Source organism: Durio zibethinus, chromosome 14, assembly GCF_047325235.1.
Source record: "Durio zibethinus cultivar Kanyao isolate XHJ-2024 chromosome 14, ASM4732523v1, whole genome shotgun sequence".
NCBI lineage: Eukaryota > Viridiplantae > Streptophyta > Magnoliopsida > Malvales > Malvaceae > Durio > Durio zibethinus.
In genome coordinates, this window is record NC_143175.1 from 8,190,847 (window position 1) to 8,262,935 (window position 72,089).

Consider the following 72,089-nt stretch of genomic DNA (forward strand, 5'->3'; position numbering starts at 1 on the left):
TGTTTACATACCGTGATCGAGCCCCATTTCCTTCCTTCCAAACACGTATGGCTGGAGCTCTATAAATAGAGCTCCTAGCGAAGCCAAAAAAGACAGAGAAGAAGAAGGGGGAGATTCTATCAAAAAAAAGAAAAAAAAACCACAAAAAAATCAAACAGTCCTCCCCGCAGGGAGGAACCCAGCACCAAGAGCCCCTGCACAAAAAAAAATCAAAGTCAGTTAAAAAAAATAAAGCCAGAATACAAAAGAAAAAGGGATCTGATCGAAACTTCACTAGCAGATCTAGGGAAGTAGGGATGTTTTTTTGGTGAAAAAGACCTTAGATCTGAACTCAGGAGGTCGAAGGGAACGTTTTGGTATTTTTTGAAAATTTTTTGATCACCGTCAACAGCAGTCGGTGACCGACGAACGACGGCTGCAGTGACGACGGAACGGCCGGCCAACCATCTGCATCTGGCCGAAGAGAGAAAAAAAATGAGAGAAAAAAAGGAGTTTTTTTTCTGAAGAGTGAAAGGAATGAGAAAATTTTTTTTTTTAACTTTTATATAAACTATCAATAGCCAAAACGACGTCGTTTCAATAAACGCCCAAAACGACGTCGTTTAAACCAAGGAGGATCCGCGCATTGACCCGAACTCGACTCGGGGTCCGCGCAACGGACCCGCTAACTCGACTTCTTAACGGCTCTGGATCGATTTGATCAGATCGAACCGAACCGCTCTCTGGACCGACATGAACCGCTGAACCAACCAGAGCATTCCCAAATCGAACCATCTAGCGGAATCGTCGTTGACCTGTCCGGTTCAGGTAAAAAAAATTTTTTTTTTTGAATTTTCCAATTTTTTTATATAATATTATTTTTGTTATTTTAAGTATTTTTTATGCATAAATGTTTAAATTTATTAGGATAAATATTTAATTGTTTTAATAATAATAAAATTGAAAACAAATAATAATTAAAATATATTAAAATGCTCAAAAAAATAATTTTTATTATTTTTCCTACCTAGATGTTGGAGGGAATAAAAATATTTTTTTAAAGAAATAATTCCGCTTAGATGTTGGAGAATTATTATTAATAAATTTTCATAAAAAAATAAACATAAAAATTTTTTAATTAATTTTAAAAAATTATAAAAATTTGAACCTGCTCCGAAAATCTGTCTAGATGATGGAGATTTTTAGAGATGTTCGCATTTTACTTAAACCTTAAATACTAATTTTTAATTTTTAAAATCCCTTAAATCCAAACTCTCCAAAATCCAAAATCCCTGAAATTCAAAGTCCTAAAAATCCGAAGGATACGTGTGAAAATTGTATTTGAAGCAATTTCTTCCTGAATGCCGCCTAGATGATTAGGTATTTAGGAAATTTTGCTTCGTTAAGTCTTTTCACATAATTTCTTAATTTACATTAATAATAAGATTAAGAAATAAAAACATAACAGTAAATTGGGATCTTAAATATAAACAGTCGCACCTAAGCTCTGCCTAGATGTTGGAGAGTTAGGGTGGTCTCATTATACTTAAGAATTTAACTTTTAAATTACATTTTATTTTACATAACATTCATTGACATAAACAAATTAGCATGTTATTATTAGTATTTATTTGTACTATTCTGTCTTTAATTTTTATTTGTACTACTTTTAAAAAAATAAATAAATAATAAAATATGATATTACAAAATAAAATAAAAATAACATTCCAAAAGAAATAATTCTTGGTACTCTGCCTAGATGTTGGAAAGTCACCAACAATTTTCTGTAAAGAGTGTTATTTCATTTTAAGGATTGTTGTGTTAAATCTTAAGCGAAAAGAGTTATTTTAAATTCTGCCTAGATGTTGAAGAATTTTAAGATAATTCTTTAACTTAAAGATTTTCTCAATATTCCTAAATAAAAATTTTAGCAAAAATATTTTTAAATGAAGGGAATTAATGTTAAATTTTAAATTAAACCATTTTTATCCAACGTCGAAAATAGGGTATAATTAAATGGTACCAATTTATGGGCGTTGTGGGGGTGCTAATCCTTCTCCAAGCGTAATCGACTCCCAAACCCAACTTGATTTTTCGCAGACTGAAATTTATCTTTTTGATAAACTTTAAACTCATTTTTATAGTTTTATTAAAAAGATAAACTTTTGGGTAACCAATCACACCCTAACAAAAATTGATGACGACTCTCCTTTTTATTTATTTTTTTTTATTTTTAAACTCTCATTTTTACGTCTGACGGTCTCAAAACCGTTATGATAATAATGTCTTATAACTTTGATTTTAATAGCCAAAACAAGAAGCTAGTTGTTACCTGAAAAAAATGACAGCAACAACGATGGTGAAGGATAAATGAAGTAAAAGCATACGGCAATTAAAGGAGAAAAGGTAGAGTGCGACGATTAGTCAGCGAGCATAAGAGAAAATAAAGAGAGAAAAGAATGATTTTTTGCAGGGAAACTAAAATAAACAAATAGCTTTGAAAATACAAAATATCTAATTTTAGAGTTATGATAATATAAGATGACAGTTTATTATAAAAATTATCGTTAATTGCTAATATGGATAACGTTTGGACCAACAATCATTGTTTTTTTACTAGTTAGATGACTTTTGGTACTTTTAACCATCATGTTTTTGAATGTCAAGTAAATCTCTTTTTTAAAATTGACATGAAATAAACAATATAATAATTATATGTTATATATATAATTTAATTACATGTAATATTTTTATATGTATTTTTATATATTTACATATATAAATGAATTTAATTAAATAGCTTGTATGTTGAATAAATAAATATATTATAAAAATATTAAATAAATCGATTATTTATATGATTTTATAAATACCATGTGTTACTTACGCATCATCAAAGGTAATATAATAAAATAATTCATTTGATATTCTTATTTTCATGAATCAAGTATCGAAATTTATATTTTTTTAGCTGAACCAAACATTGAAATTTTTTGTTATTTAAAATCTGTAAATAAAGTGATTTTGGGGAATCATTTTTCTAAAATTACTTTTCTATAAGAAATTTTAAATTTCATGAACCAAATGTTCCATTAGATGTTTTTTATAGTCAGATTCTCTAGATGGATTAGTTTTCGAGTTTATATTTATAAAATGAAAATAAAGTTTGAACAAATCAATATTATATATATATATATATATGGAAAGATCAAATTACACTAATATAAAATAAGTATTTTTTTTTACATTTTTTTTATAATTTCATGTATAATTTATATTTTCACAAAACGTAATTAGATTTAACATATACTCATATTTATTATGCATGTAAAGTTTCAAATCAATTATATTTTTATCATTTTGATGATGAATAATACTTTTTTAATATATATTACCAAGAAAATTTTATTATTATAAAACAAATAATTAAATACTTTTAATTAACTTAAAATTTGACATGCATGATTTATATAAGTATAAAATTCAAAATCTAAAACTTAAATTAATAAGTTCATAAAATCATTTTTTAAAAAATTGTATTTAATTAATTTGTGTTCAAATTTTAGTATCTATTATCCGTTTGCCTATTTTGAGATTATGACTTTTTTATTTAAAAAAAAAAAACATAGAATTCAAAAGTTGAATTAATATAATATAAATTATATAAAAAATATATGTGTAAAATTACATAAATTTTACACTTCTTGTTGTTAAGGTCGTTGCCTTGTTGGGGATAACAAAAAAGTCAAGATAAGCAGAGGAAATTGACCGCAATTGTCGAAAACTATCATTGAATGGAGACTTGATCCGGGATTGTGAGATCCAGTCTTCATCATACTTTCCTCTCCTCTTATTACTTAAAAAATTAAATAGTGTCGGGTTGACCTTTAAACGCATACATCAGCCTGGATCTGAACAGATTTGTTATAGTTTTACTTCGTTTCGTTGAATGACAACGTAGCCTGCCTGCAGTGGCTACTGCTACTGCAACAAACCAATAATTAAATAATCTGATCAAATTAAATTATTTCTTTGTGTAATTTATATCCAGCAGCTCCAGTCTCTGTACAAAGATCAAGTCAGTTTCGTGGCTGCTTGGAACATATTTCATTAGAAAATTAGAATAGTATTTAAAAGAAAATAAAGACCTGGGAAACTGGTCTTAATGGATCGATTCATAGAGGTGAAATATTAAAAAAAAAGGAAAGAAAGAAAATGATTTCGTGGGTCGTAAATGGCTGCATCAATGTTTGAGAATTATACATATATATTTGTGTATAAAATGGCAAAAAGTGTCAGGCCAAGTTAAAGCAAAATTAGTAAGTTTAAGGGAAAGAGTTGGAGAAAATGAAGGTTGAAATTCTCTCAAGAAAAACCATCAAACCTTCCATTCCAACCCCTCATCATCTAAGAACCTTCAATCTTTCTCTTTTAGATCAAGATATTCTTGGAATTCATTACTGCTCTGTCGTATTCTTCTATCCCTCAGACAATACCAGTACTACAAATGCTACTAATATGTGTAGTATGTCACAAAAATCTCAGTCCCTCAAAAACTCCTTGTCTAAAATCCTACTTCATTTCTACCCACTTGCTGGTCAGCTCAAGGATGCGGTAACCATTGACTGCAATGATCAGGGGGCTTGTTTTATTGAAGCTACATCTGGGTGCCACCTCACGGATTTTCTTACCCGTCCTGACCCTGATTTGCTTAAGGAATTGATTCCATCAACTGACCCCAACACGATCCGATCAACCTTGGCCTGTATCTTGCTTGTTCAACTCACTAGCTTTACATGTGGAGGAACGGCTGTTGCAGTCTGCGTCTCACAAAAATTCGGTGATGCGTCATCTTTTTGTACCTTCATTCGGAGCTGGACCGCCATCAGCAGCCGTGAATATAGCAGAGTAGTCGTGCCAAAACTGGTTGGGGCGTCTTTTTTACCGCCTTTAGATGCACTAATCACATCCATTCCTCCGCCCACAATTCGAAACTGCACGACGAAGAGGTTTGTGTTCCACGAACCGCAAATAGCAAATCTCAAAGTCAAAGTTGCTGCCGCCATGGGGCAGCAGCAGCACCGCGTCAGAAACGTAGAAATCGTTTTGGCAGTCATACTTAAATGCGCAGCTGCTGCTTCACAATCAAAATATGGATCCTCTCGATCTATGCAGTCTGCTTTGCTCAACGTTGTAAACTTACGTAAAAGAATAGTTCCGCCTTTACCTGGAAATACAGTAGGAAATCTTATCTGGAAATATGCAGTGATGTTCCAAGAGAGTGATGTGGAACTCCATCAACTGGTTTCTAAGATGAAGAATGAGTTTACCAACGTTTGCAACGAAAAGGTGAAAAGAATTAAAAGTAAAAAAGGTTATGCAGATGTTGGAGAGTCTCGTAAAAAGATTGCGCAGCTCCTGAATGGAAAGTTAGCAGACATGAACACCTATACTTGTACAAACTTGTGCGGCTATCCATTTTATGAAATGGACTTTGGGTGGGGAAAGCCGGTATGGGTGGCTAGTCCAAGTAAGTTCCAGAACTCGATTGTGTTGCTAGATTCTAAACAGGGAGGCTCCTTAGAAGCATGGGTGACCTTGGACGACGTAGAAATGGCCTTTTTTGAGCGTAACCAAGAGTTACATGCAGTCGCTTCCTTAAATCCTAGTGCTTTTACTAATTACAGCCGAATGTGATTGATCCATCTCCACAACCATGGATATATGGTTGCTTATTGTAGCATTCCTTATGGCATCAGTCTACCAAAAACAAAAATGAATAATGGTACCAATATGTGTTTGGTTTTTGACAATTTTATTTTGAGATAATGTTTTATTTAGTTTTTTTTTTAATATACGAGGTTATCAAATTTTAAATTTTAATTATCATAATTCAAAATTCAAAACTTTATCAAAATATCATGTCAATGTTGGCTCCATCTAGCTATTCTAATAAAATAAAAAAAATTATTAATGTGATAGATGTATTAAAAAATATATAGAACTTCATATTTTCAATTTTTATTCTGTTTACCTGTATGCTTCAACATCGAATACCATTGAGAAAATCCGATAACGTGTTAATGGGAAAATTATAACGTATCATTTGACCAAAATATTGTTACATCACCTTTGAGAGCGGTTGATTAAGATAGACATACGGCCTAATCGCATCTTTCTTGGCCACCACGGCCTAACCTAATCTTATTCGTTAAAAGTTTTAAATTGTATCTTTTGTTAAAAAAAAAAAAAAAAGAATTGTTAAATTTTAGAAAATAATTTTTAGATTTTGAAAAAAATTATAAAAAATTGTCTATTGAAAAATTATATTGGAGAGATTTTAAATTATTTTTTACTTTTAAAAATTAAAAAAATTGATTCTTTTAATTTTTTAATTTGTTCTGTTTTTCCCTCAAAATTTTTAATTTTAATGCTTAAATAACATAAAACCAACAATCTAAAAATTTTTTAATAAAAAGGAAATTTTAAATAACAATTTTAAACAAAAATAGAAATTTTTAAAAAATATTTTTTCCATTTTTTTCTTTCTTAATGATACTAAAATAATTTTATTTAAAAGCATTTTAAGTCCAACTAATGTTTATTTTTTAAAAAATCTATTCATTGGAATAAAATTAATATATAAAATTAATTAGCAAAACTTGAAGAAAAAAAACATACAAAGGAAACCAATAAAATGACAATGACAATGATACCAAAAAAAAAAAAGAAAAAAGGAAAGAAAAATGAACCTTGTATATAGCTATTGCATCACCATGAAACATTCAAGAAACTCAAAATGAAATATCAGTGCAGTGAACATATGATAGAGATTCTTACAAAATAATGATAGAGATCAAATGAGTGAAATAAAAAAAATCACATCTAAATCTATAAATAACTATAAAATGTGTATAAAAGTTTCAAAAATTATAAATAATTGATTTTACAAAAACCGAAAAAAATTAAACATATTTTATTATTTAAAAAAATTTATTTATATTCTCTTTCTTTCCAAAGATTTATTTTGAAACCATTAATCAATAAAATATGAAAAAAAATTCAATTTCAAATAATAGCGTAATTTGACTTTTCGTTTCCTTACGATTTTAGTTGAGAAAGTATGTTAGGAAAATATGAAAAGTCTTTCAAATAAAATTTATTCCAATTCCTTTTTTTTTTAAAGATTTATCTTTAGATAATTAATTAAGATAATATAAAAAATGATTCAACTAAGATTGGGCTTATAAAAAAAAATATAAAGCCAAAAACCATAACACTTTCTTTCTTCACCAAATCTTAATCTCTCTTCCTCCATCATTGTTCAGAATCAACATCTTCTAATAACATTTGAGACTCTCTTCAACGAAGGACAAAATGGGAAAATAACCATAAATTTTGTGTAAGGGTTGCAAAAACATAAATAATTAACAATTTAAATATTACAAATAATAAAAAACATTTCATTTTCAATTATTGCCTATTTAGAAATGCAAGACCTAACTACAATGAAAAAAAAGCCATATTATATTTATGTAAAATCTCATATACAAATTCCAAATAAAAGTGATTTAATTAATTGTTTTCTTTTTCAAAATCTTACAACTTGTATTTTTTTCTACTATTTGAGTTAAGTGGTTTTAGTAGAATATGAAAAGTTTTTTCAAATGAAATTCATATAAAAATATTAAAATCAATGTGATAATGTCTTATGACTTTTCCTCTCTATATAATTTATGAAGACACCAATATATTAAATAAATATTTATCAAATATTCAACATTTAATATTTGTATTATAGAGCATGAGATTTTGAAAATCAATATGATAATATCTTACGACTTTTCAATATTATATATATATATATAATTGAATGTTGAACAATAAATAGATTCATTAATAATTAAGTGTTTTAGATTTTTATATAAAAATAAAAATATTAAATATTTTATTTTCTAAAAATTAATTTAAATAAAAAATATGAAAAATTATCATATTAATTTTAATGCATTTTTTTTTATTACAAGATACATTGGGGAAATGAGGGTTTGGTACCAAACCCTATATCTTCATCAAACATCTTAACCATTAGTCTAAAGTAAACGTGTTTAAGGATCAAGTTATCCACTCAAACCTAAAGGTTCATATAAGTTTTAAGAAGACTTAGACAAAAAATTAAAACCCATTAAACAAATTTTAACATAATTTTTAGATCCATTTATATTTCAAATTGGATTTTAGACAAAGGATTAAAGCCTAAAGCTGACCTGGTCCGACCCAAATAAACTATATATAATTAAAATATTATAATTATATAAGTATATATATGTAAATTTTTATTTTTATATTTTTTAAAAGAATTTTTAAAACTTTTTATTATATAATTTACATTTAATAAGGGAACTTGAGATTTATTTTTTCAATTTGGGTCAGGTTTGAAAAATTTTTGAAGTTTTAAATATCAGGTCAAGCTGGACATTAGTAAACATATAAGTTATTAATACCAAATATGAGCTTGACTTAAATTCGATCCGACCTAATCTATGACCACCTTTAGTCCAAAGACTTAGAGACAATTTTAATGCATTTTTGTAAGTATTAATTATTTTTTATTAAATTAATGGAATAGATGAACTTTTTTAAAAAAAATAAAAAGGTTTGCTTATAAATCATAGAAAATTGCTTATACCATCGATGAATTACAAAGCATGTTTTGAAATCTAACATATTTTTTAATATTTTTAGTATATTTTGGAAAATACTTTTGAATATTTGAGTGAAAACAATTTTATTTGAAAGTAGACTTTCTAAGCTTCTAGTTACACGAAAATCACTCAATCTGATATCAGACAAGAAAGTAATAGTTGTTCAAAGTTCACTTTGCAGATATGGAAACTGGAATGTTTATGACACACTGAAGTGTTGGTTGACAATCAGATTTTTTTTTTTTTTTCAAAAATCATGGATCTAGATGCAATTTTTTACTTCCCAAGCCTAATATCAACCATAAAGCTGATTGACACACCTTAGTTTCAATCAGCGATGACCAAAATTTGATATAAAGATGACTTTGGCCTGACTTTCAATCTTTGATGAATTTAAGACTTTTTCTAGTGCTGATTGGCACTCGTGAGTACTGATTAGCACTTACATGGTGTTATTTCAAAAATCACATGATTTTACTTTAGTAATTTCTTGGAGAAAATTTCTTCTAAAACTCTCACTTTCATCTGATGAAATCTGACTTTTATAGCAAACTTAGTTCTTTCATCACACTTTGGCTATAAATACCCTCTCCCATTTTCTTATTTTCACACAATTTACCCTACTTTACTTCAAGTGCTTGGAAGTTCTTTTCATCCTCAAGTCTATGCTTAGTCATTTCTAGCTTTCCAAACAACTAGTCGCATCTTGTCACTACCAAAGTGCTTCAAACTTCAAATCACCCCTTGCCACTCTAATTTTTGATATATCATCCACCAAAAGGGCCATCTTCTACTGATAGACAATCATATTTTATTGTTGTTTCACTTTGTGATCCTAAAATTCAAAACAAACCCTATTGATCGACAATCGCATCTGGCGATTAACACTTTTTCATGCTTTATAGTCAAATTTTCATTTTTCTACCATTACTTTTTCTATTTGATTTCAAGTATAAATGTAAAAATTTAGCAAATTTAGTAATTGTCTCTAAGTAATATAGTGAAAAATAGAATATCCTCTAGTAGAGATTGATTATCAATTGATTCCTAATTAATAAGATGATAAATCTACATTTGGTCCCTGTTCAAATTAAATGACATCTCCAAATGTTGCTGTTGAAGTAGCGGCAAATTGTAATTTAATCTTTCATGCAAAATTCTATCAGAAATCAAATGCAACCTCAATATTGTTGGTATTGACAATTTGTGTTTTGACAGAAAACTAATTTTTACTAAATAGTGAATAGTTGCTCCAAAGCCACTAGAACATAATTTTTCAAATGATCATCCAAAATTGATATTGACTCAATCTAAATGGTTGCTTTAGTCTATGCTTTATGTTTTTTTATAATAATTTTTAATTGTTTTCCTAGAATGATAATGAATTCCAAACTTCACAAAACATTAATATTGTTAAAAAAAAATGTCTAAGTTTTTTATTTGTAGCCCATTGTAAAGCTTGTGTAAGTGTGGTATTTCATCTCCTATCATCTCCTAAAAGCTTAAATGCTACACTCCTTGCTTGAAAAGAGTGTTAAGTATCTAATCTAAAATTAATTAATATAGATGAAGAGATCTAATCTAAAATAAATTAGTATAGATGGAGAGGTCCAACTTGAACATAAGACCACAATAAACTCAATATTTAATAGATGTGAAATAACACTAATTTAATAGGCCCTATCACGTATAAATCAAAATAAAAAAAATTTACCACATGATAAATTTGAAAAAAGCAATAAAAATGAAATTTTGACTTGGATACTTTGTCAACCTAACCAATTGACAATAGATAAAAAGGCCTAACTTAAATATAAGACCACAAAGAACATAATACTTAATAGATGTAAGGTAACACTACTTTAACAAGCCTCTATCATATGTAAATAAAGATAAAACAAAGCTTATCACATGATAAACTTGAAAATGAGGTAAGAACAATAAAACAAAATCTGAGCTTTAATATCATATTAAGCATCCATTCTAAAATCAATTGACAATAAGTGAATGGACCAACTTGAATATAATATTACAAAAAATTAAATATTTATTATATGTGAGAAAATACTATTTTAATAAGCTTTCATCACATGTAGGTGAAGATGGAATAGGTTTATCACGTGACAATTTTGAAAAAGGTAATAAAAAATTTTTTTGGCTTTGATATCATGTTAAACATCCAATCTAAAACTAGTCAAAATAGGTGGAGATTGGTAACTTAAATCTAAGATTATAAAAAATTAAATATTTAATAAAAGTGGAATAACACTACTTTAACAATCATAATAATACATATAATTTGGCCAATCAACTTTCAAAAACTCATAATCTAACCAATCATAATTTTCCAATGAGTCATCATTTTTATCTTTAGATAAATTAAAATAATTTAAAATAAATTCAAATTTCAACCAATTAAGTTTTAAGAATTCATGGATCATCTAATTAAATTATACTTATGTATCATTTTTTTTATCTTTAATTAAATTAAAAATAATTAATTTAGAGATAACATAAAAAAAATTAAGTTATTTTCGAACTCCCTCACATAACACTATAAATAAAAAGTTTCTCTAAGATATTTGACACACAATTTGAAGAAAAAAAAGTAATTATTTAAAGAATTTTACCCACCATACTTTTTTTTCTTATTTTTTTATTTGAATGTTAAAATATTATTTCTTTTTTCTTTTTAATTAAAAAAATCATCTTTTATTTTTTTCTCACGCACATAATTTTTTTTTTAGATCAGAAACTTAAAAAATGTTATTACATATTCTCTAAACTAAATAATTTTTGATAAAATTTTTTAATTATTTTTTGGTTTGATGGATTAATTATTTAAGATCTATTCGAATGGAATGTAAAATTGACTTCAATAAGATTGAAAATAACCATGAATATGAACATGAGATTAATTGTTATAGTAATGATATTAAAATTAATAATAAAATATGTATTTGGATACAAATGTGACAACAATAGTGAGGTTAATTATAGTGAAAAATAAAATGATAATTAAAAACATTATATTAAAATTTATATATAATAAAATTTTAGTATATTTTTATAAATTTATTACAAATTAATAATAATGTTTTAAAATTAAAGACATTAATCTAAAATGTACAATTAAAGACATTATTTATTTGCTATGTAATTATATTATATAAATTTATTTATCACTTTAAATAATTAATTAATTAATATTTCTTAAGCAAATTTATATAGCATTTTCATTTTGTAATTTTTTATTTAATAAATAAATTGATTATATGTTTATTATTTCTTAGCTCTTTATTTTTGTTTATATGATTATTTTATTTCCAAGGAATCAATATTTTTTAAAATGATGATATATTTACAAATCTAAAAATAAAAATAACCAATATTTATTTAATTTATTATTTGTATAATTATCTATTTTAATTAATTACTTAATTATAAAGATGCTTCTTTTTGTTCGTTTACTAATAATTTATTTGATTATAAAATTGATTATTTATTTATGGTTTTTAGCTATTAATTAATTAAATAATTATATAAATGGTTTATTAAATAATTATAATGAACTTATATGAAAATTTTTAAATAAAAAAAGAGAGAAAAACAAATAAACAATAGAAAAGACAAGGAATAAAGGCTATAAATGACGGAGACATTTTCGTTCACACATTATAGTTCAAAAACATTATAGTCCAAAATGTATATATATATATATATATATATATATATATATATATATATAAAAGGGTAATAGAGGAAAGAATGTCGCAGAGAGAGTGGATTATTTTCACTGAACCTTAAGGACCCAATCAATTTTTAAGGCTATAATGCAATGAAAAAGTTTGAAACACTCTAAATTTTGTTTTCCGGATAATCCATCAATTTAGTTGTATCATATCACTGATGCTTTAATTGAAGCCAAATGAAGCATTAATCACCACAAAATTTTATTGTGGGAAATTGTAATAAAGTAATAAATTGGCCAAAAAAATAGTAAAGTAATAAAGGGATTAAATAAAAAGAAGAGCGACGGTGGTGCTTCCAGAATGATAACAGAGTGGGATTAAGAATAAACGACGTGTTGGAAACTTGGAGTGTGGAAACCTCGCCTTTCCATTGCCATTCAAAACACTTCTCTTCCTGTCTCTCTTAAACCCAAAGCTAAAGCCCCCAACCTAATGGACGAATCTGCAGACCCAATTTCGCTTTCCTTGTATTTAGATGAATGCTCAGAGGATCAGGAACCCTCTTCCCAGTCTTCCCCCGACACTTACTTGCTTGGCTTTGTCATCTCCAACATTGTAGGCCTTCAGCATTACAGAGGCAAAATCAGTGGTCGAGAAATGGTGGGTCTTGTGCGAGAACCTTTCAACCCTTACGACCCAAACGCTATCAAAGTTCTCAACACTAGAACCCTTCAAGTCGGCCATATCGAGCGTTCCGTAGCCGCCGTTCTGTCGCCTTTGATAGACTCTAACTTGATTATCGTCGAAGGTATTGTGCCTAATTCTCGTAGTGCTAGTAATAGGTTTAGAATCCCTTGTCAAATTCACATTTTCGCAAGATTAGAAGCCTTCAATTCTGTTAAATCCGCGATTTCGCGAGGTGGGTTGGAGTTAATTTCCCAATCTGACGTGTCTTTCACGTTGTCCGAGGCTGCTGTGGTGAAGGGAAACAAGGCTGGAGGGGAGAGTGTAGACAAGGTTTTCAAGTTGGTTGGGAAGAATGTTAGCAAGAAGGCAGCAATGGGACCTGTGGAGCCTCCGAATGAGGTTATTATATCCCAGCTTTTGTTGCATCAGAAGGAGGGTTTAGGATGGTTACTTCATAGGGAGAATTCGGATGAGCTGCCTCCCTTTTGGGAGGAGAAAGGTGGAGAATTTGTGAATGTACTGACAAATTATCAGACTGATAAACGTCCTGAGCCCTTGCGCGGAGGGATTTTTGCTGATGATATGGGATTAGGTAAGACTCTAACTTTGCTTTCTTTGATTGCTTTTGATAAATTTTTTAGTTTTGTTCCAAATTCTGGTGATGCTGGCATAGATGAGATTGTTGAGGAGGATGTTAAGAAGGGAAAGAGGGGTAGAGTTAGTAGGAAGGGTACTGGAACACGAAAAAAGCGGAAGATTGAGGATACTGAATTTGGCAGGAAAGCAAAGGGGAAATCTGTGAGTGTAGCTGATGACTGTGTTAGTTTTTTGGGCCAAAGAACGACATTAGTTGTGTGTCCTCCCTCTGTGTTTTCATCATGGATAACACAGCTAGAAGAGCACACTAATCCGGGAAAATTGAAGGTGTATATGTATTATGGAGAGAGAACTAGAGAAGTTGAGGAGCTTAAGAAGTATGATATTGTGTTGACAACTTATAGCACTCTGGCTACTGAAGAATCTTGGTTAGACTCTCCTGTGAAGAAGATGGAGTGGTGGCGAGTCATCTTAGATGAGGCACATGTGATTAAGAATGCAAATGCTCAACAGAGTATAGCTGTCACTAATTTGAAGGCCACATGTAGATGGGTTGTTACAGGAACACCCATCCAGAATGGCTCACTTGACTTGTTTTCTTTGATGGCATTTTTGCGGTTTGAACCATTTTCTATCAAGAGCTATTGGAGAAGTTTGGTTCAACGACCCCTTGCTCAGGGTAAAAAGAACGGGTTTTCTCGTCTTCAGGTGACCATATTTCTAGTAATTCTTCTTCTTATATAATTGATATTCTCACCACGACCTTGAAGAATGGATTGAGTACAACTGCCTGGTTTTAAACGGGATTCCACCCCATTACTTTTTTTTTTTTTTCATTATGTCCAGTTATTTTGTTTGTTGACATGGTTATCATGCCTGGCCAAACATGAATTTGTTTGCTCTTTTTAAAGCAATTTATTTCATTAATTTCATATCCTAGATATTGCTTGTTTGAGGGGACCGTTTGAGGTTTTCATATGTTTCCTAGTTTTGTCACTTTGACATAAGTAAATTCTTAGTGTTTGAGAAATGAATTTTTCTTTGCTTTGCTTTTTTTTTTTCTTTCTCTAGATGGTGAGTCACACTTTAGGATCATAGAAAGAATCTCTGTTGAAAAAAGAAACACTAAACTATGTTAGGTAGCCATGTAGATGTAGAAAATGGAAGATCATAATGTAGTGTGGACTCTGTAATAAGCTTTGTTATTGCAAGAACCATTTGGTTCTTGAATAACTTTGTATTATTTATTCAAGCAGCAAGTGTTCTAAACCCGATGACAGTTTTTGTATCTCAAAAATAAACTATTTCCAATATGAAAATGTTTCAATAAAAATAAGACCATTGCTTGTGAAATAGTAAATATATGTTGAGGGCATTTGACTAAATTCTTAAGCCAAGCAGGAGTATGTGATTGATCAAAAGGGAATCCCCCTAAGCTTGATCTTGACATGTTTCATAAAATTTAATTTCTTAATTTTTTTTAAACTGCTTACTTATAAATATATAACTTCTTTTTAATAGCATTGGTGGTGTAATCAAGTCAAGTTGGGTTAACTCAACAAATTAAGTGAATGTTGGAAACTTACCTGAGAGATACTGGGCACCTCTGAAATGGATTCAACTCAATTACCATACATAATTAAGATAAAACAGAGCTGGAAACATATATTGTTATTTGATATTTTTATTATATGTGTATAGTTTGTAAAACATTTTAAGAAATTAACTAGATTTGTGAGGTACTTGAGTTGTTTATGAAGACTAAAACTGTCACTTGAGTTACTCAAACTTGAATAATACTTGATATTCTTTAATTTGAACATGATAGTTGGCAAGTTGAGCACAAGTAGCTCACTTAGACCTCTATATAGGTTAGACTCCTTTTGGTTTCATTCTTTGTTATACATATTAATTTTCTTACAAATTAAAATTCTTTCAGGTTTTGATGGCAAGCATTTCCTTGCGGAGAACAAAGGGCAATGACTTACTTGGATTGCCACCAAAAACATTACAAACATGTTATGTTGAGCTTTCTATTGAAGAACGTGAACTTTATGATCAGATTGAAGGAAAGGCCAAAAGTGTTATCCAAGAGTTCATTAATGATGGCAATCTAATGCGCAACTATTCAACTGTGCTTGGCATACTTTTACGACTTCGGCAGATTTGTACTAGTGTGGCCCTGTTACCTCCAGATCTCAAAGCCTTGTTCCCATCTAGCAATATTGAAGGTATTTATTCTATACACTTTCCTTATCATTTCTTTAGGTTCCATTAAAATTAATCCTATAATAGTTTACAAGATTTTTATGTTTTGGAGATTAAGTTTGGTTGCTTGCTCTAACAAAGACTGGAGGTTTGGAGTACACATTTATTCTTTTAAATTCTGACAGCTTTTCTAGATCATATGTTAGTTAAGGTTTTGCTTTTCCCTAAAGATAGAAAAGAAAGTTCTATGTTAAGAGGATTATTTGAAAGGGCGATGACAGCATATTGCTTTTGCAAGGATTGTTTTGATTGACAAACATGTGGATATTTAGGCTATGATCAAGGCCGAGGAATTTATGAATTCTATATGGTGAAATCCTTTGTTGGTTCTAAGGAATTTATGATTCCTACATGCAGAATTTATATATGGTTTTCTGGACTATCGCAACTCCTGAAAGACATGCTACGCTTTTATGTGTAACTATTAAGGAAAATAAATAAATAAATATATAAATAAAAAGAAAAGAAGGATTTGTCTTGTAATTTAATATTTTGTTAAGGTTACTGGCGTTCAGAAGTACACCTGTGGTCGGGGAATGTTTTGATTAATAGTCATCAAGCAATTTCACAGAAAATGCTTGAATCCGTTTATTTGTTATTGTAAATTTCTGCATGGGAAGACGCTTAGAAGGAAGTTGAAGGTATAGATTAGGACAGTGAAATATATATGTGCTAATTGGAGGAAATCTTTCAGACTTCTGAGAACTAATGGGAGCACTTATGGACTTCAAAAACGTCTCTAGAAAATAAGTTTTTAATGCATGCATTTTTGTGTGGTGAGACACATACATAGAGTAGTATATGATGCTTCAGTAGATTTCTTAAGTTATCTTGTAAAGCAAAATTTATGATGCTAAGTACATTAGGATCTAGGTTTGTGATAAAGGAAATCCTCAGGCAGCTAAGATGGAATGTGAGAGTAAGTCAGATGGTTGAAAGATGTCTGTGGTATCTTCTCTCATATGTCAGCTCAATTCCTTTTTGTCTAATATCTGGGATTATCAAAGTTTGAGAGGATATAATTTGTGGACTCATTTAGAGTGGTTAGTAAGGATCATTAGCTTGTCAGGACTGGTCCAAGAATAATGGTGATCTTGATGTTGGCAACTTTATTTCCTGGATAATTTTCTGGTGAAGAATTGTGTAAAGATATTGCCACTCAGGAAAACTTTCTTTAACATATGTTAAAAAAAAAACACGGCTTCAGTTTAAGAAAATAAAGGGCAATGAAATTTTAAAACATTATACATTCATGGCAACAGAGAGCTATTAGTGTTTAGAATTTCACCCCTTTCTGCACTTGCCAGGGATTCCAACGAACGTATGCATTCTGCTGTATTTTTGTGGTATAGCTCCTTTCCTGCTTCAATAGATGAAGTTTGGGAAACAATCGTACTCCAAATTATAGAATTGCTCTGAAAAGTGATTAAACAACAATGTTTTCATATTTTTTATCAACATTTTTGAACCAGCATGCTAAATTTTGAAACTTTATGATTTAGAATCCAATGGGTTTGCTTGACTTTTGCAATGTATGAGGTCAGCCTCTAAATTATTTGAACTTATGATATTTTACTAATAATATCTGTTTTCAACATACATCTGCTTTGGGGTGTGGTAGTATCACTCTTGAAATGAATACTGCTGTTTCATTCTTTCAAATTGCTCGCTGTTTTCATCTTCTCTAGGCTGTTTTTTTTAAAATGTTTCTGCATCACAGAAAAACTTGAAACTATTAATCATGCATGTTAATGATTGTTGTTACAGTGCACTTATAACATGTAAATCAATTCCAAACAGATGTATCCAACAACCCAGAGTTGCTAAAAAAGATGGTTGCGATGCTACAAGATGGTGAGGATTTCGACTGTCCTATTTGTATCTCTCCTCCAATCGATGTAGTAATTACATGTTGTGCCCACATCTTTTGCCGGTCCTGCATCCTTAAAACCCTACATCGTACAAAACCCTTCTGCCCTCTGTGTCGTCATCCCTTATCTCAGTCCGATCTCTTTTCAGCCCCTCCAGAATCTTCTGATGCTGACCACACTCAAATATCATCAAGGAACACCGCATCTTCAAAAGTGTCTGCTCTATTAACCCTCCTTCAGGAGTCCAGAGATCAAAACCCTGCTACAAAGTCAGTTGTTTTCTCTCAGTTCCGAACTATGTTGCTACTACTTGAAAAGCCTCTGACAGCTGCTGGTTTTAAGATCGTGCGGTTAGATGGATCAATGAATGCCAAAAGGAGAGCTCAAGTAATTGAAGAGTTTCAAGTTCCAGGACCAGATGGGCCAACAGTTTTACTTGCAAGTCTCAAGGCTTCAGGTGCAGGTATCAACCTTACAGCTGCTTCTAGAGTTTACTTGTTGGAGCCATGGTGGAATCCAGCTGTTGAGGAACAGGCTATGGATAGGGTTCACCGGATCGGGCAGAAGGAGGATGTAAAGATTGTGAGGCTGATTGCTCGAAACAGCATTGAAGAGAGGGTGTTGGAGTTGCAGGAGAGGAAGAAGAAACTAGCAATGGAAGCTTTCGGAAGGAAGGGCACAAAGAATCGGAAAGAAGTCACAATAGACGATCTCCGCACTCTCATGTCTCTGTGAGTTTTCAGCATCATGTTAAATGTTCTAAACTTGGATATTTAGATCATAATTTTGTGCCCTATGCCCCTCCCCTTGCAGCCCTTTAGCTGTTTTTGTCATACGTGCAAAAGTGCAGCCACTGCGTTGTATGTTAGGATTTTCAGGACTTCCTTGCAAGTTATGTATATATATATGTGTGTGTGTGTGTGTGTGTGTGTGTGTGTGTGTGTGTGGAATCATTTGGAGTAGAGATCAACTAGGTTTCTGCTAGCTAGACCTTTAAAAGAAGGAAAACGATATGGTTTTTCTTCCACCAATCTCTGGGAGCAACTATGAATTTTTCTCCCTCGAAAATCTTCGAGTATTAGTTGGGGCTTAAACTTGGATGCTGGCAAAATGCCTTTGTGTTTAGTTGAGAAGATTTAATATACATATCTTCTTATAAAAGATTGGTTTCAATTTTTCATCTTTAAAAAATTATTCTAAAAATAAATAAAATTAAGCTTGAATATAATTTTCATTTGAGGAGGTAAAGCTGACTCAAACTCGAAAAATTTGATGAACTTGATTGAATTCAAATTCGATCTTATCTAATTTGATAGAAAATCAATAATTTAAATTTGTACAATTTATTACACATTGATTTTAATCCACATTGATATGATCTTGACTTGATTTAAATTTAAATTGATTTGAATCTCAAATAATTTAAATTAAATTAATTTGAATTCAAAATAATTTGAATTCGTTTGAAATATTTATTCGAAATTATTTAAAATTAAATTAAAAATAATTTTACTTTTCAAAATTATTAATGTAATTAAAAATAACAAATATGACATAAATTTATTAAAATTTAATAACTTTAAATTATCTTTTCAATTTTTTACTATTATTTTTTTAATTATGATTGAAAAATCTTTAACCAACAATGAAAAATTGACCTCATTAAAGAAAAAAACTCTATCTTCAACAAAATGAAGATTTAGCTTCATGTACCAATGACAAACACTTATTAGAAGTAATATTAAAAAAAAAAAACACTTATTAGAAGTAATAATAGCTACTCCATAAAAAATATCAAAGGAAACGAATATTAATGAAGTATGATTAGATCATTAGACCATTAGGTCAATTAAGTAATCTACAACAATAATATTTCTTTTATATTATTTTACTTTTTAGTAGTGACGTGTGTTTCATTGAAACTGTTTACTTGTTTAGTTTAATTTATTAGTGATGAGTAATATGAATAAGTATAATTGTGAGTACTAAAAATTAATAATCTAGTCATTTGTCTATTTTCAACTAAGTAATCTATGATAACAATATTCCGTTGAGAAGGTTTTTGGTTTTTTTTTTTTAAGAGTTGTTTAAAATCTTTATTTTTTAATAAGAGTTGTTTAAATTTATTTCCTCACATAAGATAATCTAAGACACATCAATTTCATATATTTTTATAAAATAAAATACAAAAAAAAACCTTTTATACCAATAAAAAAAATTTGTAAAAAATTTACAATAAAAAATATCAAATTGTCCTAACCTAGTGACTAAAAAGCCTTAAAAAGGACATGTAAGGCACAGTTTTGAGCAAACCCATCCTTCAACCCTTTTAATAAAAGAAAAAAAACTCAAACCTCAGCTGCTAAGCCTTTTTTTTCTACCTCCAAAAAGCTAATAACAAGGATAAGCTTTCCTTTGTGTCTTCCTTGGCCTTTTCTTTAAGGTTAAAACAAATAAGAACTTACTCTTGTCTTTTATCATAGGAGAATTTTTTTTTTTTTAGTTTTAGAGGGAGAAAAGTGCAACTGCTTCAGTGTTTGGAGTTAGTAATTTGTGCAAGCTTAGAAGTTCAAGTTGTGGCGATGGTAGTTTAGGAAAATTGGGTTCTAGGAAAAAAGATGAGTTGAATAAGAGGTTGTTGCATTAAGATGCTTTTACTAACAAATATACATTATTTGAATTTCGACCAATAAGCAATCAAGTTGACCTTTCAATCAAAAGGAATGATATGTTCATAGGTACTGTTTGTGCTGAGTTCCAAATTATGGGTAAAGATCTTGAAATCGTAAGAAAAAAAGAATGGTTAGGAGTAAAAGTAAGGAGTGTTCTCTATGTTTACACTCCGATGCTCAAGTTAAAACTCAGACAAAAAAGGTTAGAAAGAGAAGTAAGAAAGTAATAGAGAAAATTGGATTAGATTGGTTAGATAATATCAAGATGGCTCTATTTATAGGTAAAAAGTAAGAGGTCTGTGAGGTAGGATAGTGACATGGCTAAACTGATGTGACACTATATTTGTTAAGTTGATCCAAAAGTCACTAATAAAGAAAAAAACCAATTTGCCCTATTGACCCAAAAATACCCCTAACAGGTACAATACTGATATATTTGAAAATTGACGATTTGATTTGCTGCAATATTGCCTCTTTGCTTTGCTATTTGGCATGATCTTTTACATAAAGGCCAGATGCACATTCATTATTAGATGATGTTGGAAATCAAAGTTTTGAAAGGAATAATATTTGTCCCCAAGTGAAGGAGATGATAAATTTTATGAAGCACCTGAAAGTTTAGTTGATTCTGAGTGCACAACACTTACATTAAAAAATGGCCTTTCCAAAACTCTCTGTTCCACAATTTTGATGATAGAAAATAGCATTTAGGTTTATTAGAGATTATAATTTAGTAAAGAATCACACAATGTTTTGGCTTTAAAAAATTTTATTTTTTTTTTAAATATTATTTAAAAATTTTGACATGACGTTTACATGCCATTAAATGCCTTCTTTAAAGAAATAAGTTTAAAACTATTTCTACCAAGGAATATAGATTTTAAAGTACCATCCTACCAAAAAATACTCCTATAACTTATCACCAACATGACACTTGTATATATACTTTGTAGTTAACATAATAAATTTAAGCTTTCATTCACTTAAATCATTTGTTCTTTCATCCTAATATACCAAATAAGGGTATCATTTATTCTTTCATCCAAACATACCCTAACATGCCAAATAAAGGTATAATCAAGCCAAGCTAAGTTAATATAATGAAAAACTTGAGCTTAAACTCATTTTCTACTCTAAACTTAAGGCTCAATATTGATCAAGTTAAATATTTTTCACTTGAGTGAGTTCGACTCGAGATAAAAACCTAACACTTTGAGTTCAACTCAATTAGGCTTATTTATCAAATTATATTTAAGCTTGAGCTGAAATTTAGACATAAATTTTTCTACAAGTTATATCATAATAATATAAAGATCAAAATGTGCCATAATCTCTTTACTCTTTAAATTTTGGGAATTTAGTCCCTCCACTATAATTCAAAGAAAATTAGTTTTTGTACTATTGTAATTTATTAATTTCAATCCAATCGTTGATAGTCTTAAATTTTATCCATTAAATGTTGACATGGCTGCTAATAAGGCATTTTCATCAGTTTATATTATTTTTTGTGCTGACATGGATTAAAATATTAGCCACGTGGCCTACATAGATCCATGTTAGCATTAACAATTTATTGTAAATATTATTTATACTTAACATTTCTCTAATATCATTAACAAAAAATTAAAATTGATAGAGAACTAAAACAAAAAATAGAAAGAAAAATTGTTGAACCCAAATTCTTTGTTTTTAAATCCTTCGTTTCTCATTTGTTCTTAAATTTCAAATTGAAATTGTGAAAACCAAGTCGAAATCTTGGAAAAACAAACTTGTAAGAGTTGATTGGAAATGAGAGAGGATTCGAGTTCGATGTATCAATAAACCCTAACTAAGAAACATTGGATTTCTCTCATTTAGATTGGAACAGGCGCAATGAATCATTTTTCTTACTGGCTTATCATTAAAACTTTGTTGCACTTGATTACAATCTCTAAGTTTTTTCTCATTAATATTTTTATAAAACTGAAGAAAAGGATTTTTGAATACCCTAAACCCCAATTGCTACATTGAAAAGATTGGGTTGATAGGCTAGGGTTATATTCATTATTAGAATTATTTTAAAAAAGTTTTTATAATGTTACATTGATTGTGTTCATAAGTAGTGATTTCTTATTGTAACATGTTGGACTATCTTTTTTCACATTTTGATTGGGTTGAGCTTGTCTGAAGTTGAAGTAAAAGAAAAAAAACCAATGGAAAATTACAACAAATCCAACAATGGTAATTTTTTTTTTTAGTTTGAATGTATATTTAACATTATTTAGTTTATCGTTTACCAAAAAAAGTTAAGGGTTTAAAAAATGTTAAACCCTAAATTAACAACAAATTCAATTTTTTTTTTTAATTTTGATATTATGTTCGAATGTTGAATTGACAATAGATTCATATTTATTTTAGTAACTTATGACTATAGGTGAGTCTATAGACTATTATTGCATATTGAAGGCTTCTCTAATCATTTCAACAAGTGATGATAATCTTAAAAAGCATTTCTTTGGTTGTAGTAACTATCAGGTATATATGAAATAATTATGAATGTTGATTATTGATATTGAGTCTAAATCATGGTCTTGAAGTTGGATTAGCCTTGACATTGTATTTGGTATGATAATAGAATGTATAATTGAAATATATGATGTACACATGAAAATCGATGTCAATTTTTTGCTTGGCATGATAAGCCAATTAAAGATGAATATATGAAACTATGGATTATTGATTTAAGGGATGCCAATAGAGGTTTAAAAAGAAAAAATTTCAATTTTGAAGGATGAAAATAGAGCATTAAAAGGAATGAATGCCAAGTTTAAAAGTGAGAATGAATGTAAAAGAACAGTGTTTAGCAATAATGATTTATTTAACGAAGTTGTTGTATTGAAAGTTTAAAATGATGAGATACAAGCAGGATTGAAGAATGCTATATTATATACAAAAATGGAAGCAAAGTCACAGAGGCTATACAAAATGGGTTTGATGTTTAATTTGTTTTGTATTTTTTATTTGAAGTGGGTAAGGATGATATGATTAGGAATGATATGTTGGCTCTACCATGAGTAATTATATATGTATGAATCATATATTGTTTAATGATATGCAAACTTTTTCTGTTATTCAAGTGTATATATAATACAGAATTATGTTTTAGTTAATGATAGGACACCTAATTGCATTTGAATTTCTTTTATATAATACTTACAATGAATAACATAAAACTATATATGATCAATTGATACCACCAAACAAAAAATGATTACAACCATAAAACTATATATTTTTATTTACATTTGAAATAAGAAACCACAATGTTTGCAACAAGACATTGGTATCAACACCATTACATACAATTCAACTTTGGTACAAAAAAATGCTAAACCTTTTTCCAAAATCCAAAAAGTAACTATAGGATCTATAACCCAAAAAGTTTTCAATCTAATTGCGCAAAATGACTCGACTGTTTGCAACTATAAAACCTGAAGCTATAAAACCAGACAAGTATATTGGTATTAATAACATTATACACAATTTAAGCTTGGTACAAAAAATGTTAAACCTTTTTTTCAAAACCCAAACTGTAACTATATGACCTATTAAGTTTTCAATATGGTTGCACAAAATGACCAAATTGGTCAATCTTATTCTTTCCCTTTCATTAAAATTGATGCAAGACTTTTTTATGTTAAGCTTGTTGACATATGTTTTTGCAGAATCTTCTTATTCTTTTATGTTTAAGAACAAAAATTTAAAACAATAAATGAGATTCAATATCTAGATGCAAACAAAGGGTGATGTAATGATTAGTTATTGGTTAATTTACCAGTAATTTATTTTTGGTGATGTATTAATCAAACATTGTGCCGTTTCTTCCTATAATCAGCTCACTAAGTCATCCAAGTTTTTTTTATAAAATCCATAGTATTAATCTCAACACCATAAACCTTATAAACTAAATTAAATAAGTAATCACTTACATTAAATATTAAAATCTCACTATTCAGGTCTTGGTATAAACTAATCTCTTCACCAGGCAAGCATGATGTTCTTTCTTTGTCCTTGTTTGTGAACCCTAAAAAATGGCCTGTATGGTTAACAAGAAAGTTATTCAATAAGATAAAAACTTCAACTTAAACAATAGCAACAAAATTATAAGTCAAAAAATACATACACTTGTATTTCTATTAGAAAAAATAGAAAAAAATACTTTGTCACCTGTAATGGTTAACTTTGTTCTTGAACCTCCAACGGTGTCTTACATTAACCATGTATCTTGGGATTAGGACACTAAATATGTTAAATAAACAATATAACTCATTTAAAAATTATAAATATCTTGATCTTATTTGCAATACTCAAATCTGTGAGATTTTTTCTCTTTTTTTATCCTTTGAGGCTTTACCAGTAAAAGTAGCCTACACATATTTAAAACAATTAGTATAATAGAATTTTCATTCATTTAATAACATAAACAAGTATTAGAACACAACAATTATACCAACTAAGTAAACAAGTATGAAAAAGTAAATAAAAGTTAAGGGTAATTAGAAAAATTACCTTAACATATCATTTATCATAGACCATCAAAGTCTATCTTCAATACCTAAATCATCACAAAGTTGTTATATAAACCATGTTCAACTCTAAATATTCTCATTTTCCACCACTGCCCATGCAATTAAGAACATTTAATTGTTGCCATCTGTCCTTATAGCTATAAGCAGCTAATCCTTAAATAGTCGTTTAAGGAAATAACCATCAAGACCAATAACGTGTTTGCACCCTTAACAAATTTTTTCTACAGAGTCTTAAAACATACATATAATTTGTTAAATAAAGACATAGAATCAAGGGTTGAATTATTATATGTAAAATAAATGGTGTTCCTTGGGTTGGTTGAATTCGGCTCTTCAACATAATTATTAAGATTTTTTGTTGACTTTTCTTCTATTCTTTTAAGAATAGCTCCCTTAGCTGCTTTATAGACATCATACGACATAGTAACCCTTAATTTTTTTATAACCGGTGCCTTTAAATGCCTAAGTTTCATCAATGGCATTACATTAATTTGTTCACCAAACCTTCTAGCAATAACAGAGGTTGTCACCCTTTTATTCTTTGAAGTGGATAGGCATGAATGTTCAAATACATATGTTTCACAATATATGTCCTATTAATCTTATGCCATGAGTAAAGCATAGTCCAATTATAGCCCTTAGCACTTGAATATAGCTCTAACTATGATTTTATCATTTTTTTGTACTTGAATTCAAACTTTTTTTTTTGTAAAAAAATCACAAAGGAATTTTTTAAACAATTTCAGATTCTTGAATCTAAGCCCAAGAACAAAATCTTCAAAAGGCAATCTAGGATTATAATAAATATTCTTAGAATGCACTTTCTATGCATCATCTTCATCAGACCCATCACTGGTGTTACTATAACTACCAAGATCTAATGAATCAGAGTAATCACTCATGTACCCATCAATATTACCAGTTTAAGGTTTGGCATTATACTCTAGCTCTTACAACTTCACCACTATCTAATTCACTATCACAAAACCTTTTTTTCTCAATATAAACTTTGACATTCTACCTAACTTTCTCTAACTCATCATCAATTGTAGAATCATCATTAGAAACCTAATTTACATCCCCCTACCTTTCATCACCATCTTCATTTAAATTTTCATCATCATCATTAATATCGCCATCATTCATATTCATTTCATCTGCATTTAATCCCGCAGCAAAACCCTCAATAGTAACTTCATTATCATCATTAACTTCATCCATTTCCTTATCTAACTTCACTCTTTCTGAACCACTATGAAAATTAGCTGATATAAGGCCTTGTTTGTTTATTAAGTTCATTATTGTCAATCACAACAACTTCATCATCAACGTTAATTGAACCTTTACCAATTTCAATTAGTTCAAGTAAAGTATTTGGAATGCCACGATCACATTTAGAATCTAAATGTTTTGCATAAATATCTATAGATCAAACCATCTTTAATTGAGTAGCCAAGTCTATTATACTGTTATCCTTTTCTGTTAACAATTTTAGGCTTGTTTTTAATGTTTTACCATATTCCATAAAGTAAATTTTAATTGTATTCCTCAAATCATAACCTAAACTCTTCACAATTCCTAATATTGTCCAATAACAGATTCGATTTAGATCCTCATCAAATTCAGTCACTGACCCATTTACATATTTAACTAAATTACGACTTCTTTTGAATTGTCTCCCATGGTGGTATCTTGTTGGCATGGTTCCTAAGTCATTCTAACCTTTAGCCCCAATATCCAAATGAAATAAATAAATAAATATGTCTACTTTAAAACCAAACAGCTAATGTTATGTGCAACAAATGATACATATACATAATTCAATAAATATTGTATATACTAGAAAATCATACATGTTATTATACAGAAACTAATGTTGTTGGCAAGTTGTAGAATTATGTAATTTAACTATGCACCAATAATTATATTCAGTGGCCTATACAACTAGATAAGTGGGCCATAGAACCAGACAAAAAATAATAGAAAACAATAGGATCACATACCAATACAATCACCTATTACTAAAAAAAAGTTAAAATATTTAGCAAACATATTTATTAAATAGTGTAACCTTAAGTTGTCAACCCAGTCTATTCAGTGTTCAAATAAGGGTTTAAGTATTAAAAAAAATCCCTTTTTTTCAATTCTATTAAAATTTCAATAAGCAAAAAAAAAAAAAAAAATCAAATGAAAGTGTAGTTAAAGTGCAAAGAAGCTAAAAAGATGAGGACAATAAAGGACAAATGTTAAATCATCTAACATGTTCTTGTTTAAACGCGTGAAGAAGTGCAAGAACTTTAAAAAAAAAAACAGTCGAATCCTAAGTTCTTTCTAGTTGAAAACTTTCACTATTGGATTTTTTTTATTTTGATTAAGGTTAAAGGTTGTTTCAGATTTGGGGATTTTTGTTCAAGTGATATTCTAATTATGGTTAAAGATTATTGAGATTAAGGGTTTTGTAATTTTTTCAAGTAACTAATTATTTTTTTTTTTTTGAATTTTAAAGTTTTTTTTTTGTTAATGTTATTAGGCATAAATAATATTTAAAAGTAAAATAAAGTTTAATGAGCAAACATGAATTTATTTAAGCCACGTGACGAAGATTTTAATCCATATTATCATTAGAATTTAACACTAACCAATCAATATACCATGTTAGCAACGTCAGCTAACACGTAAGTAAATCAATAGCCATATCAACCAATTTAACGGATAAAATTTAATACTGTTAACAATTGGACTAAAATTATTAAATCTAAAAGGTACAAGGACTAATTTTCTTTGAATTATAACAGAAGGACTAAATTCTCAAAATTCGAAGAGTGTAAAGATCTACGGCACATTTGAACCTAATATAAAATATACAATTTATTTTAACTTGAAGTTTAGCATAATTGGATCATACAACTACCCTTAAAAGATAATATCTAGCAAGTTTGAGATTCGAATTCTAAGTATATGTAATCTTTTCTTCTACCCTAGATTATGGGTTTTTATGTAAAAAAAATAAAATATACACAATAACATCCATACATAGTTAAATAAAAAGCTATAACTTAACCTAATTAATCAATACAAAGTTTAGTACAACAAAAGTTTCAATATGTGAAAAAATAAATTTTAGGTGACTTTATTAGTGTTTTAAGGAATTTTTCTTGAAAAAAAAAAGGAAGAGCTAATTGATTCTTTTCCTTTCTCAAAAGTTTTGTGAAGTTTGAAGAATAAAAAGTTTCTAATAAATGAAAAAAGTCAAAATTAAAAAAATAAAGCATACAAAAATTTATCACACATTGAAGCCAAGAAACAACATAATTAACAAAGTTACGATAAGCTTGAGGCTTGAGCCAAATAACTCAAAATCTCACGAAGAAAGGTGAAAGATTAATAAATATAGATAACTTTGAATAAAAAAAGATTTTACAGAGAATGCTTATAATATATAGGCATGTTTTTAAATACATTCTAAACAAAACAAAACACTATCTAATTAAATGACAAAGGCAACACTTGCAATAGCAACAAGCAACAAGCATCAACAGATACAAATCCATCATGCCATGCCATTGCATACACCATAAACTTCCAACAATAATATATATATTTATTTATATAAAGAATGAGGAATAAAAGGCTTTGGGCTATTGGGTAAGGTTGTTCTTGTAGGGTTTGGGTACTTTAATGGAAAAATGAAAGATAAGGGAAAGGGAAAAAGGTTTAGAATTTTATTTAGAGATTGGCTCTTATATGATTAGTTAATTAGAACTACTCATGGGCTAAGTGGTCCATTCGAACTTGAAAGCCAATCCAAAATTTTGAAGGATTTGGACATAAATATTAAACCCATTAAATGAGTCTGGACAAATAAATAAGGTCCAATAAAAAAATAAGGTCGAGCTTAGGTTTTATCATTTAAGTCTTAGGTCCGGTCTGGTTCGACTTAAAAATTAAAAATTATTGTTTATAATATGAGATAAAGCTTATTTACTTTATTACTTATAATATGATGAAACCCATTTTTTTTTATATAAAACTCTGATATAATTTTAAAGTGCATTCAATAAAATTAAATTAATCTCAAGCTCAAATAAATCATAAATTCAATTAAAATTAATTAAATTAGTTAAATTAATAATTAAAAAAAACTCTTTTCTCTAATTTTAAATATTAGTGCCTTAAGTGGGTTTAAACTTTATTATTACATGTAGGAAAGAGCTTGGAGAAAAAATGAGGGCCAAAAAATCAAGTTGGGTCAAGCCTAGGCTTACTTAAAATGTTGAAATATCATATCAAGCTTAGTCTGAACTCGACTTGACCTAACCTATGAGCAAGTCATAGTTAACATTGGGTGGGTGAAGACGACAACAAAAAAAGGCTAGGGTTATTCTGGTTGAGAAAAGTGGTGGTTATTTAGATTTTAGGGTTTTAGATTTATCAATTATTAGGTTTTATGAGCTATCGACAATTTGATATGCTTGTAGACACCCCATTTAGTCTAGAGTCAATTCATATTTTAAGATTAGGTTGGTTTTGATTTATTTATTTATTTTAGTATTGTATTTAGTTTAGAGTTATTATTATTTTAAAAAAATGAAGTTCGGGTTAAATTGAATTGGTTCAGGATTGGAGTTCTTTTGGATTACAAAAGTTTTGATTGGAATCAAAGTCTGAGATTGAATTGAAAATGAAATAGAAATTCTTTTTTATCAAGAGTTCTCATAATTTGAAACAAGATACCTATAAAAACACCACAGAACCAAGATCAAAATGGGGCAATTTGTTCTAAGAAAATTTAGGCTTGTGAAATTTTTAGTTATGTAATAAACGGAAAGCAAGAAGCATCGAGAAATGAATCAAACAATCATCAACATCAACTATCAACAATTCAAAGCCATGTATGGGTAGGAATCAACAAGAAGAAAAATCAGCATAGAGGTAGTTTCAGGCAAAGTTTTCAGCGAAACTTCTAGAAACAAATTCACAGCTTAAACCCAGAAAACAATTCTCAACACAGAAGCAATAAATCCAAATAAATTACCCAAAAAATAAGCTCTAGCTAGAAAACCTAACCCCAAAATGAATCCATTACACAATCATCATAAACAATAACCCACAAACATAGAAAATCCAACCAAAAATTCAAATTGAAATAGAAAAATCAACTCACCAGTATAAACAATCATAGAGTAAACCAAAGCCAAGCAAAGAAACACAGACAATTAGACACAAATACTAAAAAAGGTAAACGAAAATTTTTAGGCAAGGAATTGTACTTTGATGTGTCGATTTATGTTTGGTATTGTTATAGGAAAGAAAGAATGTAGATTTAGGCGGTTACAAAGAGGTTTCTTGAAAATCTGGTTCAGTGAAAGTGGTAAAAATATGGTTGATTTTTGGTTATTTGGTGGTTTCTGGGTTGTTGATTGAAACCAAAAGAAAGATAGAAATGGAGGAAATGAAGTAAAGATTTTTGAGGGGGTTGTTGCTTGTGTTCAGTCAGTGATTGATAAAGTTGAACGGCAATGAGTAGCCAAGGCTGACGATTAATGATGGCCAAAGGTGGTGAAGATCAATCTTTGGGTAAAACAATGGCACAGTTGAAGGCTTTAAAGAAATTTGAATGAGAAGTTTTGAAAAAAGAAATACAATAGTGAAGGAAGTCTCAGACATGAAGAAAAGTCAAACATGGGTTCAAATATGAGGTTAAAATGCTGTTACTTTAGTGACAAGAGAAGAGGATCCATTTATAGCTTTAACCCACTTTAGGATCTGAAAACTATTCTATGGGTAGCCCGATCCAATCGCTAACCTTTCCAACTTTCAATTTTGAGCCATTACCTGCTGAGCCATTAAGCCAAATCGTGAGATGCGACCAAGTTGATCCTTTTTGGGGCCAAGTCAGTTTTGAGTCATTTAGCCATAATAATTTTTTTGCTTTTTTTTTAGTTTTTTTTATTCTTTTAATAGATTAAAAAGTTTTACCAATATATTGAAAGGTTTCTAAATAAAAAATAATAATTTTAGAAAAATAAAATTTAAAGAAAATAAAAATAAAACATTACCAACATATCGAAGGGTTTGTGATTTTTCTTTAAAAAAAGTATAACAAATAAGGTTTTACTAACATATTGGAGAACTTTATGAATTTTTCATAAAAATTAAATTTTAAGACAAACAAAAAAAATAGTTTTCAAAAAGTCTTACCAACATATTAGAGGGCTTGTGATCATTTTAAAGTAAGGTTTTACCAACAAATTGAAGAACCTTATGATTTTTTTAAAAAATAGTTTTCATAAAATCTTACCAACATATTGAAAGATAATATTTAGCAGAAAATCTTACCAAAATATTATAGGATATTTTTAGAAATAAAGAGTTTTTATAAAAATCAATTTTGAAACTCTGATGATGGAATTACTAAAAACGTTATAAAATAGAAAATTTTATGTAAATTCCTATGTAAGAAATTCTTTTTAAATTTTACCAACATATTAGAGAATTTAAAAAATATTTTTAATATTAAGATTCCTACAAAAAAATACCACTTATCACAAATGAAATTTTTTGATTTGAAAATTAAATGAATATGATGATGGTGCTTCTTCAAAACGTGACAAATAATCTCTTTAAATACTCCTGAGGTGAATGAATTATCCTAAAATTATTATCAGCATATTGGAGTAATTTTGATGATAATTTTTTGTAACTAATTATTTGGTAAGAATTTTAAGGTTTGGATAACATGAGATCAAACTGGTACCTTTTTTTAATAGACGTTATAAGGATGTTATAACCTTCCATGTTCGTAATCGTATTCTCAGACCTTATCTTGGTTTCATAGACATGAATTTACTTTTTAAAGATACTCAAATCAAGTTTGAGACTCCATTTCAAAATGTTATAGATTCAGTTAGGTGACCGATCGCACTTAAACAAAAAAGATTGGGGACAACTTCTTAGGTTGTGTCTAGTGATAGATCCACGGATCTATACATTATGACAATCTGGCAACTCTATTGGAGAGGCTGAGAGTCAAGCTAGTAAACTTGTGTTATCCAAAGCTTAAGTTAAAATTAAGAATTTTTCTTTAAATGTTATATCTATTTCTAATTATACCATATTCTATAATTCACTAGCATTTGCATAACTTAAGCTCTACACCTGAGTTTCATCCCTTAAGAAAGAGTAAAGTACCTATGTTCTCATAAGATTTCGTGTCTTCGCCCGGGCTAGTGAAATACTCCCACTCAAATTAAATATTTTTTGCTTGTAACCTATAATGGGTGATGACTGAAGTACTTTACTAGTCTATGATGTACAATAATGTGAGGAACAATTTGAGAACCTTTAGAGTTAATAAAAACCACATGTAGTAAAATATAAAAAATCAACCTTAGGTTAGAGTCATGTCTACCCATTATTAGAATGTAACCCTACTTAAGACATATGAGTAGACTTTTTGAATTTCATTTGTATCAATTTTATGTGAGATTTTATTTGATCTCTTATTATTTGATAAGTTATTATATGTCGTCTTTTAATACAACATCATTAACATATGCATTCATCCGTGCATTATAATATGACAAACATTAGCACATGCATTCATTAATCCATTCATACTTTGTTATACATACATTTATGTGTTTACGCATCATAATTTGATGTACCAAGTATTCAATGCATTCATTCATTCATGCATATAGGATCCTTAAACAAGTTAGGTTTTGAAAATTTTTAAGCATTTAATAATATAAGCATGCTAATTATAGTACATACGATTCAATGATAGCTCCGCCATCAAAGACCCATACTCAACATTAATATAATACTAAAGACTGAGCAAAATAGATGAAACAAGAAGACACAAATTATCTTAAGAAAATTAAAAGGACCTAAGAAAAACTTGAAGGGGAGTTAAGCAAGATTTTAAAAGCCTTAAACAAGTTGAATAAGGGAAAAGCTTTAGAAGAAGATGCAAACCTTAAAAACCATTCATCATAGGATATTGTTGAACCTTTATACCTTCTCGTGTGTGGTTCATCTCAAACCTAGTCCACTCAAGAAATTCTTTAACATTAATTTTCATTCTTGGCAGGATGTACCTACCCTAGAGTGTCTTTCGCATTAACTCAAGGGCATTTTCAAAGTTGTGTCAATCTTATCTTTATGAAAAAGAGAGTAGAATCAGTACAAGTCCCTAACCTAGATGATCTGAAAGAGAAAAAAAAGTTAAAGCTAAAGGTAGTTGAGACTTTAGAGGGCTCAAAAGCTAAATAGAAGACAAACTTGTTGGAAGAGAGATTACGATAAGTTGAAGGGATGGATTTTTATGGCTCTATGGATATAGTCGACCTTTGTTGGGTCCTTGATGTTGTAATCCTACCAAAATTTAAGGTCTCAAAGTTTAAAAAGTATGATGGTATTAAGTGCCTAATGACTCATATTACTATGTATTGTTAAAAAATTACTGCTTATACTAGTGATGAAAAACTATTGATGTATATGTTTCAAGATAGTCATACTGGTTCTGTTGCTATACGGTACATCCAATTGGACAAGGCTCGTATTACTTCATAAAAAGAATTAGCGAAGATGTTCATTACCCAATATCGAAACATCATAAACTTGGCTCAAAGTTGTCTCTCTTTGCAGAGCATGAAAAAAAGTGATTGAGTCATTCAAGGAATATGCCCAAAGGTAGAGAGATATAGCTGTCAAAGTTCAGCTACATTTGACATAAAAAGAAACTACAGTGCTATTTGTGAGTATCCTGAAGGTACTTTACTAAAAGAAGATGATAGAAAATGCAATGAAAAACTTCGCTGATATGGTGATTTTAGAAGGGATTATTGAAAATACCATAAAAAATAGCAAGTTTAAGGAAGAAAAAACCACTAGTACAAAGAAATGAGGGGTGCCTTTCAAACGCCTTTCAAACGCCTTTCAAACGCCTACATATGGTTCTAGTCATATCATTACACCAACTTTAAAGCCTAATAACCAAGCGAATGGTTTAAAAAAATCTATGAACAACAAGAGAGAGCTCATATTGATCATATCCCTATAACCTGTACTAAGCTATTCCTAAAACTAGTCAAGAACAGCTTCTTATCTCTAATTATTCTAGAACCATTGAAGCCACCTTATCCAAAATGGTATAATGGTAATGCCACTTATGATTATCATAATGGGAATGCGGGACAATCAATAGAAGGTTACCCTACTTCCAAACACTAAGTGTAAAGTTTGATTAGAGCAGGCTTGGTAAGTTTTGATAAGCCAGATGGATCGAACATTGGTAAAAGCCATTTGCCTAACTACATGGAAGCATAACTTTAACAATGACAAGGATAGTTGGAGTTGTTTAGAGCTGTTTGTCATTTTATGATTTCTTTTAGAATAATACTAAGATTTCTTTTATGTATTAGGATTTCATTTTATTTTTTATCATTTTAATAAAAGTTACAAATATGATGCATTTTTATGGCATTTTTTTTCAAGTAAATCACCATTATATACTTTTATCTTCTCATATCTTCTCATATACCCATTCTCATATCTAAATAGTGAATGTTCAGAGAATAATGATTATAATATGAGATTCAATTTTGGAAACTCATTCATATTGATAAACTTGATTTATGAAGATTATTTGAGCAATTTGTGTAAAAAAAGTTCAAAAACAAGTTGTGAAGATTATTTGACCATTTATTGAAAAATAAAATAGAGACGTCTCATAAGTATGTGGTCTTTTATGGTGATCTATCCACAAGCAAGTCTATGTTTAATAAATGGTCTTCAAAGAAAGTATTTATATTTGAGATGAGAAATGGTCATCTTTCTTTTACTTTTCATGAAAATTAATATTGAAATTAAAAGAAATAATGACAAAAATGATAGATGAGATTTCGAAATCAAATTCAAAGAAACAAGAATTAGTTAAAGCATTAATAATATGCTTAACAAGAGAGTTGCATTCGTAATGACAACTATTCGAAGCAAAAAAGATGAAGCTGAAATTGAATAAATAACTTGTTGAAACTCAAAATAAGAAGTAGAAAATTAGGAATAAATTAGCTAAATCTCATGTAATAGAGTTACAATTAAAATATTATCCTCAACTAGAAATTCTTGAGTAGACCTACCTATTTCTACCTTCTTTTCATTCCCAAATATAGTATTTGGATAAACAACAAAAAGATAAGGCTCACCGACTATAACATATATTGGAATGGTTTTTTTTCTTTTAATGACATAGAACCATATGCTCAATATGGATATCTAAATGAATAAATTTTAACCTTTCATCAAATGATAGCCCAAGAATACAATAAAATATGTCACTAGTTGTCTTGTACCCTAATTTAACAACCAAATCTTACAACTGAAAAAATGACATCTTATCTAAAAGGTAATCATCCAACCATGCTACATCACTTCCTACCAAAACTTTGTTAGGACTTTGTATAAATGACCCACCATGACAAATCCCAACAGTTTTCCTGGTATTCCACATTTGTAGTAAAATGAAAATTTTATGTTTTAGTGAAATTTTGATTTTCTTGTCATGTTAATAACATTTTAAAATTTCAAAAGCCCTAAATTGGTTCTGATATGGAGTTAGGTATAAAAAATTCCCAAATGTTTTTAATAAAACTTGCTAACCCTAACAATTACCTTAGAACCAATTGCATCGAAATTAAAGAAAAAATTGTATGTACCTTATTTGATTGTGTAAATCCAACGAAACACCTTCAAATTGTGCCCAAATTTCAATCACTACCTTTCAATCGATTTAGTGTAAATGCAACCAAAATCTTGATTTCAATCACCAACCAAAAAACCTTCACATCATAATAATCAAATGATTTTGAAAGTTGATTGTTGAAAGATGAGTTTTAAAAGATGAAGATCATATTAAAGAAAGTTTTGTTCAACTTTTTGTGAATTATTCAACAGCTTCTGTGATATTCATGGCTTGTATTATATGAATATCAATTTTGTCATTTTACTTCTAACGGCGTTAAATAGGTGATAACGGAATAGTTGCATAAGGTAGTTATGTTTTATGTTTTAAACTTCAAGGGCATTTGCATACTACCCTTAACCACAGGGTAAATTTGGGCTTGTAAAATTTATTAATAAAAAATATTTTAATATTAAGAAATAAATTGAGATAATACTTGTCTTACACCAACATTAAGAAAGTAAAAAATTTGTAAGTTTGCAAAAAATATTGTTTGAGTGTTAATCTAGTTATAATATAATGAATTAATTTTAATATTTTTTAATAGTAATGAAATTAGAATAATCATCATGATATTAATCTGAATGCTCTCGTGTATAATATTTGATTTTTATTTTTGGTTACATTTTTTAAAAGTTTGATAACATTTGATAAAATTTTGATAATCTTTAATACAATTTTTGTAACCTTTAATTCTATTTTGGTGACTTATTATATGACTTAGGTACTCATTAAGACAATTTTGGTAATTTTTAATAAAATTTTAGTAAGTTTAATATAATTTGGTACGTTTTAATATAATTTTGGTAGCTTATTATATAATTTTGATAACCGTTAGTAGAATTTTGGTAATCTTGAATATAGTTGTAGCAAGTTTTGATATAATTGATAACCTTTTATATAATTTTGATTTTGATAACCTTTTATCTATTAGGATGATCTTTGTTAGAAATTTTATAACAATTAATAAAATTTGCCAACGTTTAATACTATTTGGTAACTTTTGATACAACATGATAACCATTTATATAATTTTGATTTTGATAAATTTTGATATATTGCAATAACCTTTAGTAGAAGTTTTATAACAATTTGCAAAATTTTATTAACCTTTAATATAATTTTGATAACTTACGATATAATTTGGGTAACTATGTATATAATTTTGGCAACATTTAATAAAATTTTAGTAAGTTTGATATACTTTTGGTAACTTTTAATACAATTTTGGTAGCCTTAGATACGATTTTGATAAGTTTTGATATAATTTTGATAATTTTTTATACAATTTTGATTCTGGTAAGCTTCCATATATTTTGGTAATTTTTGTTAGAAATTTGATTAGCTTTGATAAAATTTCATAACCATCAATGAAATATTGGTAACATTAGGTATTAGTTTGGTAACATGATATAGTTTTAGTAACTATTAATATGTTTTGGTAACTTTTGATAAAACGTTGACAATCTATTGATGTAATTTTGGTAACCTTTTATACAATTTTGATAACTTATTAGATACTTTTGGTAATCTTTAATAGCATTTTGGTAACGATTCGTAAAATTTAAGTAGCCTTTAATAAAATTTTGATGACCTTTATTTCTATTTTGATAATTATGATATAATTTTAGTAACTATTTATATAATTTTGGTAACATTTGATAAAATTTTAGTAAGTTTGATGTAATTTTGGTAACTTTTAATGCAATTTTAGTAATCTTAGATACAATTTTAGTAATCTTTTATACATTTTGATAATTTTTTTGAAAGTTTTGATCAATTTTGATAAAATTTTATAACCATCAATAAAATATTGGCAACATTAGGTATTATTTCGATAATGTGATGTAGTTTTAGTAACTATTACTACAATTTTAGTAACTTTCGATAAAACATTGATAACCTATAGATAATAATTTTGGTAACCTTCTTACAATTTTGGTAGCTGATGATATATTTTTGGTAATCGTTGATACAATTTTGGTAATCTTTGTTAGCATTTTGGTGACATTAGGTATAGTTTTGAGAAGCCTTGATACAATTTTGATAAACTTTGATATAGTTTTTATTTCAATGATGTTCAACATAATTTGGTAACCTTATATATATGGTAACCAAAGACACATGGGAGAACCCATGCACCAACCTTGATTTTATATAAATGCTCCTCTCTCTTCCCATTTTCTACACTCAGAAACTGAGAAATCCAAGAGGCGTAGTTTTCGTTTTTATTATTAATCAAAAAAAAAAATGCCTGGCATCACCCTTGGAGACATTGTGCCCAACCTTGAAGTTGAAACCACCCATGGAAAAATCAAGCTTCATGACTATTTTAAGAATGGTTGGACAATCATTTTCTCTCATCCTGGTATAGGCTTTTTTTTTTGTTCTTTAATTCTTTTTTAAATTATCTTGGAATATAAGATGTTAGCTGTAATTTATTTTATGTTGGGTTGGGTTATGTTTTTGCATGCAGCTGATTTCACACCAGTTTGCACTACGGAACTTGGTAAAATGGCAGCTTTCCAGCTAGAGTTTGAAAAACGAGGGGCAAAGCTTTTGGCTTTCTCTTGTGACAATGTACAATCACATAACAAGTGGATCAAGGACATTGAAGCCTACACTGTAATATTTTTATTGCAAATTTTCAATATAACTTTTTTTTTAAGTTTCCTTTGAAACTTGTTTACATTTTTTTAAAGTTTCCTTTAAACTTAAATGAGAGAAGCAAGTATGGCTTTTATGTTCACTTTGTCTAGTTTCTTTATTACTTTGTTCATGTCTTAATTGATTGCATGGCAGCCTGGGTGCAAGGTAACATACCCAATCGTTGCCGATCCCAAAAGAGAGATTCTCAAGCAACTTAACATGGTGGACCCAGATGCTAAAGACTCTTCAGGGAATGAGCTCCCAAATCGAGCTCTTCATATCGTAGGTTCTGATAACAAGGTGATGTGTTGTTTTATACGTAGCTTTAGCATAATTAATGCAAATCAAAAGAAAGCCATCAAGAAAAAAAAGAATCCATAAAAACCATTGATTTGTGCTAACAAAACACATGGATGATGTAGATCAAGCTGAGCTTAGTATACCCAGCAACCACTGGTCGCAATATGGATGAAGTTTTGAGGGCCTTGGATGCCCTGCAGAAGGTATCAAAGTACAAAGTTGCCACACCAGTAAATTGGAAACCAGATGATCCTGTGGTGATTTCTCCTGCTGTAACCAACGAGGAAGCCAAAGAAATGTTCCCTCAAGGTTTTGAGACTAAAAAGCTTCCATCCGGGTTGGAATACTTACGCTTCACTCATGTTTGATGGTCGAAAAACTAAAAATATTTCTTAGTATCCAATAAAAAATATGTAAAAAGCAAACATATAGTACATATACATGACTATATGGCTTCGAACATATTATACTTTTCTTGTAAGTTTTATTATGTAAGAACTGCTTACAGTTAAATAAAGTTGAATTTTATTTGCATTTGTCGGGAGTTGAACCCGGATCTATTGCTCAGATGGCAATTATCCTAACTATTGAAGTACAAATGTGACCTATTCTTTAAATAGATATTTCTTTTTTGGTTGGGAACTTTCAGATGCGACTCAAACATTATAGATGGTAGGTAATATTCCTTTGTGTATTTTTCATTCAATTTTGTTTAACAATAGAAAATGAAATAATGTACTATACACAAAAAGATTGACACTGTCAGGCTTTAATCACATGCTAAAGTATTGGAAATAAAGTTCGATGGATCCAAGTACAAATTTAAATTAACACTTATTCGTATCTGGATAGACATTTGAAATACTTAGATCTAGAATCTAGATAATCTAAGTAATTTAAACACATTAGTTAATAAGTTTGAAAAATCATACCATACTTTAAGAAAAGGTAAAGTGTTTTAAAGTTTTAAAACGTGAAAGATAAGTATCTTGTGCCATTATTTCGTTATCACCTATTGAAAGCAGTTAGAAAAATAGTCACAGTAAGTCTTTATTTTTTGTTCATTCATTAATTAACATCTTCCTCTCTTTTAAAAATTCAAAAAAAAATTTTATATAAAAAGGCTAACAATTATCCAATGAAAATTTTAATTGAATAAAAAATTCAATGTGAGATAAAGTATATCATCTACTTCATGAAAAAATTTAAGATAAATTTTTTTTTATTTATTTAGAAAATCATGGAATTTCAAGAGGATTTCTTAAAATTAAATTCGAATTAGATCATGACCCTTATGATATAATCAATATCGAAATGGGTTTCATAGGAATAATTACTTTTCAGAATTTATCTTGTCATTTAATAAGGCATTTTCCTACTTTTATGAAATCAAAAATTTGTTATTTTGTTATAAACGATGAATACTTTTCATATATGCATAATAAAATAACTAGTTTAATAAGACTCTTTCAAAGAGAAAGATTTTTTTCAACCATATCAAATATGAGAAGTCAAAAAAGTGTTTTATAAACTAGATTTATTAGTACCTAATGAAATGAGAAAATTTTAAAATTTGCTTTTTCATAATTTAATAGAGCAATTTTATATAGTTTTTAAATCAGAATTATCATGATAGAAAAAGTGAAAAAATTATTAAATGAAATCTCACCAAATTTATGTACTCTTTATATCATTGTTACAACAAACGGTAAAATGATTTTTGTAAAAAAAATCTTATTGACACAATCTAGAACTAGAACTTTAGGTGGTTGAACTTATAGAAAAATTATTTAGCATAGAAGACCTAGAATACCCTCATTCTTTACTACTCAAGTATCATGAGGGATGAAAACAATGAAACAAGTCAAGAATAGCTTCACTAGCTTTTTTAATCCAAAAGATGAATAGACGATAAATCTGGCAAACCTCCAGGATGGATAAAAAAAAAGACAATTAGTCAACATCTGCTAGACTTTTAAACAACGAGTTTACCGTCAAACGAGTAAGATAATAAGTCAATATTTGTTGCTAAAAAGGCAAAAATATCATTATCTTATAGGTGTTAATTATCAATACCTATTGTTAAATGTCAATACCTAATGGTAACCACTTTAATAAATGTTACCTATTGTAATAAATTGACAATGACCATTGTTATGAGATTAAAAAGTAGAGACAGAGCTTAGAGAAGATACAGACTTTTTTCCCTTTTTTCTCTTGTCATCTTTTTCTTTCACTCTTGTATATTTCCCGCACACTATTATCTTTTCACTTTTATCTATAATTGGCATCACAGACTTTCATCCCCTTTTTCTGTTGTCATTTTCCTTCACTCATGTATAGTTCTTTTACGCTTTTATCTTTTCAGTCTTATCTATAAAAATTTCAAGGTATAGAGTTTGGTTAAAGCCGGTTTGTTAAACTTTGAAAAAGAAAAGAATCGAATGTTAATGGCAATCTTTTACCAAATCATACTAACCCAACAATTAATGTCGTGGATGATGTAAAGTGTGACATATCAAGAGATTTGTGAATAAAATCAAGACTTCACTTGAAAAAGTGTTTGATATATTGGTAAAGGCAGGTGTTCTTCACCTTTCAATCAACCAAGGTAATGGTCATACAAAACAAAATCTAGATCAAACTTGCAAATAGCACATGAGGGTAGTAGGGCACTGCACTTAAAATTGCAATACATTTCATCAAGTGTTGCAAACAATGATGGACTTATCCTTCATTGAGTTTTTTGACAAACATGATGGAAATTCAGTGAATGCTATAAGAGAAGAACTTTTGGGAAACAAACCTTTAAGAATTGTGTTCAGATATTTTATGATGAAAAGGATACTTTAGCAAAACAAAGAACATTCCTTTGTTCCTAAGTCAATTGTGACCATCAATGTCTTTGGTTCCTTTCCATACCAAGAAAGTTAAACAATGCCATGAAAATATGATTGTAACATTGTAATCTAAGGGCCTAATGGTAATTCAAGCTCGAGCAATTCAGATGTCCTAAACACTGTCAATATTGTCAAAGTGGGTGGTATGACTATGAATGGATGATGTTATACATTGGAATCTTTAGAGAAAATTTGAAAAAGGAAAGCAAAAGAATGGGGAAATGTCAAAATAAGGAAAGAAAACCCACCCAACTATGACTAAAGAAGTTGGTCTCCGAAGAAGAAGCTTGTGAATTCTTTCTCAAAAATTTTGTGAAGTTTGAAGAATAAAAAGTTCCTAATAAATGAAAAAAAAGCAAAATTAAAAAAATAAAAGCATACAAAAATTTATCACACATTGAAGCCAAGAAACAACATAATTAACAAAGTTACGATGAACTTGAGGCTTGAGCCAAATGACTCAAAATCTCACGAAAAAAGGTGAAAGACTAATAAATATAGATAACTTTGAATAAAAAAAGATTTTACAGAAAACACTTCTAATATATAGACATATTTTCAAATACATTCTAAACAAAACAAAACACTATCAATTAAATGACAAAGGCAACACTTGCAATAGCAACAAGCATCCACAGATACAAATCCATCATGCCATGCCATTGCATACACCATAAACTTCCAACAATAATATATATATATATATATTTATTTATATAAAGAATGAGGAATAAAAGGCTTTGGGCTATTGGGTAAGGTTGTTTTTGTAGGGTTTGGGTACTTTAATGGAAAAATGAAAGATAAGGGAAAGGGAAAAAGGTTTAGAAATTTATTTAGAGGTTGACTCTTATAGGATTTATTAATTAGAACTACTCATGGGCTAAACGGTCCATCCGAACATGAAAGCCAATCCAAAATTTTGAAGGATTTGGACATGAATATTAAACCCATTAAATGAGTCTGGACAAATAAATAAGGTCCAATAAAAAAATAAGGTCGAGCTTAGGTTTTATCATTTAAGTCTCAGGTTCGATCTAGTTTGACTTAAAAATTAAAAATTATTGTTTATATTATGAGATAAAGCCTATTTACTTTATTACTTATAATATGATGAAACCCATTTTTTTATATATAAAACACTAATCTAATTTTAAAGTGCATTCAATAAAATTAAATTGATTCCAAGCCCAAATACATCATAAATTCAATTAAAATTAATTAAATTAGTTAAATTAATAATTAAAAAAACTATTTTCTCTAATTTTAAATATTAGTGCCTTAAGCAGGTTTAAATTTTATTATTACATGTAGGAAAGAGCTTGGAGAAAAAATGAGGCCCAAAAAATCAGGTTGGGTCAAGCCTAAGCTTACTTAAAATGTTAAAATATCATATCAAGCTTAGTCTGAACTCGACCTGACCTGACCTATGAGTAAGTCATAGTTAACATTAGGTGGGTGAAGACGACAACAAAAAGAGGCTAGGGTTCTTCTGGCTAAGATAAGTGGTGGTTTTTTAGATTTTAGGGTTTTAGATTTATCAATTATTAGGTTTTAGGAGCTACCGACAATTTGATATGCTTGTAGACACCCCATTTAGTCTAGGGTCAATTCACATTTTAAGATTAGGTTTTGATTTATTTATTTATTTTTAGTATTGTATTTAGTTTAGAGTTATTATTATTTAAAAAAAAATGAAGTTCGAGTTAAATTGAATTGGTTCAGGATTGGAGTTCTTTTGGATTACAAAAGTTTTGATTGGAATCAAAGTCTGAGATTGAATTGAAAATGAAATATAAATTTTTTTTTATCAAGAGTTCTCATAATTTAAAACAAGATACCTATAAAAACACCACAGAACCAAGATCAAAATGGGGGAATTTATTCTAAGAAAATTTAAGCTTGTGAAATTTTTGGTTATGTAATAAACGGAAAGCAAGAAGCATCGAGAAATGAATCAAACAATCATCAACATAAACTATCAACAATTCAAAGCCATGTATAGGCAGGAATCAACAAGAAGAAAAATCAGCATAGAGGTAGTTTCAGGCAAAGTTTTCAGCGAAACTTCTAGAAATAAATTCACATCTTAAACCCAAAAAACAATTCTCAACACAGAAGCAATAAATCCAAACAAATTACCTAAAAAATAAGCTCTGGCCAGAAAACCTAACCCCAAAATGAATCCATTACACAATCATCATAAACAATAACCCACAAACATAGAAAATCCAACCAAAAATTCAAATTGAAATAGAAAAATCAACTCACCAGTATAAACAATCATAGAGTAAACCAAAGCCAAGCAAAGAAACACAGACAATTAGACACAAATATTAAAAAAGGTAAAAGAAAATTTTTAGGCAAGGAATTGTATTTTGATGTGTCGATTTGTGTTTGGTATTGTTAGAGGAAAGAAAGAATGTATATTTAGGCAGTTACAAAGGGGTTTCTTGAAATTCTGGTTTAGTGAAAGTGGTAAAAATATGGTTGATTTTTGGTTATTTGGTGGTTTATGGGTTGTTGATTGAAACCAAAAGAAAGATAGAAATGGAAGAAACGAAGCAAAGATTTTTGAGGGGGTTGTTGCCTATGTTCAATCAGTGATTGATAAAGTTGAACGGCAATGAGTAGCTAAGGCTGACGATTGATGATGGCCAAAAGTGGTGAAGATCGATCTTTGGGTAAGACAATGGCACAGTTCAAGGCTTTAAAGAAATTTGAATGAGAAGTTTTGGAAAAAGAAATAAAATAGTGAAGGAAGTCCTAGACATGAAGAAAAGTCAAACATGGGTTCAAATATGAGGTTAAAATGCTGTTAGTTTAGTGACAAGAGAAGAGGATCCATTTGTAGCTTTAATCCACTTTAGGATTTGAAAATTGTTCTATGGGTAACCCGATCCAGTCGCTACTCTTTCCAACTTTCAATTTTGAGCCATTACCTGCTGAGCCATTAAGCCAAGCCGTGAGATGTGACCAAGTTGATCCTTTTTGGGGCCAAGTCGATTCTGAGTCATTTAGCTAGAATAATTTTATTGGTTTTTTTTTTTTAGTTTTATTTATTCTTTTAATAGATTAAAAAGTTTTACCAATATATTAAAAGGTTTTTAAATAAATAATAATAATTTTAGAAAAATAAAATTTGAAGAAAATAAAAATAAAACCTTACCAACATATCGAAGGGTTTGTCATTTTTCTTTCAAAAAAGTATAAAAAATAAGGTTTTACTAACATATTAGAGAACTTTATGAATTTTTCATAAAAATTAAATTTTAAGATAAACCAAAAAAAATAATTTTCAAAAAGTCTTACCAACATATTAGAGGGCTTGTGATCTATTCTTTAAATAGATATTTCTTTTTTGGTTGGGAACTTTCAAATGCGACTCAAACATTATAGATGATAGGTAATATTCCTTTGTGTATTTTTCATTCAATTTTGTTTAACAATAGAAAATGAAATAATGTACTATACACAAAAGGATTGACACTGTCAGGCTTTAATCACATGTGAAAGTATTGGAAATAAAGTCCGATGGATCCAAGTACAAATTTAAATTAACACTAATTCGTATCTGGATAGACATTTGAAATACTTAGGTCTAGAATCTAGATAATCTAAGTAATTTAAACACATTAATTAATAAGTTTGAAAAATCATACCATACTTTAAGAAAAGGTAAAGTGTTTTTAAGTTTTAAAACATGAAAGATAAGTATCTTGTGCCATTATTTCGTTATCACCTATTGAAAGCAGTTAGAAATTAGTCACAGCAAGTCTTTATTTCTTGTTCATTCCTTAATTAACATCTTCCTCTCTTTTAAAAATTCAAAAAATTCTTTTATATAAAAAGGCTAACAATTATCCAATGAAAATTTTAATAGAATAAAAAATTCAATATGAGATAAAGTATATCATCTACTTCATGAAAAATTTAAGAAAAAAAAATTTTTTTTATTTAAAAAATCATGGAATTTCAAGAGGATTTCTTAAAATTAAATTCGAATTAGATCACGACCCTTATGATATAATCAATATCAAAATAGGTTTCATAGGAATAATTACTTTTCAGAATTTATCTTTTCATTTAATAAGGCATTTTCCTACTTTTATGAAATCAAAAATTTGTTATTTTGTTATAAATGATGAATACTTTTCATATATGCATAATAAAATAACTAGTTTAATAAGACTCTTTCAAAGAGAAAGATTTTTTTCAACCATATCAAATATGAGAAGTCAAAAAAGTGTTTTATAAACTAGATTTATTAGTACCTAATGAAATGAGAAAATTTTAAAATTTGCTTTTTCACAAAAATTTTATATGATTTTTAAATCAGAATTATCATGATAGAAAAAGCAAAAATATTATTAAATGGAATCTCACCAAATTTATGTACTCTTTATATCACTGTTACAACAAACGATAAAATGATTTTTGTAAAAAAAATCTTTTTGACACAATCTAGAACTAGAACTTTAGGTGGTTGAACGTATAGAAAAACTATTTAGCATAGAAGACCTAGAATACCCTCATTCTTTACTACTCAAGTATCATGAGGGATGAAAACAATGAAACAAGTCAAGAATAGCTTCACTAGCTTTTTTAATCCAAAAGATGAATAGGCGATAAATCTGGCAAACATCCAGGATGGATAAAAAAAAAGACAACTAGTCAAATCTGCTAGACTTTTAAACAACAAGTTTACCGTCAAACGAGTAAGATAATAAGTCAATATTTGTTGCTAAAAAGGTAAAAATATCATTATCTTATAGGTGTTAATTATCAATACTTATTGTTAAATGTCAATACCTAATGGTAACCACTTTAATAAATGTTACCTATTGTAATAAATTGACAATGACCATTGTTATGAGATTAAAAAGTAGAGACAGAGCTTAGAAAAGACACAGACTCTTATCCATTTTTTCTCTTGTCATCTTCTTCTTTCACTCTTGTATATTTCCCGCACACTATTATCTTTTCACTTTTATCTATAATTGGTATCACAGACTCTCATCCTCTCTTTCTGTTGTCATTTTCCTTCACTCATGTATAGTTCCTTTACGCTTTTATCTTTTCAGTCTTATCTATAAAAATTTCAAGGTATAGAGTTTGGTTAAAGTCGATTTGTTAAACTTTGAAAAAGAAAAGAATTGAATGTTAATGGCAGTCTTTTACCAAATCATACTAACCCAACAATTAATGTCGTGGATGATGTAAAGTGTGACATATCAAGAGATTTGTGAATAAAATCAAGACTTTACTTGAAAAAGTGTTTGATATATTGGTAAAGGCAGGTGTTCTTCACCTTTCAATCAACCAAGGTAATGGTCATACAAAACAAAATCTAGATCAAACTTGCAAATATCACATGGGGGTAGTAGGGCACTACACTTAAAATTGCAATACGTTTCATCAAGTGTTGCAAACAATGATGGACTCATTCTTCATTGGGTTTTTTGACAAACATGATGGAAATTCAGTGAATGCTATGAGAGAAGAACTTTTGGGAAACAAACCTTTAAGAGATGTGTTCAGATATTTTATGATGAAAAAGATGCTTTAGCAAAAAAAAGAACATTCCTTTGTTCCTAAGTCAATTGTGACCATCAATGTCTTTGGTTCCTTTCCATACCAAAGTAGTCAAACAATGCCAAGAAAATATGATTGTAACATTATAATCTAAAGGCCTAATGGTAGTTCAAGTTCGAGCAATTCAGATGTCCCAAACACTATTAATATTGTCAAAGTGGGCGGTATGACTAGGAATGGATGATGTTATACATTGGAATCTCTAGAGAAGATTCGAAAAATAAAAGCAAAAGAATGGGGAAATGTCAAAATAAGGAAAGAAAACCCACCCAACTATGACTAAAGAAGTTGGTCTCCGAAGAAAAAGCTTGTGAATTCTTTCTCAAAAGTTTTGTGAAGTTTAAAGAATAAAAAGTTCCTAATGAATGAAAAAAAAGGTAAAATTAAAAAAATAAAGCATACAAAAATTTATCACACATTGAAGCCAACAACATAATTAACAAAGTTAAGATGAGCTTGAGCCAAATGACTCAAAATCTCACGAAAAAAGGTGAAAGACTAATAAATATAAATAACTTTGAATAAAAAAAGATTTTATAGAAAACACTTCTAATATATAGGCATGTTTTCAAATACATTCTAAACAAAACAAAACACTATCTAATTAAATGACAGAGGCAACACTTGCAATAGCAACAAGCATCCACATATACAAATCCATCATGCCATGCCATTGCATAAACCATAAACTTCCAACAATAATATATATATATATTTATTTATTTATATAAAGAATGAGGAATAAAAGGCTTTGGGCTATTGGGTAAGGTTGTTTTTGTAGGGTTTGGGTACTTTAATGGAAAAATGAAAGATAAGGGAATGCGAAAAAGGTTTAGAATTTTATTTAGAGGTTGGCTCTTGTAGGATTAGTTAATTAAAACTACTCATGGGCTAAACGGTCCATCCGAACTTGAAAGCTAATCCAAAATTTTAAAGGATTTGGACATGAATATTCAACCCATTAAATGAGTCTGGACAAATAAATAAGGTCCAATCAAAAAATAAAGTTGAGCTTAGGTTTTATCATTTAAGTCTTAGGTCCGGTCTGGTTCGACTTAAAAATTAAAAATTATTGTTTATAATATGAGATAAAGCCTATTTACTTTATTACTTATAATATGATGAAACCCATTTTTTTCTATAAAACACTGATCTAATTTTAAAGTGCATTCAATTAAATTAAATTGATTCCGAGCCCAAATAAATCATAAATTCAATTAAAATTAATTAAATTAGTTAAATTAATAATTAAAAAAACTCTTTTCTCTAATTTTAAATATTAATGCCCTAAACGAGTTTAAACTTTATTATTACATGTAGAAACAAGCTTGGAGAAAAAATGAGGCCCAAAAAATCAGGTTGGGTCAAGCCTAGGCTTACTTAAAATGTTAAAATATCATATCAAGCTTAGTCTGAACTCGACCTGACCTGACCTATGAGCAAGTCATAGTTAACATTGGGTGGGTGAAAACGTCGACAAAAAGAGGCTAGGGTTCTTTTGGCTAAGATAAGTGGTGGTTATTTAGATTTTAGGGTTTTAGATTTATCAATTGTTAGGTTTTAGGAGCTATCGACAATTTGATATGCTTGTAGACACCCCATTTAGTCTAGGGTCAATTCACATTTTAAGATTAGGTTTTGATTTATTTATTTATTTTTAGTATTGCATTTAGTTTAGAGTTATTATTATTTAAAAAAAATAAAGTTCGGGTTAAGTTGAATTGATTCAAGATTGGAGTTCTTTTGGATTACAAAAGTTTTGAATGGAATCAAAGTCTGAGATTGAATTGAAAATGAAATAGAAATTCTTTTTTATCAAGAGTTCTCATAATTTGAAATAAGATACCTATAAAAACACCACAGAACCAAGATCAAAATGAGGGAATTTGTTCTAAGAAAATTTAGGCTTGTGAAATTTTTGGTTATGTAATAAAAGGAAAGCAAGAAGCATCGAGAAATGAATTAAACAATCATCAACATCAACTATCAACAATTCAAAGCCATGTACGGGCAGGAATCAACAAGAAGAAAAATCAGCATAAAGGTAGTTTCAGGCAAAGTTTTCAGCGAAACTTCTAGAAACAAATTCACAGCTTAAGCCCAGAAAACAATTCTTAACACAAAAGCAATAAATTCAAACAAATTACCCAAAAAATAAGCTCTAGCCAGAAAACCTAACCCCAAAACGAATCCATTACACAATTATCATAAACAATAACCCACAAACATAGAAAATCCAACCAAAAGTTCAAATTGAAATAGAAAAATCAACTCACCAGTATAAACAATCATAGAGTAAACCAAAGCCAAGCAAAGAAACACAAACAATTAGACATAAATACTAAAAAAGGTAAAGGAAAATTTTTAGGCAAGGAATTGTACTTTGATGTGTCGATTTGTGTTTGGTATTGTTAGAGGAAAGAAAGAATGTAGATTTAGGCAGTTACAAAGGGGTTTCTTGAAAATCTGGTTCAGTGAAAATGGTAAAAATATGGTTGATTTTTGGTTATTTGGTGGTTTCTGGGTTGTTGATTGAAACCAAAAGAAAGATAGAAATGGAGGAAATGAAGTAAAGATTTTTGAGGGGGTTGTTGCTTGTGTTCAGTCAGTGATTGATAAAGTTGAACGGCAATGAGTAGCCAAGGCTGACGATTAATGATGGCCAAAGATGGTGAAGATCGATCTTTGGGTAAAACAATGGCACAGTTGAAGGCTTTAAAGAAATTTGAATGAGAAGTTTTGGAAAAAAAAATACAATAGTGAAGGAAGTCTCAGACATGAAGAAAAGTCAAACATGGGTTCAAATATGAGGTTAAAATGCTGTTACTTTAGTGACAAGAGAAGAGGATCCATTTATAGCTTTAACCCACTTTAGAATCTGAAAACTGTTCTATGGGTAACCCAATCTAGTCACTACCCTTTCCAACTTTCAATTTTGAATCATTACCTACTGAGCCATTAAGCCAAGCCATGAGATGCAACCAAGTTGATCCTGTTTGGGGCCAAGTCGATTCTGAGTCATTTAGCCAGAATAATGTTTTTGGTTTTTTCTTTTAGTTTTATTTATTCTTTTAATAGATTAAAAAGTTTTACCAATATATTGAAAGGTTTTTAAATAAAAAATAATAATTTTAGAAAAATAAAATTTGAAGAAAATAAAAATAAAACTTTACCAACAAATCGAAGGGTTTGTGATTTTTCTTTCAAAAAAGTATAAAAAATAAGGTTTTACTAACATATTGGAGAACTTTAGGAATTTTTCATAAAAATTATATTTTAAGATAAACAAAAAAAATAGTTTTCAAAAAATCTTACCAACATATTAGAGGGCCTGTGATCATTTTAAAGTAAGGTTTTACCAACAAATTGAAGAACCTTATGATTTTTTAAAAAAATAGTTTTCACAAAATCTTACCAACATATTAAAAGATAATATTTAGCAAAAAATCTTACCAATATATTATAGGATATTTTTAGAAATAAAGAGTTTTAATAAAAATCAATTTTGAAACTCTGATGATGGAATTACTAAAAACATTATAAAATAGAAAATTTTATGTAAATTCCTATGTAAGAAATTCTTTTTAAATTTTACCAACATATTAAAGAATTTAGAAAAGATTTTTAATATTAAGATTCCCACAAAAAATACCACTTATCACAAATGAAAATTTTTCATTTGAAAATTAAATGAATCTGATGATGGAGCTTCTTCAGAACGTGACAAATAATCTCTTTAAATACTCCTGAGGTGAATGAACTATCCTAAAATTATTACCAGCATATTGGAGTAATTTTAAGGATAATTTTTTATAACTAATTATTTGGTAAGAATTTTAAGGTTTTGGATAACACGAGATCAAACTGGTACCCTTCTTTAATGGACGTTATAAGAGTGTTATAACATTCTATGTACGTAACCATATTTTCAGACCTTATCTTAGTTTTATAGACATGAATTTACCTTTTAAAGATACTCAAATCAAATTTGAGACTCCATTTCAAAATGTTATAGATTCAGTTAGGTGGCCGATCGTACTTAAACAAAAAAGATTGGTGACGACTTCTTAGGTTGTGTATAGCGATAGGTCCACGGATCTATACATTATGACAATTTGGCAACTCTCTTGGGGAGGCTGAGAGTCAAGCTAGTAAACTTATGTTATCCAAAGCCTAAGTTAAAATTAAGAATTTTTCTTTGAATGTTTTATCTATTTCTAATTATACCATATTCTATCATTCACTAGCATTTGCATAATTTAAGCTCTACACCTGAGTTTCATCCATTAGGAAAGAGTAAAGTACCTATGTTCTCATGAGATTTCGTGTCTTTGCCTAGGCTAGTGAAATATTCCCACTCAAATTAAATATTTTTTCCTTATAACTTATAATGGGTGATGACTGAAGTACTTTACTAGTCTATGATGGACAATAATGTAAGGAACAATTTGAAAACCTTTAGAGTTAACAGAAACCACATGTAGTAAAATATAAAAAATCAACCTTAGGTTAGAGCCATGTCTACCCATTATTAGAATGTAACCCTACTTAAGACATATGAGTAGACTTTTTGAATTTCATTTGTATCAATTTTATGCGAAATTTTATTTGATCTCTTATTATTTGATAAGTTATTATATGTCATCTTTTAATACATCATCATTAACATATGCATTCATCCATGTATTATAATATGACAAACATTAGCACATGCATTCATTAATCCATTCATACTTTGTTGTACATACATTCATGTGTTTATGCATCATAATTTGTTGTACCAAGTATTCAATGCATTCATTCATTCATGCATATAGGATCCTTAAACAAGTTAGGTTTTAAAAATTTTTAAGCATTTAATAAGATAAGCATGCTAATTATAGTACATACGGTTCAATGATAGCTTCGCCATTAAAGACCCCCACTCAACATTAGTATAATACTAAAGATTGAGCAAAATAGATGAAATAAAAAGACACAAATTATCTTAAGAAAATTAAGAGGACCTAAGAAAAACTTGAAGGGGAGTTAAATAAGATTTTAAAAGCCTTAAACAAGTTGAATAAGGGAAAAGCTTTAGAAGAATATGCAAACCTTAAAAACCATTCATCATAGGATATTGTTAAGCCTTTATACCTTCTCGTGTATAGTTTATCTCAAACCTAGTCCACTCAAGAAATTCTTCAACATTAATTTTCATTCTTGGCAGGATGTACCTACCCTAGAGTGCCTTTCGCATTAACTCAAGGGCATTTTCAAAATTGTGTCAATCTTATCTTTATGAAAAAGAGAGTAAAATTAGTACAAGTCCCTAACCTAGATGATCTGAAAGAGAAAGAAAAGTTAAAGCTAAAGGAAGTTGAGACTTTAGAGGGCTCAAAAGCTAAATAGAAGACAAACTTGTTGGAAGAGAGATTACGAGAAGTTGAAAGGATGGATTTTTATGGCTCTATGGATATAGACGACCTTTGTTTGGTCCTTGATGTTGTAATCTTGCCAAAATTTAAGGTCTCAGAGTTTAAAAAGTATGATGGTACTAAGTAGCTAATGACTCATATTACTATGTATTATTGAAAAATTACTGCTTATACTAGTGATGAAAAGCTATTGATGTATATGTTTCAAGATAGTCTTATTGGTTCTGTTGTTAAACGGTACGTCCAATTGGACAAGGCTCGTATTACTTCATCAAAAGAATTAGCGAAGAGGTTCGTTACCCAATATCGAAACATCATAAACTTGGCTCAAGGTTGTCTCTCTTTGCAGAGTATGAAAAAAAAGTGACTGAGTCATTCAAGGAATATGCCCAAAGGTAGAAAGATATAGCTGTCAAAATTCAGCCACCTTTGACATAAGAAGAAACTACAATGCTATTTGTGAGTACCCTGAAGGTACTTTACTAGAAGAAGATGATAAAAAAATACAATGAAGAACTTCACTAATATAGTGATTTTAAAAGGGATTATTGAAAATACCATAAAAAATAGCAAGTTTAAGCAAAAAGAAACCACAAGTACAAAGAAATGAGAGGTGCCTAAACAAAAAAAAGCTGAAGCTAAAGCTGTAAATTTTGAAAGGCAACAATTCAGGAGTTATGCACCAGTTTATCCTGCTTACTACCTTATAGTTAATAAAATTACATAAACCCCTTACTAACCTATGCCACATCTAGTTTATCCACCTACTTACTAATCAGCCTTTCAAACACTTGCATATGGTTCTAGTCATATCATTACACCAACTTTAAAGCCTAATAACCAAGCGAATGGTTTGAAAAAATCTATGAACAACTGAAAGAGCTCACATTGATCATATCCCTATAACCTATACTAAGCTATTCCTAAAACTAGTCAAGAAAAGCTTCGTATCTCTAATTATTCTAGAACCATTGAAGCCACCATATCCAAAATGGTATAATGGTAATGCCACTTATGATTATCATAATGGGAATGCAGGGCAATCAATATAAAGTTACCTTGCTTCCAAGCACTAAGTATAAAGTTTGATTAGAGCAGGCTTAGCAAATTTTGATAAGCCAGATGGATCGAACATTGGTAAAAACCCTTTGCCTAACTATATGGAGGCATAACTTTAACAATGACAAGGATAGTTGGAGTTGTTTAGAGCTGTTTGTCATTTTAGGATTTCTTTTAGAGTAATACCAAGATTTTTTTTATGTATTAGGATTTCATTTTATTTTTTATCATTTTAATAAAAGTGATAAATATGATGCATGTTTATGACATTTTCTTTTTCAGGTGAATCACCATTATATACTTTTATCTTCTCATATCTTCTCATATACCCATTCTTATATCTAAATAGTGAATGTTCAGAGAATAATGATTATAATATGAGATTCAATTTCGGAAACTCATTCATATTGATAAACTTGATTTATGAAGATTATTTGAGCAAGATGTGTAAAAAAAGTTCAAAAACAAGTTGTGAAGATTATTTGACCATTTATTGAAAAACAAAATAGAGACGTCTCATAAGTATGTGGTCCTTTATGGTGATCTAGCCACAAGCATGTCTATGTTTAATAAATGGTCTTCAAGGAAAGTATTTATATTTGAGATGAGAAATTATCATCTTTCTTTTACTTTTCATGAAAATTAATATTGAAATTAAAAGAAATAATGACAAAAATGATAGATGAGATTTCGAAATCAAATTCAATGAAACAAGAATTAGTTAAAGCATTAATAATATGCTTAACAAGAGAGTTGCATTCGTAATGACAACTATTCGAAGCAAAAAAGATGAAGCTGAAATTGAATAAATAACTTGTTGAAACTCAAAATAAGAAGTAGAAAATTAGGAATAAATTAGCTAAATCTCATGCAATAGAGTTACAATTAAAGTATTATCCTCAGCTACAAATTCTTGAGTAGACCTTCCTATTTCTACCTTCTTTTCATTCCCAAATAAAGTATTTGGATAAACAACAAAAAGATAAGGCTCACCGACTATAACATATATTGGAATGTTTTTTTTTTTCTTTTGATGACATAGAACCATATGTTCAATATGGATATCTAAATGAATAAATTTTAACCTTTCATCAAATGATAGCCCAAGAATACAATAAAATATGTCATAGTTGTCTTGTACCCTAATTTAACAACCAAATCTTACAACTGAAAAAATGACATCTTATCTAAAGGGTAATCATCCAACCATGCTACATCATTTCCTACCGAAACTTTGTTAGGACTTTGTATAAATGACCCACCATGATAAATCCCAACAGTTTTCCTGGTATTCCATATTTATAGTAAAATGAAAATTTTATATTTTAGTGAAATTTTGATTTTTTAGTGAAATTTTGATTTTCTTATCATGTTAATAACATTTCAAAATTTCAAAAACCCTAAATTGGTTCTGATATGGAGTTAGGTATAAAAAATTCCCAAATGTTTTTAATAAAACTTGCTAACCCTAACAATTACCTTAGAACCAATTGCATCGAAATTAAAGAAAAAATTGTATGTCCCTTATTTGATTGTGTAAATCCAACGAAATGCCTTCAAATTGTGCTCAAATTTCAATCACTACCTTTCAATCGATTTAGTGTAAATGCAACCAAAATCTTGATTTCAATCACCAACCCAAAAACCTTCACATCATAATAATCAAATGATTTTGAAAGTTGATTGTTGAAAGATGAGTTTTAAAAGATGAAGATCATATTAAAAAAAGTTTTGTTCAACTTTTTGTTAATTATTCAACAACTTCTGTGATATTCATCGCTTGTATTATATGAATATCAATTTTGTCATTTTACTTCTAACGACGTTTAATAGGTGATAACAGAATAGTTGCATAAGGTAGTTATGTTTTATGTTTTAAACCTCAAGGGCATTTGCATACTACCCTTAACCATAGGGTAAATTTGTGTTTGTAAAATTTATTAATAAAAAATATTTTAATATTAAGAAATAAATTGAGATAATACTTGTCTTACACCAACATTAAGAAAGTAAAAAATTTGTAAGTTTGCAAAAAATATTGTTTGAGTGTTAATCTAGTTATAATATAATGAATTAATTTTAATATTTTTTAATAGTAATGAAATTAGAATAATCATCATGATATTAATCCGAATGCCCTCGTGTATAATATTTGATTTTTATTTTTGGTTACATTTTTTAAAAGTTTGATAACATTTGATAAAATTTTGATAATCTTTAATACAATTTTTGTAACCTTTAATTCTATTTTGGTGACTTATTATATGACTTAGGTACTCATTAAGACAATTTTGGTAATTTTTAATAAAATTTTAGTAAGTTTAATACAGTTTGGTAGGTTTTAATATAATTTTGCTAGCTTATTATATAATTTTGATAATCGTTAGTAGAATTTTGGTAATCTTGAATATAATTGTAGCAAGTTTTGATATAATTGATAACCTTTTATATAATTTTGATTTTGATAACCTTTTATATATTAGGATGATCTTTGTTAGAAATTTTATAACAATTAATAAAATTTGCCAACGTTTAGTACTATTTGGTAACTTTTGATACAACATGATAACCATTTATATAATTTTGATTTTGATAAATTTTGATATATTGCAATAACCTTTATTAGAAGTTTTATAACAATTTGTAAAATTTTATTAACCTTTAATATAATGTGAACTTGTTATTTAACTATTAAATGAATGCTTGCCTTTTGTGAAACGAGCTGTGAAATGGCATTTCTTACTAAATTTCTTATCTTACAAATTGGCATTATGCTATTTTCAACCAAGTTGGATAATTTTTAAAGTTGCTAGAGAACAAAATTATAAGAACTACAGCATCCATTTATAAAAGTATAATGTAAAATATAGTCTTAAAAATTAGCATCCCTATTGAACTAAATATGGCCATTCTATTGAAGAAAATAAGGCCATCAACTAGGCCATCACTATTGAACAAAAAATGTCACTAGCTTAAAAAATCATCACAAAATGCACAAATAGTGTTTGACCAAATAGAAAAATGAAAGGCCTATACATCACATCAGTTTCTAAGAAAGACAAGTCAAATAACATGTATGAGCCTTTTTTAGATTTTAGCCGAACACCTTGGCTACTAGTTACTTTATAGTGAGTTTGTCGATTGTTGGTTGTTTGTCTATCAACATTGTGATTGTCAGATGCTTGAGAATTAGCAACTTGACCACCAGCACATATTAAGGTATTACTCGTACCCTTTTCTTTGATTGGAGCAACTTTGGCCCTAGCATCACCTTTTCCTTTGCTAACATTTCTAGCATCTCTTTATCCAACATTTCCTGTAGATTCACAACCAATACTAGATGCTTTATCTCTACTACCAATACCAAACGTTCTTCTTCTTTTGGTAAGACATTTTTTTGAACTTATGCTAAAATCTTGAATTGACCAGTAGCTCTTCTTTTTAAACTTCTATCAGTACCCCTTCTTCTTACAGTACGTGAATGTAACTCAATTCTAACAGCAACAGTAGTGACTAGTTTTCCTCTGGTTTTGCTTTTAGTTGTACCAGTATTTGTTCTTTAAAAAGATGCACTATTTGTCCTTTAAGAAACTTGTTAAATTCACCTCATTCATGTTAAATTTAATATAAAGATCAATTTAATTTAAAAAAGTTAATTACGTAAGGATTGGTAAACTGAGAAGGAATCTTGTTTAATCCCTTCAACTTCATCCTTTTTTTCCATAAAGTTTCTCCTACCACTAATGGTTTGCAACATTGATTAGGAAAATCTGACAACCACACAGGCTGTCAAGTAATAATAAAGACAATAAAGTCTGAGTATCGATACCTCGATGATTGGCTAAAGAAAATACCTAACCTAAGTATCAATGATCCTTATTCCCTGTCTAAAGTTGGTTTGGTCAGTCATTATCTATGAAAAAGAAAGAAGTAAACAAAATATAGTCATATAAGATTAACGATGCAGAATCAAATCAAGAAATAAGTCTTAAAAGAAAATATGAATTAAAATTAAGAAATAAAATGCAAAAACATGTAATGGAATACAAAATTAAAAATCGAATGTGAAGGACAATGGTATGTTCACATGAAAAGAGTACTTAAAATTCTAAAACCAAAATTCTATAAAAATAGTACCTAAACTTCTAAAAAAAATGAAAATCTAGGAATTGAAATCTAATGTATTTTATAAACTAACACCTACAATAAAAATTGGATTGGTTGTCTATTGATGAAACATTAAAATTAAACAACTCCTATATGAAAAACTAATTGCTGACTTATATGGAGAAGTTCATTGAAAGAAATATTCACATGCAAGAATGTAACAACACAATGAATGCATCTTCATATGAACGACTTTACTATCAAAACCAACTCAATCTAAATTCATCAAATGTATATATGATCTTAACTTTACTTGTACTTTATATGGAAAAAAAAAAGGCTTATTCAATGCAGTAAAATGTATTAACTAGCTCCAATAAATAGTAGAAAAAAATCAATTTCAAAACAGAACAAAGGAAGTAATTCAATTTAATGCATGTAATGAATGCATGTAACAGTGATTGAAAATGCAACATGCATATTTGGTACATGAAATCCCTATGCTAGCAAAGAAACCTATCTCTAATGAAGATTAAAAGATCAAAAAAATGAAGAAAAATAGAACCGAAATGTATAAACACAAGAAACTTTAACCTGAACTCCACCAATCACTGTTTCGCCATGCACTACATTGCATGAAGTTTTTTTAAACACAAAACTTTAGCAAATCATCATGAAATGTAATAAGAACTCTTCAACAACATTGTTAATATCAATACAAACAAATGTTTCATGAGAATGCATAAGAAAAGAGCAAAAATCACATGCAAAATCAACTTAGCAAAATGAATACGAAATAAGTTACTAACATGCTCCAATATAAAGTTTTTTAGCTTCAAATAGCATCTAAATCAAGTAAAACCTAAAAAACTCAATCAAGAATCATTAACTAAATCAAAAAGCTATGAATCTAAAGAGGAAAGAAGGCAAACAAGTCTCTTTGAAGAAAGCAAATCCACAATAACGGTGATCACGCCTAGAACCAACTGCTGCTACAATCGAACCTGTTAACCTTTAACCTATGCTTCAAGTTTCACTCTAAAATCCATAAATGTTGATGATTTGCAGCTTAGCAACCTATAAAAATGAAATCTAACAAAAGTTGCTATAGATTTAATGTAAAAATTTACTGTATATCTACCTAATCAATTTCACAGACAAATAGAAAAGTAAATAGAGTTAATCTGCTTAGAAATAAAAGCTGTTTGAATCATCAAATTTCATTGCAATATTTGAAGAGATCTGAAGAAAATACACTAAAACATATTACTGACAGCAAGTTTCACTTAAAAAATCTAGAGAGTAAATGTTTGGAAGCTAGGACAATGTAAAAAAATACAGAAAAAAGATATAAAAGAATAGAATTGAAAATTTTTACTACTAACTCCTCTCTAAGACCAGCCCTCTCCCTTATTTATAGCCAGAGGGGAGGGACTTTAAATGTTAAAAAATTTGGATGGTGCACACTTGCAGCTTAACCACTTGAATTTTTTTCTGCTAGGGCATTAGCACTGATACGCATGTCTGGGTTGATCTTGTGTTGCATGGTTGGGTTGATTTCCTTTTTGGTGCTTGACTCTTTTGCTGGCGTGGACTCCCTCCTAAGCACTTCATCAACCAATTACATGCTTTTTTTTTGTGCCAAATCTACTCATTTTTATTACTATTTATTATGTATTTTTGTTTTCTTTAAAAAAAATTCACACTTAATGAATGTTTCTATCACAAGTCTTACTAAAAAAAAAATTAAGAGAATAAAACAAAAAAAATTCAAGCAAGAAAAGTTTTAAAAAAACTCTCTAAAATCATTGTGACCAAATGACACTAATGAAGCCATTAGCCCCAAAATCTTTCATTTTATGTTCAAAATTCTTCATCTTCTTCACTTGCACCTACACATAAGATAATTATGATTTTATAAGTATTTTTGTTAAGAGATGCTAAAAAATAAGCTATAATAATAGTCAAATTACACTAAAATTAAGCGCTAAAAAGCTAAAATTTTTAATGCAATCAAACCCTTAAACTTGAACTTTTGCTTGTTCTCAAACAAAACATGATTTGGCAAAAATCAAATTATACTTCTAATACTTCATTCAACATTATAGCTTCATGGATTGATCGATAAATATAACTAAACTAAAATTATGAAAGAGTGCTATTGTACAAGAATCTACCTAGGTTGAAATCATTCTAACTAAGGTTCCACCAGCAAGCAACACTTTTTCACATATTTTTGAATGAAACTAGTAATGTTTCACATATATTAGGATGATCTTTGTTAGAAATTTTATAACAATTAATAAAATTTGCCAACGTTTAGTACTATTTGGTAACTTTTGATACAACATGATAACCATTTATATAATTTTGATTTTGATAAATTTTGATATATTGCAATAACCTTTATTAGAAGTTTTATAACAATTTGCAAAATTTTATTAACCTTTAATATAATTTTGATAACCTTTACTTCTATTTTGATAACTTACGACATAATTTGGGTAACTATTTATATAATTTTGGCAACATTTAATAAAATTTTAGTAAGTTTGATATAATTTTGGTAACTTTTAATACAATTTTGGTAGCCTTAGATAAGATTTTGATAAGTTTTGATATAATTTTGATAATTTTTTATACAATTTTGATTCTGGTAAGCTTCCATATATTTTGGTAATTTTTGTTAGAAATTTGATTAGCTTTGATAAAATTTCGTAACCATCGATAAAATATTGGTAACATTAGCTATTAGTTTGGTAACATGATATAGTTTTAGTAACTATTAATATGTTTTGGTAATTTTGATAAAACATTGACAATCTATTGATGTAACTTTTATACAATTTTGATAACTTATTATATACTTTTGGTAATCTTTAATAGCATTTTGGTAACAATTCGTAAAATTTTAGTAACCTTTAATACAATTTTGATGACCTTTATTTCTATTTTGATAATTATGATATAATTTTGTAACTATTTATATAATTTTGGTAACATTTGATAAAATTTTAGTAAGTTTGATGTAATTTTGGTAACTTTTAATGCAATTTTAGTAATCTTAGATACAATTTTAGTAATCTTTTATACATTTTGATAATTTTTCTGAAAGTTTTGATAAATTTTGATAAAATTTTATAACCATCAAAATATTGGTAACATTAGGTATTATTTCGGTAATGTGATGTAGTTTCAGTAACTATTACTACAATTTTAGTGACTTTCGATAAAACATTAATAATCTATAGATAATAATTTTGGTAACCTTCTTACAATTTTGGTAGCTGATGATATATTTTTGGTAATCGTTAATACAATTTTGGTAATCTTTGATAGCATTTTGGTGACATTAGGTATAGTTTGGAGAAGCCTTGATACAATTTTGATAAACTTTGATATAGTTTTTATTTCAATGATGTTCAACATAATTTGGTAACCTTATATATATGGTAACCAAAGACACATGGGAGAACCCATGCAGTAACCTTGATCTTATATAAATACTCCTCTCTCTTCCCATTTTCTACACTTAAAAACTGAGAAATCCAAGAGTTGTAGGTTTTGTTTTTACTATTAATCTAAAAAAAAAATGCCTGGCATCACCCTTGGAGACACTGTGCCCAACCTTGAAGTTGAAACCACCCATGGAAAAATCAAGCTTCATGACTATTTTAAGAATGGTTGGACAATCATTTTCTCTCATCCTGGTATAGGCTTTTTTTTTTTGTTCTTTAATTCTTTTTTAAATTATCTTGGAATATAAGATGTTAGCTGTAATTTATTTTATGTTGGGTTGGGTTATGTTTTTACATGCAGCTGATTTCACACCAGTTTGCACTACGGAACTTGGTAAGATGGCAGCTTTCCAGCCAGAGTTTGAAAAACGAGGGGCAAAGCTTTTGGCTTTCTCTTGTGACAATGTACAATCACATAACAAGTGGATCAAGGACATTGAAGCCTACACTGTAATATTTTTATTGTTAATTTTCAATATAACGTTTTTTTTAAGTTTCCTTTGAAACTTGTTTACATTTATTAAAGTTTCCTTTAAACTTAAATGAGAGAAGCAAGTATGGCTTTTATGTTCACTTTGTCTAGTTTCTTTATTACTTTGTTCATGTCTTAATTGATTGCATGGCAGCCTGGGTGCAAGGTAACATACCCAATCGTTGCCGATCCCAAAAGAGAGATTCTCAAGCAACTTAACATGGTGGACCCAGATGCTAAAGACTCTTCAGGGAATGAGCTCCCAAATCGAGCTCTTCATATCGTAGGTTCTGATAACAAGGTGATGTGTTGTTTTATACATAGCTTTAGCATAATTAATGCAAATAAAAAAAAGCCATCAAAAAAAAAAAGAATCCATAAAAACCATTGATTTGTGCTAACAAAACACATGGATGATGTAGATCAAGCTGAGCTTAGTATACCCAGCAACCACTGGTCGCAATATGGATGAAGTTTTGAGGGCCTTGGATGCCTTGCAGAAGGTATCAAAGTATAAAGTTGCCACACCAGTAAATTGGAAACCAGATGATCCTGTGGTGATTTCTCCTGCTGTAACCAACGAGGAAGCCAAAAAAATGTTCCCTCAAGGTTTTGAGACTAAAAAGCTTCCATCCGGGTTGGAATACTTACGCTTCACTCATGTTTGATGGTCGAAAAACTAAAAATATTTCTTAGTATCCAATAAAAAATATGTTAAAAGCAAACATATAGTACATGTACATGACTATATCGCTTCGAACATATTATACTTTTTCTTGTAAGTTTTATTATGTAAGAACTGCTTACAGTTAAATAAAGTTGAATTTTATTTGCGTTTGTCGGGAGTTGAACCCGGATCTATTGCTCAGATGGCAATTATCCTAACTGTTGAAGTACAAATGTGACCTATTCTTTAAATAGATATTTTTTTTTTTTGGTTGGGAACTTTCAAATGCGACTCAAACATTATAGATGGCAGGTAATATTCCTTTGTCTATTTTTCATTCACTTTTGTTTAACAATAGAAAATGAAATAATGTACTATACACAAAAGGATTGACACTGTCAGGCTTTAATCACATGCTAAAATATTGGAAATAAAGTTCGGTGGATCTAGGTACAAATTAAATTAACACTTATTCATCTCGGGATAGACATTTGAAATACTTAGGTCTAGAATCTAGATAATCTAAGTAATTTAAACACATTAATTAATAAGTTTGAAAAATCATACCATACTTTAAGGAAGGGTAAAGTGTTTTTATGTTTTAAAACGTGAAAGATAAGTATCTTGTGCCATTATTTCATTATCACCTATTGAAAGCAGTTAAAAAAATAGTCACAGCAAGTCTTTATTTCTTGTTCGTTCCTTAATTAATGTCTTCTATGTTCATTTCCTCCATATTTTTTTCTCTTCCTACTGTATTACTTTGAAAAATTATGTGAATCTGTCCATATAGATTCTTTATAATTTGTAGAAAGTAAAGGATTGAATGGTGTCAAAATATGCTATTTTGGTGTAGAATCTCCAATACAAACTTTTAGAATAAGTGGTAACTGTGGGCAAAATTTTTATGGTTGAAGAAAATTTAAGGTAAGGTTTTGTTAATTGTCGATATAGCTTTTAGGTAGAAAAAATGTTTAATCTTATGGTTTTTGCATCTACAGAGAGTACAAAAATATGAATTTTTTTAGTGGGTTGATGAGATGCCATGTGAAAATTGTAAGAAAGTGATACTAAAATTAAAAGAAATAATGACAAAAATGATAGATGAGATTTCGAGATCAAATTCAAGGAAAGAATTAGTTGAAGCATTGATAATATGCTCAGTAATAAAGTTGCATTCGTGATGACAACTATTAGAAACAGAACAAAAGAATCTAAAATTGAATGAAGTTCTTGTTGAAACTCGAAATAAGCAGTATAAAATTAGGAATAAATCAGTTGAATCTCATGTAATAGAGTTACAATTAGAGCAACAACAGGTTTAGATGCAATGCAAAAAAAAAAAAAAAAAGGGTAGTTGCTTTAGTTTATGGTAGTGTTATGGTGTTGTTGATTTTGATTTTGTGTGATCATTTAGCTTGAAGAAGCTTAAGTCTTGATTTTCTTAAATTGATGAATTGATGTTAGTAATTTATTCTAAGTTTGTTGTGGGTAGGATGCATGGTATGGTTTAGTTGTATACAAGATTGTAATGGTTATTAGGGTGTAGTATGTGGTACTACTTAGTGTTTGATGAAATGTCTATGTGAACTTGTTATTTAACTATTAAATGAATGCTTGCCTTTTGTGAAACGAGCTGTGAAATGGCATTTCTTACTAAATTTCTTATCTTACAAATTGGCATTATGCTATTTTCAACCAAGTTGGATAATTTTTAAAGTTGCTAGAGAACAAAATTATAAGAACTACAGCATCCATTTATAAAAGTATAATGTAAAATATAGTCTTAAAAATTAGCATCCCTATTGAACTAAATATGGCCATTCTATTGAAGAAAATAAGGCCATCAACTATGCCATCACTATTGAACAAAAAATGTCACTAGCTTAAAAGATCATCACAAAATGCACAAATAGTGTTTGACCAAATAGAAAAATGAAAGGCCTATACATCACATCAGTTTCTAAGAAAGACAAGTCAAATAACATGTATGAGCCTTTTTTAGATTTTAGCCAAACACCTTGGCTACTAGTTACTTTATAGTGAGTTTGTCGATTGTTGGTTGTTTGTCTATCAACATTGTGATTGTCAGATGCTTGAGAATTAGCAACTTGACCACCAGCACATATTAAGGTATTACTCGTACCCTTTTCTTTGATTGGAGCAACTTTGGCCCTAGCATCACCTTTTCCTTTGCTAACATTTCTAGCATCTCTTTATCCAACATTTCCTGTAGATTCACAACCAATACTAGATGCTTTATCTCTACTACCAATACCAAACGTTCTTCTTCTTTTGGTAAGACATTTTTTTGAACTTATGCTAAAATCTTGAATTGACCAGTAGCTCTTCTTTTTAAACTTCTATCAGTACCCCTTCTTCTTACAGTACGTGAATGTAACTCAATTCTAACAGCAACAGTAGTGACTAGTTTTCCTCTGGTTTTGCTTTTAGTTGTACCAGTATTTGTTCTTTAAAAAGATGCACTATTTGTCCTTTAAGAAACTTGTTAAATTCACCTCATTCATGTTAAATTTAATATAAAGATCAATTTAATTTAAAAAAGTTAATTACGTAAGGATTGGTAAACTGAGAAGGAATCTTGTTTAATCCCTTCAACTTCATCCTTTTTTTCCATAAAGTTTCTCCTACCACTAATGGTTTGCAACATTGATTAGGAAAATCTGACAACCACACAGGCTGTCAAGTAATAATAAAGACAATAAAGTCTGAGTATCGATACCTCGATGATTGGCTAAAGAAAATACCTAACCTAAGTATCAATGATCCTTATTCCCTGTCTAAAGTTGGTTTGGTCAGTCATTATCTATGAAAAAGAAAGAAGTAAACAAAATATAGTCATATAAGATTAACGATGCAGAATCAAATCAAGAAATAAGTCTTAAAAGAAAATATGAATTAAAATTAAGAAATAAAATGCAAAAACATGTAATGGAATACAAAATTAAAAATCGAATGTGAAGGACAATGGTATGTTCACATGAAAAGAGTACTTAAAATTCTAAAACCAAAATTCTATAAAAATAGTACCTAAACTTCTAAAAAAAATGAAAATCTAGGAATTGAAATCTAATGTATTTTATAAACTAACACCTACAATAAAAATTGGATTGGTTGTCTATTGATGAAACATTAAAATTAAACAACTCCTATATGAAAAACTAATTGCTGACTTATATGGAGAAGTTCATTGAAAGAAATATTCACATGCAAGAATGTAACAACACAATGAATGCATCTTCATATGAACGACTTTACTATCAAAACCAACTCAATCTAAATTCATCAAATGTATATATGATCTTAACTTTACTTGTACTTTATATGGAAAAAAAAAAGGCTTATTCAATGCAGTAAAATGTATTAACTAGCTCCAATAAATAGTAGAAAAAAATCAATTTCAAAACAGAACAAAGGAAGTAATTCAATTTAATGCATGTAATGAATGCATGTAATAGTGATTGAAAATGCAACATGCATATTTGGTACATGAAATCCCTATGCTAGCAAAGAAACCTATCTCTAATGAAGATTAAAAGATCAAGGAAATGAAGAAAAATAGAACCGAAATGTATAAACACAAGAAACTTTAACCTGAACTCCACCAATCACTGTTTCGCCATGCACTACTTTGCATGAAGTTTTTTTAAACACAAAACTTTAGCAAATCATCATGAAATGTAATAAGAACTCTTCAACAACATTGTTAATATCAATACAAACAAATGTTTCATGAGAATGCATAAGAAAAGAGCAAAAATCACATGCACAATCAACTTAGCAAAATGAATACGAAATAAGTTACTAACATGCTCCAATATAAAGTTTTTTAGCTTCAAATAGCATCTAAATCAAGTAAAACCTAAAAAACTCAATCAAGAATCATTAACTAAATCAAAAAGCTATGAATCTAAAGAGGAAAGAAGGCAAACAAGTCTCTTTGAAGAAAGCAAATCCACAATAACGGTGATCACGCCTAGAACCAGCTGCTGCTACAATCGAACCTGTTAACCTTTAACCTATGCTTCAAGTTTCACTCTAAAATCCATAAATGTTGATGATTTGTAGCTTAGCAACCTATAAAAATGAAATCTAACAAAAGTTGCTATAGATTTAATGTAAAAATTTACTGTATATCTACCTAATCAATTTCATAGACAAATAGAAAAGTAAATAGAGTTAATCTGCTTAGAAATAAAAGCTGTTTGAATCATCAAATTTCATTGCAATATTTGAAGAGATCTGAAGAAAATACACTAAAACATATTACTGACAGCAAGTTTCACTTAAAAAAACTAGAGAGTAAATGTTTGAGAGCTAGGACAATGTAAAAAAATACAGAAAAAAGATACAAAAGAATAGAATTGAAAATTTTTACTACTAACTCCTCTCTAAGACCAGCCCTCTCTCTTATTTATAGCCAGAGGGGAGGGACTTTAAATGTTAAAAAAATTTGGATGGTGCACACTTGCAGCTTAACCACTTGAATTTTTTTCTGCTAGGGCATTAGCACTGATACGCATGTCTGGGTTGATCTTGTGTTGCATGGCTGGGTTGATTTCCTTTTTGGTGCTTGACTCTTTTGCTGACGTGGACTCCCTCCTAAGCACTTCATCAACCAATTACATGCTTTTTTTTGTGCCAAATCTACTCATTTTTATTACTATTTATTATATATTTTTGTTTTCTTTAAAAAAAATTCACACTTAATGAATGTTTCTATCACAAGTCTTACTAAAAAAAAAATTAAGAGAATAAAACAAAAAAAATTCAAGCAAGAAGAGTTTTAAAAAAACTCTCTAAAATCATTGTGACCAAATGACACTAATGAAGCCATTAGCCCCAAAATCTTTCATTTTATGTTCAAAATTCTTCAGCTTCTTCACTTGCACCTACACATAAGATAATTATGATTTTATAAGTATTTTTGTTAAGAGATGCTAAAAAATAAGCTATAATAATAGCCAAATTGCACTAAAATTAAGCGCTAAAAAGCTAAAATTTTTAATGCAATCAAACCCTTAAACTTGAACTTTTGCTTGTTCTCAAACAAAACATGATTTGGCAAAAATCAAATTATACTTCTAATACTTCATTCAACATTATAGCTTCATGGATTGATCGGTAAATATAACTAAACTAAAATTATGAAAGAGTGCTATTGTACAAGAATCTACCTAGGTTGAAATCATTCTAACTAAGGTTCCACCAGCAAGCAACATTTTTTCACATATTTTTGAATGAAACTAGTAATGTTATGCAACTTATGAGACATTAATAACAATCATCAATAAAGTATGTTCATGTTTCATAAGTTTGCTTATCATATCTCTCTCTTCTAATGTAGATCAACACATGACCAGAGATCATTTAAGACTTTAGTAAGCTTGTAATGTAAGGCTACGATTAAGGTACAAAAAAGTCATTTAGGCTCAAGTACCCTAACAATGTATCGCATATCTAGGACCATTCATCATTGAGCTCTCAAGGTAGAAAGGTAAGCTTGACTAAAGAATCAACCTCTAAATTTTGATTGTATCCATATTTTTTTTCTTTTTTTTTATTTTTTCACTATTTTATTGTTTTTGTTGTTCTTATGGGTTTTTTTTTTTTTGTTTTTGTTTTTGTTTTTCACAACTCTTTTTCTTTTTTTTCTTTTGCAAGCTAGCTTGATTTTTTTTCAATTAATTAATTATTTGTAAATTTTCAATTCTTTTTTAAAGCTTCACATTTCCTCCCTAATAATGCATAGCTCCATAAATATCCTAATGCATATATGGCAAAGGACCAAAAAATTAGGATATATACAAAATAAGATTATAGACTTGTAATATGTGGTTTTAAAACAAAGAAAATGCATCATAAGACTCAAATTTGGTGATTATTTAAATATTATATCAAGGATTGCTCAAAAGGGTCAATCGATCCAAAGATGTTCTATATCATTTCTCTAATTATGTGTCCTTTAATATTTTGCCTTAAGATATGATCAAAAAAAATTTTAGAATTATGAAGTATAACTCTAAAAACCAATGCAAAAATAATCTCATGCCTGCATATTAATACTATAATAAAAAATGCATTTCAATGTTTAAAGCATCACTCACAAATGAATAACATATTCAAGAATTCTCTAAGTTTAAGCTCAATTTCAAAGCAAAAATAAAGGAAAATTTAAAAAATTTTGTAAAAAATTTTAAAAAGTTCTCTTAATACCCCCAAACTTAAAGAACACATTGTCTTTAATATGTAAACATCAAGCAATAAAGCACAAAAGAGAAAGACTAGAAAACTCTCCTATCAACATGGAGGCATGGTGGCCAAATCTCCTATGTAGCTTTGGCCAAACTAGTGTTTCCATTTTAAGCTCTTATTCAACCTACAACAAAAAAAAAAACAACTATACAAAGAGACTACATCAATATGTTCAAAAATTAAATGAACACAAAAACAACTATATACAAACTATGAAACTCAATTATGTACAAGAAAACAACATACAAACACATATATACACAACCATGCATAAAAAAAGGTAACATGAAAGATAAAACTTGAGTTACCTCCCAAGAAGCATTTTTTTAAAGTTAAAAGCTTAGACTATGATCTTAAGAGAATCAATCTTGATAATAAATTATTTTTATTACTCCATCAACTTCTCTTCCATAATAGTACTTCAATCTATGCCCATCTACTTTAATTGTAAATCTTTATTGTATATGAGAATCTCTAGATTTTTTTTATAATTGGTGTTTATATCTTTGTACAATTCTTATTTCACAGAAAATGCATAAACAGGGGTAGCTGTAGATACCCAATTTTGTTTGAGGTCAATTCACATTTTAAAATTAGGTTTTGATTTTTTTTTTTTTGGTATTGTATTTAGTTTAAAGTTATTATTATCTAAAAAAAAAGAAGTTTGGGCAAAACCGAATTGGTTTAGGATTAGAGTTCTATCAAATTACAAAAATTTTGATTGGAATCAAAGTTGATCTTGAACTGAAAATGAAATTGAAACTCTTTTCAATTAAGAATTTTCATATTTTGAAACAAAATCCCTATAAAAACACCACAGAACTGAGATCAAAGGGAAGGAATTTGTTCTAAGAAAATTTAGGCTTGTGAAATTTTTGGTTATGCAAGACATAGAAAGTAAGAAGCATCAAGCAATCAAATGAAACAATCATCAAAATCAACCATCAGCAATTCAAAGCCATGCACAGATAGGAATCAACAAGAAGAAAAATCATCACAAAGGTAGTTTTAGGCAAAGTTTTCAGTGGAGCTTCCAAAACCAAATCCATAGCCTAAACCCAGTAAATAATTATTAACACAAAAACAATAAACCCAAATAGATTACCCAAAAAATTAACTCTAGCTAGAAAACCCAACCCCAAAATAAATCTATTACACAATCATCAGCAACCTACAAACATAGAAAATCCAACTAAAATTCAAATTGAAACAAGAAAATCAATTCACTAGCATAAACAATCATAAAGCAAACCAAAGCCAAGCAAAAAAACCATAGACAATCAAACACAAATAATAAAAAAGGAAAAAAAATTTATGAAGGGAATTGTACTTTAAGGTGTCAATTTGGGTTTGGTATTGTTAGGGGAAAGGAAGAAAGCTGATTTAGGCTATTGCAAAAGGGTTTCTTGAAAATCTAGTTCAGCAAAGAAGGCAAAAAGATGGTTGATTTGGGTTATTCGATGGTTTTTGGGCTATTGAATAAAGCCAAAACAAAGATAAAAAGGAAAGAGATGAAGTAAAGATTTTAAAAGGGGCTATTGCTTGTGTTTGATTAGTGATTAATAAAGGTGAATGGCGGTGACTAACCAAGGCTGACGATCGACGGTGGCCCAAAGTGGTGAAGAACAGTTTCTAGGTGAAACAGTGGCACAGTTGAGGGCTTTGAAGAAATTTGAAAATGAAGTTTTGGACAAAGAAAGACAATATAAAAAGAAGTCTCAAACTTGAAAAAAAAGTCAACTATGGGTTCAAATATGAGGTTAAAATGCTATTACTTTAGTGACAAGAGAAGAGGATTTATTTTTAGCTTCAACTCGCTTTGGGATCCACGCACTACTCTATGGATGACCCGATTCGGTCATGACCCACTCCAACTTTCAATTTTGAACTGTTACCTGCTGACCCATTAAACCAAAACATGAGCTACAATCAAGCTAATCTTTTTTTTAGCCGAGCCAGTTTCTAAGCCATTTAGCTAAAACAATTTATTTAGTTTTTTTTTTAGTTTTATTTATTCTTTTAATAGATTAAAAGTTTTACCAATATATTAAAAGGCTTTTAAATAAAAAATAATAATTTTAAAAAAATAAAATTTAAAGAAAAACAAAAATAAAATCTTACTAACATATTAGAAGCTTTGTGATTTTTTTAAAAAAAATCTAAAATATAAGGTTTTACCAACATATTGAAAAACCTTATGAATTTTTCATAAAAATTAAATTTCAAGATAAACAAAAGAAAATAGTTTTCAAAAAGTCTTACCAATATACTAAAGAGCTTATGATCTTTTTAAAATAAGGTTTTATCAACAGATTGGGAAACTTTATGATTTTTTTTTTAAATTAAGTTTTAAAAAAAAAAATAATTTTTATAAAATCCTACCAATATATTGGAGGATAATTTTTAGCAAAAAATCTTATTAATATATTTCTGAAAATAAAAAGATTTTATAAAAATCAATTTTAAATCTTTGATGATGGAATTACTGAAAGCGTTGCAAAATAACAATTATTATGTAAATTTTTAGGTGAGAAATACTTTCTAAATTTTACCAACATATTGGAGAATTTAGAAAAGATTTTTAATAGCAAGATTCTCACTAAAAATGCCACTTATCATAGATGAAAGTTTCTCCTTTGAAAATTAAATTAATCTGATGACGAAGCTTTTTCAAAATATGACAAATAGTCTTTTTGAATACTCCCAAGGTGAGGGAATTATCTTAAAATTATTACTAACATATTGGAGTAATTTTAAGCATAATTTTTTATAACTAATTATTTGGTAAGAAATTTTAAGGCTTTGAATAACATTAGATCAAACCGGTGCCATCTTGTGATAGGCGTTGTAAGGGTGTTATCACCTTCTCTGCACGTAATAGTACTCTGCAAACTTAGTCTTGGTTTCATAAACATGAATTTACCTTTTAAAATACCTAAATCAAATTTGGGACTCAACTTTAAGATATGATAGATTCAATTAGGTGACTAATCGCACCTAAACAAAAAATATTTATGACAACTCCTTAAATTATGTTTAGCGATAAACTCACAGATCTATATATTATGATAATACTATGAGTTTAGTCTAAAAGAGAAAGAGCGAGCAAAAGGGTAGCCATGAAAAGGGGAAAGTAAATAGGTTGAAAATGAGTGATTTAAGGCTTTTTAGGTGTGTATATATATATTAAGGATAAAATCATATATTATTAATAAATATTAAAAATATATTAAAAAAACTTGCTTAAGCTTACAAGCGACTCAAACCAAGCATTAGATTATTCAAATTCGACTCACTCGATAATTCAAACTCAATTCGACAATAATCAAAATAAATTTGATTTTTT

At 28.9% G+C, this 72,089-nt stretch overlaps 3 protein-coding genes and 1 pseudogene across 3 annotated transcripts; all 4 read left to right on the forward strand.

Moving 5' to 3' along the window:
• Positions 1 to 4,264: 4,264 nt before the first annotated feature.
• LOC111295301 (cocaine synthase pseudogene) lies at positions 4,265 to 5,876 on the forward strand (annotated as a pseudogene).
• Positions 5,877 to 12,738: 6,862 nt separating this feature from the next.
• On the forward strand, positions 12,739 to 18,960 carry LOC111294329 (DNA/RNA helicase protein). The gene is made up of 3 exons (XM_022887596.2): positions 12,739 to 14,368; positions 15,600 to 15,891; positions 17,729 to 18,960. The coding sequence occupies exons 1-3, from the start codon at positions 12,869 to 12,871 to the stop codon at positions 18,532 to 18,534; spliced, it is 2,598 nt and encodes an 865-aa protein (XP_022743331.2). The 5' UTR covers positions 12,739 to 12,868; the 3' UTR covers positions 18,535 to 18,960.
• A 19,076-nt stretch (positions 18,961 to 38,036) lies between these two features.
• LOC111294981 (1-Cys peroxiredoxin-like) lies at positions 38,037 to 39,391 on the forward strand. The gene is made up of 4 exons (XM_022888294.2): positions 38,037 to 38,154; positions 38,263 to 38,411; positions 38,589 to 38,735; positions 38,858 to 39,391. Exons 1-4 carry the CDS (start codon positions 38,037 to 38,039, stop codon positions 39,101 to 39,103), a joined length of 660 nt encoding a protein of 219 aa, XP_022744029.2. The 3' UTR covers positions 39,104 to 39,391.
• A 21,792-nt stretch (positions 39,392 to 61,183) lies between these two features.
• On the forward strand, positions 61,184 to 62,468 carry LOC111294750 (1-Cys peroxiredoxin-like). Its single transcript, XM_089742889.1, has 4 exons — positions 61,184 to 61,520; positions 61,630 to 61,778; positions 61,955 to 62,101; positions 62,223 to 62,468. Exons 1-4 carry the CDS (start codon positions 61,403 to 61,405, stop codon positions 62,466 to 62,468), a joined length of 660 nt encoding a protein of 219 aa, XP_089599015.1. The 5' UTR covers positions 61,184 to 61,402.
• The last annotated feature ends 9,621 nt before the right edge of the window (positions 62,469 to 72,089 follow it).

What these genes read in the sequence shown, in the direction of transcription:
- LOC111294329 (XM_022887596.2), top strand. Translation starts at nt 12,869, where the DNA reads ATGGACGAATCTGCAGACCCAATTTCGCTTTCCTTGTATTTAGATGAA. An exon ending in ACGGGTTTTCTCGTCTTCAG is followed by an intron (nt 14,369 to 15,599) that starts GTGACCATATTT and finishes AAATTCTTTCAG; the next exon opens with GTTTTGATGGCAAGCATTTC. An exon ending in CCCATCTAGCAATATTGAAG is followed by an intron (nt 15,892 to 17,728) that starts GTATTTATTCTA and finishes AATTCCAAACAG; the next exon opens with ATGTATCCAACAACCCAGAG.
- LOC111294981 (XM_022888294.2), top strand. Translation starts at nt 38,037, where the DNA reads ATGCCTGGCATCACCCTTGGAGACATTGTGCCCAACCTTGAAGTTGAA. An exon ending in AATCATTTTCTCTCATCCTG is followed by an intron (nt 38,155 to 38,262) that starts GTATAGGCTTTT and finishes TTTTGCATGCAG; the next exon opens with CTGATTTCACACCAGTTTGC. An exon ending in AGGACATTGAAGCCTACACT is followed by an intron (nt 38,412 to 38,588) that starts GTAATATTTTTA and finishes ATTGCATGGCAG; the next exon opens with CCTGGGTGCAAGGTAACATA.
- LOC111294750 (XM_089742889.1), top strand. Translation starts at nt 61,403, where the DNA reads ATGCCTGGCATCACCCTTGGAGACACTGTGCCCAACCTTGAAGTTGAA. An exon ending in AGGACATTGAAGCCTACACT is followed by an intron (nt 61,779 to 61,954) that starts GTAATATTTTTA and finishes ATTGCATGGCAG; the next exon opens with CCTGGGTGCAAGGTAACATA. An exon ending in TCGTAGGTTCTGATAACAAG is followed by an intron (nt 62,102 to 62,222) that starts GTGATGTGTTGT and finishes TGGATGATGTAG; the next exon opens with ATCAAGCTGAGCTTAGTATA.